Here is a 70,930-nt window from a genome sequence, read left to right on the forward strand (position 1 = left end):
CCATCAATTTTATTGGCTATCCCCAAATTTCAGAAGGAGAATAAATCCTGTCCATTTTTCCAGACCATTCATATTTTATAAGCCTAGATTGTGTTGTCTCTGCTGCCCCATCATTTTTCCCTAACTGAAAAGTCCCAGACTCTTTAGTCTTTCCTCATACCTTTCCTTAAAAAGTGTTCCAGCCTTTTGATCATTTTAGCTGCCATTTTCTGTACCTTTTGCCATTCCACAATAAGCTTTCAATAATCTAAACAATATTTCAAATGTGACCACCCCTAAATCAATACAAGGATATTATACTGTTTCCATTTTATTTTCACTCAGTTTCCTAATAATCCCTGGCATAGAATGTATTTCAGTAGTCCAGTCTAGAAGTTATAGAAGTGTGAATTGGGTAGCAATGTTGGCAGGTGCTCCTACCAACTGTGTCAACCTGATGTTCAGAAAGCAAGACTGGATCCAAGAATAGCCCATGTCAATTAGCTAGAGTCAGTTTGGCCCCATCCAGCCTCACTAAATCTCTTCCCTCAAGAAAATCTGTATTCCCAGCCACCGTTAGCTCTGTCTTGTCTGGATTAGCCTGTTTACCTCCATCTACTTGACCAGATCAGCCGAGCCCTCATTCAGAACAAAGATGGTTGCGTCTGGAGCATATTATTAAAACCCAGCTCTAAAGTTCATTTTCAGAGGCTCAACAATACTAACAAACGTCAGGAGATGCACAACATGGCAATTCCCATGGCACTGAACTAGACTTTCCACAGGAAAGTCTCTGCCAGTGTTCAGATAGGAAAGACTGAAGCCAAGTAGTATGTGTTATTTCCAAACCTGTCTCTAAGCAGTTTATTCAATTCGATTTGATTTATACCCTGCTCTCCCCACGAATGGGCTCAGGGCAGCTGAGTTTAACAAAAAGCATAGTGTCATTCGCTGTGTTAAAAGTAGCAGACAGATGTAACAAAATCAAAGGAAAGAATGGCCCCTGAAGATCACCAGTGCTACTAAAGCTGCCCCATAACCAGGCTAGAATCAGATTGAGAAGGGCAGAGGTGAGAAGTATCATTCAGGAATATCCAGAGTTGCTGTGCAACCCGCTTACTCACCTTGGTCAAGTGAGGTAAGTTTGAAATGGTCTACAATTTTTAATAGTTTATCCTTATCCAGGGACGACTTTTTCAGTAAAGTCAGTATAGCTGCCTCTTTCTTCCTTGAAAAATGATTCTGTGCTAGAGATGTGTTTATTATCATGGCCACTGGTGTTCTTAATTTTTCCTGGAAAGTCTTGACCAATCAAGAAGAGCAAAGATCAAGAGTACAGGTTTACCACCTCAAGGACTCTGTCTTGTGTCAGCCAGGATGATCCATAGAATCAACTCCCAAATCAGCATCTAAGTCAGAATGGATTGGAGACATTTCATCAGGAAGTATCACACTGTGTCACACTGGACTGCTCATGTCTCCTTACCTCTTGGGGCTTCTGTCAGTGCTAATGAGCTTTGAACACTTAAAAGCTCTGTTGGCACAAGATTCATCAGATGTAATGTTGGCAGAGAAGAATTGCCCAGCAAATGGGCTCTATGCTGTTCCGTTGGATTTGGTTTGAGTCTTCCACCAGCAGTGCTCTTGTCCCTCTCCAGCTAAGGCTACTTAGAGGATGGTTGGAGCCACCCCACTGACTCCCCCTCTCTTTCCAATGGCCAAATGATTTTCTATTTTTAAACTTTTTAAACATATTTTATTTCAGTTTATAAACTCAAAAATAAAATCACATATTCACTAAATCATACATCTACTATCATCCACATTTATCTACATAAAACAAACTAGACATACACATTTTAACATAAACCTAAGTTAACATCATTCAAATCATATAGTTCACATATCTGTATAGACTTGCCTTATACCTGATTTTTCACTTGTATTTCAATATTTCTATTCTGTCTACCATCCATCTTCATCCCCAGTCATGATTTTGTTATATATTACAAACATATATTGCTCCTCTGTTTACTTATTCTAATTTAAACTTAAAATTCTTACTTATTCTTTATTTTTAACTAAATAGTAAAAAAAAAACTTACCATTTTTTTAAAAAAAATCTTAGGTTGGTCTATTATGTATACCAATGCATATTCATGTAATTTATTATTCCAGTCCTTCAAATCTGGACTTTTTTTGCTTTCCATTTTTCTGCAGAAATCACTCTTGCCGCTGTCACCATATAATTGAATAATTCACTATGCATTTTTGTAATATTGCTTGGTATAACATTTAACAACATATTTTGAAGGTTCATCACAAAATTAAATTTTAGTATCTTTTGCATTTCTTCATGTATTTCTGTCCAATATTTCCTTGCTGCTTTATATGTCCATGATGAAAAGTTGCATCCATATTCTGACATTTCCAACATTTTCCATTATGCTCTTTGTTAGTTTTTGAAATGTCTTTGGGAGTAATACACCATCTAAAAGCACTTTTTACCAGTTCTCCCTTAGTACTTGTCATTCAATAAATTTGATTTCTTTAGTCCATAAAATTTCCCACTGCCTCATGGATATATTTTCTCCAAAATTTTGCATCCATTTTATCATACAATTTTTTACTTGCCAAATGTTTTTTTACAGCCTCTCCCTTCATGGGTGTTTCCAAACAAATAGCCATTATAAGCCATTGGACAAGCATCTGCTAGCTATAGGTGTTCACTAATAACACATCTTTAGTTATATGAAAGACTAGAAGAGATGTTCTCTGTATCCCCAAAAGAACAGCAGTATGATGCATGTCTGTGGGCTTGGCTTTACATGCGTCTTTTTCAGAGTTAGTTAATGTGTGTTAACCATTCACATTTAATGATTTCCAAGCTGAAGATAATCCAAGGAAGCACTCAATTAGTGGTAAATTGTAATGCCAAAAATATGTCTTCCCGGGATGATCCCCAATCTCCCTGTTTTTGCTCTTTTAACAACAACAAAAAAATGAACGTGGGTTCTTTTCCCTTTTTCAGCTTCTTAGGAACCTCCATTGACCCAGGATTTCAGCCATACATCACTTTGTCGCCAGGGCAACTGTGTGAAAGCAAGAACCTAACAATGCAGAGTAGGAAGAAGGTACTCCAGGCAGACAGCTAGAACAATTTTCCATTTCCATTTCCCTTGGAAAAGAGCAGTGAGGTCTCTTTGGTGATCCCAAGATCTTGTGATCTCTTTGGTGATCACAAGATGGGCCTTATTCTCAGTATTGCTTACCAAATGCAGTGATGCTTTTTGGAGGGAGGCTGCTGTAGTTGGAAAGGCTATTGTGCTTTACTCTGAATGTGGGAACAGATTCCAAAGGCACAGAGAAGAATATAAAATTGGCATCATAACCCCCAAGATAGCTAGAGCCCATTCTGCTAATAACTGAGGGAGCATCAGTTCTTAAGGCTGCCAATACAGCGACTTCTCCCTACGTTCAATTTGTATAAACATAATCACCATTTATTGATTTAAGAGGTTTAATAGTAAAGCAAATGGCTCAAACCATCTTTGAAAGTAGCAAAAAGAGGTCAACTTTGTAAAGTGCGGGTGGGGGTTTAAATATTTGGCAATGTATGGAGAAAAATATGAGTTGGTAATCTTTTTCAAAAGGCCTGATGAGGACTATGTTTCAGGAGGCTTAGAACATTGAAAGCATTTGAGAGTCAGCTACCTAGGGTTGGGGGGGAGTGAGACTGAGAAACTTACTCCTCAAGTCCTTGAGGACATGTAGAACCTGGGGTTCTGTAATGTATTCCTTAATCCCAGTGATTCCTTAGAAACCCCAGCTTGTTTGTTCTAATGTCAAACATCCAAGTCAAGTGCCTGTCATAAAGGGGCCCATTCATAGCCAGAATCAAAGTTTCTGCATATTTGGTATACTTTGGGTATGCAGAAGAATCAATTGTAAATTAATAAAGAATGAACATGTTCATTGCCCTCAGAATATTGAAAACATTGAGTCAGCTGACGGGGAAAAAGAGGGCAGAAAATTTATTTTTATCCTGCCCTTCTTCCCAGAAGCTGAGAGTCGTAATAGATATGGTTCCCATTGTGGAACTCAAGGGAATGTTCCCAGGTGGTTTTCACCTGTGCCCTTATTAGATCCAGGCTTGATTACCTTCAGCAAGGTAGTTGTAATATGCCTTTCAACCATATTCCAGAGAGACAGAGATTGGGTCTAGGAGACAAATTCACAATCATCCCCTTTTATTACACCCCTTGAAACTTACTAATTTTCAGGGTAAAAACGGACAGAAATAATATTTAATATTTAAAGATAAGCAGCATATTATTTTTAAAGTATCCAAATGTGTATGTTTGTATATTCACCTGTTTTGTTTATTTTACATATGAAAAAATTTAAACATTTCAAAAACGCTCTGGGTACTAGAATTGCAGGTTTATCTTTATGGCTTCTGTGTAGTCCCACATTGTGACTATGCATGTGCAAGCCAGGGACAGAGAAGATTTCCAGGGATTTCTAGAAGACTTGGAGTGCCCCTCGCAGAATTACAGAGTTGGAAGGGGCCATACAGACCTTCTAGTCCAACCCCCTGCCCAGTGCAGGATCAGCCTAAAGCATCTCTGACAAATATTCATCCAGCGTCTTCTTGAAAACTGCCAGTGAGGGGGAGCTCACCACCTCCCTAGGCAACTGATTCTACCTTTGAACTACTCTGACCGTGAAAAAGTTTTTCCTAATATCCAGCTGGTACCTTTCTGCATGTAATTTAAGCCCATTGCCTTGGGTCCTATCCTCGGCTGCCAACTGGAACAGCTCCTTGCCCTCCTCCAAATGACAGCCTTTCAGATATTTAAAGAGAGCAATCATGTCCCCCCTCAGTCTCCTCCAAACTAAACATTCCCAGGGCCCTCAGCCTTTCCTTATACGGCTCAGTCTCCAGACCCCTAATCATCCTCATCGCTCTCTTCTGCACCCTCTCAATTTTGTCCACATCCTTTTGAAATGCCTTCAGAACTGCACACAATACTCCAGGTGCAGCCTGACCAAGGCAGGTATATGGCTGCGGGGTCTGAGATAATGACTTCTAAGAATCCTCACCTCGACACTAACATCTGCTGATGAAAAAGCAGCTATCTGAGTTCCAGTTGGAGGAAAATATGGAAGGCCTTGTGGCCATGAGAAAGAATCTGGGGTGCCTAGAGGGCCAAGCCTAGAGACACTGGTAAGAATATGAATATTCCCTCCGCCCCCAGCCAAGATTGAACCTGGGCTTGAGTGAGCGGAATGTCTGTTTCTCAAAAAGCTTCATAGTGAATGTTTGGACGAGAGGTCATGCTCTCAATCTGTCCTTGAGCATTTAAAGCACCTAAGGCGTAGAATGAGTACTGTACACCAGAGACATCGTCTACGACATTAATTAAAAAGGACACATTGCTACCTGCTTGGGCTCCATAGTGAGTTATATGATCTAACAAGGCTTGTCTGGCAGGCCCAAGGATGAGTGTCTACTGAGCCATAATTTGGCAGCCAACAACGAGTGGGAATTTAAATCTCTTTTAAACGGAAGGCCTTCAAGAACTTCTGACTCTGGGTCAAAAGAGAATTTTAATGAGGAGCTGATAAGTTGAAGAGAAGTTGCAAGCAAATGAATATGTTGGATGCAAATTGTAACAGGCTCTCTTGCCTGTGTCTTAACTAAGCTTCCACTACTCCAAAGGAAAGATTTATCTTTTCTCTTGGATAGTGTTCAGCAATTAGTTCAAGACCCATCAAGCAAAATTGTTCTTTGAACTGTTTGCTTATCAGTACATTTATTTGTAAAAAGGTACTTTATTGCTTTGCTGCTTCTAATCATAGCACTCGGACACCTGTTAGAGTTTATTTCTTTTATTGAAAATACATTCTATTTTTTAATGAAGCAAGTAGTTAAAAATATATTATTAATATAAGTCCTACAAAAACAGAATACAGACAAGCAATCAGAATTAAATTTGCTAACATTTCCTAACTAACTTTTAAGTTTAAAAATAATCAAAGTTCTTAGGAAATGCATTAAGATTTTCATAGACTTCATTGCAAAGATAAGAATCTCACCTAATCTTCATGAGATCTCTTCCAATCAGAACTCTAACTTATTATCTAGATTAGTATGTTTTATAGGTTATCATATGCAAGTATCTAAGATTTTTTCACGTAATAGCATAAGCAAAGAAAGATTGGTTTAATGCTTCATTGAATAATCATAATTTCTATTGTATAACCTTCTAATTAGCCAAAAAATGATGTTATAGCCGACTTGCAAAACAAAGCCATAGATCTGTGAGAAATGACAGGAAGAGTTAAGATACTAGATCACTATTGGTCCAGTCTCTGATAGAGAAACATTAATCTAGATGGAGTCCACTATTTTTAATTAGCTGTCAAAAGATTAAAGTGCACCTGTTTTAGTTACCTAAAACTCTAAAAAAATTCAGAGGCAGTTCATAAAAAGTTTAAAAGTTCACCCAGAATACAAGCCATTACTATGTATTAGCTTAGTATTGATTAGTATAATGTGCTTTAATCTATATTATTGCAATATAATCTATATTATTATTAATCTATATTATTTTGATGCAATGGCCCTTTTGATACAACCCAAGACTGAGTTTGCCTTTTTTGCCACTGCATCACACTGACTGCTCATATTTAGTTTACAGTCCACTCTTACTCCAAGATGTCTTTCACATACACCACTACCCAGAAGTGTATCCCCCATCCAGTATTTGTGCTTCACATTTTTGTGGCCCAGATGTAATACTGTGCACTTATCTTTGTTGAATTGCATCCTGTTCACAACCACCCACTACTACAGAGTATTCAGGTCTTGTTGAATTTGAAATCTATCTTCTTGGGTGTTTGCGACTCCTCCCAATTTGGTATCATCAGCAAATTTAATGATTAGCCCGTTTACCCCTTCATCCAGATCACTGATAAAAATATTGAAAAGTACTGGGCCCAAAACCGAGCCCTGTGGCACCCCACTGGACACCTCCCTCCAATCTGATGAAACACCATTGACCACCACTCTTTGGCTGCGGTCCTTTAACCAGTTTCCTATCCACCAAACTGTCCTATAATCCAGTCCACAGTCTTCCAGTTTACCCATTAGAATGTCATGGGGGACCTTAGTAAAAGCTTTACTGAAATCCAGGTAAATCACATCGACAGAGTTCCCAAGATCCAGTAAGCTTGTCAATCGCTCAAAGAAGTAAACCAGGTTGGTCTGGCATGATCTGTTGGGGACAAAACCATGTTGACTTCCCCTGATCACTCAGCGGTCCTTCAGATGCTTACAGATTGATCCCTTTAAAATCTGCTCTAATATCTTCCCAGCAACAGAAGTCAGACTAACCAGCCTGTAGTTTCCCGGGTCATCCTTCTTCTCTTTCGTAAAGATTGGGATAACATTCGCTCTTCTCCAATCTTGTGGCATATCCCCAGTCCTCCAGGAGGCCTTGAAGATGATGGACAGAGGCTCTGCAAGTTCTCTAGAAAGTTCTTTGAGCACTCTTGGGTGCACACCATCCGGCCCAGGGGATTTGTATTCATCCAGTGCAGCCAGGTGCCTCCCCACAACCTCTCTGTCAATGTCAACTAGCCACCCAGGTGTCCTGTCGTGTCTACTACCATCTCTAGATGGGCTCAATTTCTTCATGGAGAAAACAGAGGCAAAAAAGTCATTAAGCCTGTCTGCTTTTTCTCTGTCCTCCATCAGAGTTTCTCCTTCTACTCCCAACAGTGGTCCAATTGCCTCTTTTATCTTATCTTCTCTCCCAGAAGGGAAGATGGACTTCACTTGCCAGAAGTGTAAGCTGGTCAGGCTTTTGGAGGAGAAGATTCAGAGCCTGGAGGAGAGGATCACCACCCTTCAGGAAATCAAGGAAGGGGAGGATTTTATTGAGAAGAACCTGGGGGCTCTGCACAAGCATGAAGAAGTAAGTCCAAGAGAAGAAGGAAGAGTCATTCTCCCTTCTGAGCTTCCTCTCCATTCTTCAGTACAAATCGGAAGACGTAGACTAAGGTGATGCTTTGGTCCACTGGAGCTGAAGAATCGTTTTGAGGTGCTTGAGATGATGACGGAGATGAGAGTGGAAGGAGAACCACAAAGACCTGGAGGAGGAAGTGAAGAGAGCATGGGGCCACACAGAAGTGGAAGGAAACGGAAGGTTGCGTTCATCGGGGACTCTCTGCTCAGGGGTATGTAACGTTATGTGTCCAGGTCAGATCCCCTAATCGGAGAGCTGTGTTGCTTGCCGGGGGCCAGAATTCAGGATATTACAGACTGACTGCCGAAACTGATCAGACCAACTGATCAGTACCTGTTTGTGCTGGTTCACATGGGAACGAATGACACGGCAGTGAATACCTTCGCATGAATTAAAGAGGTCTATGAAGCTCTTGAAAGGCAGTTGAAAACAGTGGGGGCACAGGTGGTATTCTCTTCTATCATTCTTGTCAAAGGAAGAGGAATGCAAAGGGAGCAGACCATACTCGAGGTGAATTGTTGGCTGTAGTGTGGTGCTGGCAGAAGCGCTTTGGGTTCTGGGACCACGGGATAAGTTTTCATAGAGAAGGCCTTCTGGCACATGATGGGCTTCACCTCTCAAAGTCAGGGAAGAAAATGTTTGGAAAGAACCTGGAGAGCTTCATTACGAGAGCTTTAAACTGATGCCGCAAGGGGAAGGGGATGATCAACATGGGGATTTCAATGAAGAAGCGATAACAGCGGGGGCCCACCTGGGTAGGACAGATCAAGCAAAGGTACAAGGCTACAAGTGTCTATAAACCAATGCCTGAAGTATGGGTACTAAGAAGGAAGAGCTTGAGCTTCTCTTGCAAACAGAGGGATACGATATAGTAGGAATTACTGAGACTTGGTGGGATGATTCCCATGACTGGAATGTGGTAGTGGATGGGTATGAGTTGTTCAAGAAAAACCAGAAGGTTAAAAGAGGAGGCGGAGTGGCAATTTATGTGAGGAGAGAGCTTGACTGTTAGGAAGTTCTGAAGAATGTGATTGACAGTCCAGTGGAAAGTATATGGGTGGAAATAAGGGGAGGAATGAGAAAGGGTACTGTTGTTGGAGTCTGCTACAGACCGTTTGACCAGGGAGAGGAAATGGATGCTGCCCTCCTTGAACAGATTGGTAGAGTGTCCATACATCAGAACCTTATAATTATGGGTGACAGCAACTTCCTCGATAGTGCTGGGAGACAAGCTTACCGAAGCATCAAGAATCACACAACTTCCTGACCTGCTTGGCTGATAACTTCCTTTTACAAATGGTGGAGGAAACTACAAGGGGCTCGGCCATACTAGACTTAGTATTAACCAACAGGGAATATTTACTTGCAAGCTGATTGTGAGAGACTATTTTTTCAGTAAAATATTTTTTTTTGTAAAAAGCATTCTAATAAGAATATAAGAAAATTATTTTTACAAATGAGGGGCTAAGTGGACTGTTACTGCTGCTGTGGGAGAAATTTGACCAGCCACAAGGAAATTTTTATGGTAACTAAGTGCTGTGGAATGTTAAAGTCAACAAGTTTCTAATGTTATCAGAATGACCTTGAAGCTAGCAGAAGGAGTTTACAGACGAAAGCCAGTAGAGGGAGCCACAGGATTGCAAATAACTATAACAGCCTGTTTTTGAACAGTGATACACAGTTCCCTTCCACTTGGAGGAGGGTCTACACACTAAAATAACAACTTATAGACTGTACCAGTTGGATTATTTGTGCTTGGTATTTATTGCCTGGAATCTATATGGTCCAATGATAATATTTGATGTACTTATGATTGTTGGATTTATGACTGTAATTCATGTACTTTGCACCTTAAACTAGTAATAATATAGAGGAAATTGCTTGTCATCGAATAGTGTATTTTTTGTACTATCTTCCCGTTGGTTGTTGTTGCTCTTTGAGTGGGAGGAGACGCCCCTGGTTTAGTAGGTTCCCAAAGCTTTCCGAAGCAACACAAATTGCTTTGGAAAGCTCTGCTTTGGTATTTCCAAATCAGAAATACTGAATCTTTCCGAATTGGGCCCAAGTCGGGTTTAAAACCCGAATCGGATACCCGAAGCACACACCCCTAGTGCTGGCTCTTCCCAGGGTTCTCAATCTCATTACTGTAAGATTCAGCAGACATTTTGGAATGTGCAGAGGGTCCTTTTTATTTAGCACAGAGTAACTTTATTCAGCAGAAGCAAAGAAAAGAACACAAAGGTTGTTGTGGGTTTTCCGGGCTGTATTGCCGTGGTCTTGGCATTGTAGTTCCTGACGTTTCGCCAGCAGCTGTGGCTCTCAGAGATCTCTGTCTTTTGGTGCTACACCTCTGAAGATGCCAGCCACAGCTGCTGGCGAAACGTCAGGAACTACAATGCCAAGACCACGGCAATACAGCCCGGAAAACCCACAACAACCATCGCTCTCCGGCCGTGAAAGCCTTCGACAATACAAAAGAACACAAAGCGTAACAAAGGCCTTCCCTACCAGTCCTTCAGCCAGTGTATGTAGACATGAGTAAAACCTGGACTGGAACTGCTCCAGATTCTACTATCCTCGGATTAACATAAAACAGACTCTACAGCATTTAATTGCCACTGCTAGGAGAGAGTTCGTGTTTTAATTGTGTTCATCCTATCTCTGGAGTCACAACACCATTTCTCCAACAAGAGCCAGTGTTGTATAGTGATTACAGCATTGGGCTGGGATCTCAGACATCCAGACTGTAATGGCATTCTGCCTGAAAGGCTTGCCTGTGGCCTGTCGCATGATAAAGCTATTGCTGCAAAGCAAATCCAGCCAGTGATTTGTCCGGCAAACCACAAGCAACTCCCCAGGGAGAGGCGTGACCACCCCTAGGATTCTGGACGTTTGCCAGTAAACGACAGTGAAGGAGTTTGCTGACATGAAGAGCTGAGATAGTTGAAGAGATAATTGACTTTTATAGATGTAGGATTTGGGCTGAATCTATTTCATTTTCCTCCTCATGCGGAGTGTAAGTTTGATTGTTTGTAAGCTGTTTGGCTTGTGACATTTAAAGGATGGGGATTCTGGTTATTCATTGATGGAACTATTTATTGGAATGGTAAATTATTTCTATTCTGATTGTTATTTATAGTGGGAATTATTTATTGACAGATTGGAATGTATATATATTGATTGGATATATTGATATTTTGTACTGATTGTAAACATATTTATTCATAGCACTTTGCACTTTGTTTATTGTGAGCACTTTATATATTAAAATTGTTTACAATTACTTTATTTATTGGCTGAAAGGTTTATACCAGGGAGAATTGACTTTTTGTTCTGATACAGTGTTATCTCCCTTGGGTGCCTCTCATGGAGTAGAAAATATCTTGGTAATTTAACAGGCCTACCCCATTGGTGTCATCCCACCTTGCATAACTGGGGGTGGGTGGAGCCTTACGAGGAAAAATATTTGACTTTCCAACTGGGCCCCCTGCTCTGCAAATGTCTCTCATAACAGATACCTGTGTGTTGCTTGTGTATGAACAGACCAACTGTCAATTACTAGGCATGCATCTCGGTAAACATTTAACAGTTTTGAACAATGTTTGGAATTAGTGTTTAGATTTTGTTTGCTTGTCTTTTTGCGAAGCTACATCCAGGCCAGTTTACAAGCAAAGTTTTGCACCTTACAAGCTTTAACAATGATTTTTGGGATTGTGCGGCAGGGATTCAGAATAGTTCTATATAGCAACTTCTTTCTTTCCAGCTACAGATTTTCGCCAGCCAATATTCCCCCTTTGAGACCTGAAGAAGACAGTTGCACAAGCGCATACCCCTCTGTGCCTGCAATGAACTTTCACTTACCTGAAAGTCACATTGCAGGAAATGTTACAGCTCTGACAAAAGATGTAGATAGCATTTATTGATGCTGCACTTTTTCTGGTTATCATTTCCACAGATGCTTGGTGGAAACCTGGAGCTGAAATTCCAGGTTGGAGGGATTAACAGAGCAGTAGCACACACAGGCAGGAGAAAGGACAAGCAGAAAAGTATGTTCTAGTCAGAGCTGTTTGTCTCTTGGCATTGGTACATATATGTTTTTGCAGAGAACCTGGTAATTGATGCCTAGTCATCAGAACCCCTTGGATGTGTGCTCTAGGGAAGAATTCGTTAAATAACTGAATGTTCCTGTGAATCCAAAGCACCCATTCACAGAAGAAGTTACCTTCTACAAGTCAGTACTGTCATTAGTTGCTCTTCTGTTCTTACTTCCTTGAGAGGGGAAGGCAATGCTGTTATCTGTGTATTGTTGAAGGCTTTCACGGCCGGAGAACGATGGTTGTTGTGGATTTTCCGGGCTGTATCGCCGTGGTCTTGGCATTGTAGCTCCTGATGTTTCACCAGCAGCTGTGACTGGCATCTTCAGAGGTGTAGCACCAAAAGACAGAGATCTCTCAGTGTCACAGAGACAGAGATCTCGCATTGTGACATTGAGAGATCTCTGTCTTTTGGTGCTACACCTCTGAAGATGCCAGTCACAGCTGCTGGTGAAACATCAGGAGCTACAATGCCAAGACCACGGCGATACAGCCCGGAAAATCCACAACAACCAATGCTGTTCTCTCTCTGCATTTGGTTGAATCATTCACTCACTCCCAAAGCAGTAGCAGAACGGCCAGTTCTCAAAGGATGCTGATTCGTGTCTCTCTGCTTCTTGCTACTCTGAAGAACTTGCCATTTTCCCGTTTAGAAACATGCTGAGAACAGAAGAGAAGGTGATGGCACTAAACACCTGAACACGAAACACTGGTACAAGGCAGTCTATGACTGATGTTTATGAACCACAAAAAGTATTCAGGATGCCACAGATTTTTCCTTTGGGAGGGATATTACTTAACAAATGAGAAATATCCAGGTTGACATAACTGTTTTAGATAATCAAAGAAATATTTGTGGGGGGGAAACATATTTTTAAAAAACCTTTTTGTTGAGAGTGCAATATGAAAATTAGTAAACTGTTGCAAAACAGAATTGTTTTCTTTATTTGAGAGCATATTGTTATTTTGTTCCTTTTATTCAAAATCTGGCATTTGTAGCACAGAGTATGAAGATTTCAAGTAACAGCAACTTTAGCTTCTGAGCTCTGGTTTTGCTTCTACTTCTGAGCGAACCCTCCTGATTTCAGCAGCATTTAGTGAAAGGGTATTTATTCCGATTTTCCCCCAAGGAGGAAACAAGATGTTCCAATGATATAATTGTAGCCCCTGAAAGTGCATTCTGTAGCCCTAGAAAAGTATTGATTGTGGAAAATAAAGAGAAAGGCTGTTGTGTTTGTGTGTCCCTCCTCCTTCCTGCAAAAAAAAAAAAAGTAACATGAAGTATACAAGAAAAATAAACTTCCAGCCAGGGATCAACTTCTGCCAGGTATTCCTGTGTTGAGAAAATTGCATAGCAAGTAGCTATGGATTTGTCCAATGTGAATGTTCTTTAAGCCTCCTTTGGTCTTACTGCAGAGAGTTCTATGTATATCTGGTTCCAGTAGGCACTCCATGTTGTCTCATTTCTGATTCTGGAGTGAGCATAACCCATTGCATTTAAGAAAAATGTTGTGGGAATATTACCATGTTAGTTGTGTTCTGTTGAATGCCTTCTGCCAGCACCTAGCATGAATGAGCAGCAGTTGAGCCCTAGGGCAGATGGAAATGTTTCTCAAGCTGACCTCCAGACATGGCAGAGCCCCTCCTACAATATGCTCTTCCAGGACCTGGGAGACCAGCAAAGAGGGTAGGTGAAGAAACACAGAAGGGCGTGTTGCAAGAAGGGAAAAATGTCTCTTTCTGCCAGTCCCTTGACTGGAATGCAGTGACGCTCTGCATCACAAGAGGATTTCTGGGCAGTGCTGTGGACAATGTTTGCTTGCACTTACTGTTTATATTGGAATGAAAACACCGCATGTAAGAACGAGCACCATCATTGGCAGTCTCAGCATCCACTGGCAAGGTGTCTTCTTAACATAGAGGTGAACTATTCCAGGCAGAAGTAAGCCATTTGTATTTTATTCCAGTACTTGTATTGTACACAAAATATTCTGCTCTCTACCAGACCACATTTGTAATAAAATATTAACAGAATATTTTTTTCCCCAAGACCTGTTTTTCCTTGCATTTTTATGCAAGTTACATTGTGCTTTTTTTCAGGTGTATAGCCCAATTTTCTGTAAGGGGTGCAGGCGGATGTTTGTAATATACATACTGGTGTCATGTAATGGCTAAATGAGCGAGCTAGGAGCCAGGAAGGCCCTGGTTTGAACTTTACAGTGAGGGGCTGCAGTCCAGTGCTAGAGTTTGGGGCCCCAGATTCAATCCCTCATTTCCTTATCTAGAAACAATCTCCGGTGGGCAAACGCTAACAAAAGGATTGTTCCCTTAGATTTTGGAAATCGGAAATCCACTGTTGATGCAATTAGCTAGGACAGGACTGAGCATAGTAGTGGTTTTATTCCGCATAAGCAGTCTCAGACACTCATACATGAGTTATGCAATTCCTTGCCCATCCCTAAGCCTAGCAGACTCAGACAAGTTTTTTAAAAAGTACAAAATGCAGAAGGAGAAAGTCACTTAAATGTGTCTGTGTGCATAACTGATACAGGCTAAATGTTCAGATTGTTGCTACTTGGCTCTGATGAAAAAGGCTGCACTTCCTCTTGTTTAATACTAAACAAAAGAACCTTTGATGGTCACTTCCTGGACTGGAAACACTTGGCACCCATTTTTGGAAAGAGTATTTCCAAGAGTATTTCCAAGCTGTGATGGTAGTCCTGGAGGTGGGACTACCAGATTTGTCAATTGGGCTACTAAAACTTTTTTATTCTATGAAAATCCTGTGTGTGCTTTGCATGCTTTTTATAATTACAGGGTCACATTCACACATGCTTGTTGTACTGAACTCATCCCTTGATTCACAGTTGAAGAGATTCTACCAAAAAGGACTACTTGACATGAGGCAACAAAGCATGAAAATTTTTATCTGTGTTGGTTCATTCACACATCCAAGTCACCCTCTCTGGCTTCTGTTGTCTTCCTGTGACAGAAACCCCTAAACTTCAGTGTGTTGAAGAGTGCCACTTAGAGCGCCTACAATCTTGGACCCCCAGGATTTACATGAAATTACCCCTTTAATTACCCATTCCATGTCAGGCAGCCTTGCCAGACTTAATCCCTTTTATTGTACATTTACTTTCGATTTCTCTTCCGCCCTTCCCGACTAGCAGGCTCAGGGCAGAATAGAACAAAGGATGGAACAATTTGGACCAGATCCACTTTTGTCATGGAAATTCAGAAACAAATAGGGTGAGACTGTCATTTTGGGAATTTTCTGACTGGTAGCAGTAGCCTCTGACAACAGAGATGGAGTTTTACTTGGGGACTGATTAAATCCACTACTCAGTCTTACAGAGCAGGCTGGCATAGGCCAGATTCCATTGCCCTAGACCTGGTTTTGTCCCCTTTTGGAACAGTGTGAAATCAGGAGACGCTCCAAGAACTACAGGAACGGGTTAAGCAATCCAGTGTAAAGTGTACTTAGCTGAGCTTGATAAACCTTACTGCTTTTATTTAAAAGTCTGTGTGCTGTGATCGTGTTTTCCCCCTGTATTGTGTTTTATCCTCATTCCTACTCTTTTTGAATCCAGTCACTCTTCCATCCTCTTTTTTCCTATATTTTTATAAAGACATTTTTTGGCTTTGTTTAGTATATTTCTCTGGGATACTTCTCTTAATCTCTTCCTCACAGGCCAGATTACGTGGATATCACAAAGTTTCCTCCAGGCTTCCTTCCTGTTGCTTCTTTATTGGGCCAGTACTGGGTTGGGATGATGCCTTCTTAGCGGTTCAGTCTATTCATTTGTTTTTATTTATTTATGTCATTTATAGTCCACCTTTCTCACTGAGACTCAAGGCGGATTACATAGTGTGAGATCAGTACAATCAGTAGCAAGAACAAGGGCAGGCATTTCCATACAGTGTCAAGGATATTTCCATAAACAGTCTCATAGGGTAGATGAACACAAGTTTACAGAGACATAGCATTAGCAAGGATCCAATACAGGGTTGAAGGATTGCTGAAACAGGACATAATCCATTCTAGGATTGGCATTAGACAACATGAAGCACAAGCAGTATATACGAGTACATATTCAAAGTAACATATTATGTAAAGCAACATGATGGTGGAGCCCATAGTTTCCAACTCATTAGTGAAACATCTGAGATCCCCTCCCTACAATACCACCCTCCTGAGTAAAAAAGCCTTTTTGGATCATTTAGTTTTGCATTGTTTGCGGAAAGACAAGAGTGTGGGAGCTCTCCTGACCTCAGGCAGGCTGTTCCATAGGGTAGGGGCCACCACAGAGAAGGCCTGTATATGGGCTGCAGTTGATTTTGCCCATATGCAAGCTGGCACCTGCAAGAGATCCTGTTCGGATGAGCGAAGCTGCTGTGGAGGGACATAGGGAGGGAGGCGGTCCTGTAGGTGTGTCGGGCCAAGGCAATGAAGAGCTTTGTATGTAATAACTAGGACCTTGAATTGAGCACGGTGGCTTATAGGCAGCCAATGGAATGATTGCAGGAATGGAGTGATGTTCATGCTCCTGCTTGCACCTGCTAACAGCCGAGCTGCAGCATTTTGCACCAATTGGAGTCTCCTAGTTAACTTAGATGGAAGACCAATATATAGTGCATTACAATAGTCAAGTTTTGATGTTACCATAGAATGGATCCAAGTGGCCAGGTTGGCTGTGTCAAGATAAAAAGCCATCTTCCAGGCTAGAGTGAGATTGTAGAAAGCATTTTTTGCAGCTGCCTTAACTTGTTTTTCTAGTAGTAGCGCTGGGTCCAGTAGCTCTTAACCGAGTCAGCGAGGGTCAAACAAACTCCATCGAAAGTGGGGAGTACCATAATAACAACAACATTCAATTTATATACCGCCCTTCAGGACAACTTAATGGCCACTCAGAGCAGTTTACAAAGTATGTCATTATCCCCACAACAAAACACCCTGCGAGGTGGGTGGGGCTGAGAGAGCTCCAGAGAGCCGTGACTAGCCCAAGGTCACCCAGCTGGCTTCAAGCAGAGGAGTGGGGAATCAAACTTGGCTCTCCAGATTAGAGTCCCGCACTCTTAACCACTACACCATGCTGTCTCTCAATGTCTTTCAGAATATCTGACTTCCCAACAAGCATCACTTTGGTCTTGTCTGGGTTTAATTTCAATTTGTTGTTTTTTAGCCATTTTACCACAGCTGTCAGGCAGTGATCTAAGATTTCTACTGCATACTGCGGGGACCTGGATAGTGAGATATAGATTTGGGCGTTGTCCACATATTGATAACACCCAACTCTATAGCTTCGAATGAGTTCTAAAGGTTTTACGTAGAGGTTGAATAACATGGGAGATAAGATTGCGCCCTGTGGAACCCCACAAGATAGTTCCCATTCTGGAGACAGCTGATCTCTGACGGCAACCCTTTGAGTCCGTTCCATGAGAAATGATTTAAACCAGTCCAGGGCACATCCTTTGATGTCCACTTTTGTTTCTAGACGCTTCAACAGGATGGCCTGGTCTACTGTGTCAAAGGCTGCAGACAGATCCAGGAGGAGCAATATGGAGGCGTGGCCTTTGTCTATATTCAGATGGAGATCATCCACTAATGCTACTAGTGCTGTCTCTGTCCCATTCCCTGGTCTGAAACCTGACTGGAAAGGGTCAGAGCGCTAGAATTATCCAAGGAGGACTGGAGTTGGTCAGCCACTGCCCTCTCAATCACTTTGCCCAGAAAGGGCAGATTAGAACTAGGTGTTCTAAGGAGATCCCTGAGTGGTGGCAGCTGGTTACCAGGGGGGTTTCCAGGGAACCCTTGATCGATGGTAGTTTCTGAGCAAGGAAAGGAACCATTTCCCCCTTCCTTCCACAACACTTCCCTTCTGTCAAAATGTAATCTGTAAGCTCCTTGGGCCTGGGACCGACTGTCTTTTGGCTTATGTTACTCTGGAAAGTGCCATAAATAAATAATAATTTAAATGCTGCTGCATCAGTTTCAAATAAGGATAAGCCATTCCTGAGTGGTATTGTGAATGAGTAGGCTTCTGATCTAGAAAGATTTTTGCACAAGAGCATTCATTTTGTCTATTTGCTCATCTATGTTTCAGATATACAGATGCCTACCATATGACCTTTGCTCTAGATCCAGGCCCATTTGAAACAACACAGAATTAAGTGTGAAGTTACACTACACAAGAGCCTATTACTAATTCACAATTGTTAATAATGGCAAGTGATGTTACAGAAACTTTGCTGAACATAGAAGTTATCTCTTTGCCACAGCTTGCAAGCCACAAAACATTTACTCCAGAGGAGTCTCACAAAAGTCTGTGGGAGCATTCCAAATGATTGTGAAGCAAGTGTGAAGTCTGCACTTCTGCAAAAAGTAGATGAGCACCACACACGTTTCTTCAAGCATTTTCAGATAGGCATTTTACAAACCATTTATTGTTTTGCGACTTGGCAATTTAAGCAGCAGGAACCAAAGGACAGAGGAAGTCCCCTCGCTCCAAGCTACTCGCAGAAGGATGGTCCGCCCGTCCTGTAACTGGGGTGGAAGTTGAATGTGTCAAAATAAGTGATCAAGTTGTCTGGGCCAGTCACGTCACTTTTCTCAGTGGAGGTATTGATCCCGGTATTCCTGTACATGCCAAACTTGATGAGATGATCCGTGAAAGTGTGGGGGCTGACATGGAAGCAGGTCTGTTAGGAGTGAAGGGCAAAGGGGTATTTCAGCCTTCTGCCAGAGACCCAGAGGCTTGAACAAAACATCTACAGCCTAAGACAAGGACTTGTCCCTCTAAAATAGACATCATTCACCCACTTTTTAAGTTGAAAGCTCATCTAAAGCACCAGGTTGTCTAGTGGGGAGAAGCAAAAACTTCCCAGAACAACTATGAGAGCTTTGCCCCTTCCCATTCTGCTGTTTTGCAATCATTACTTATGTGCCTGACTCTTGATGGCCACAGCATTCCTGAACTGAACCTTAATTATTTCTTTTCCTGGGTGCGGTGGGGGCCTGGGCTATCATTACTGCTGCTGCTCTGTGCAGCCAAAGTGATTGCTCATTTATTTATTTATTTATTTATTGGATTTGTATCCCACCCTTCCTGCAAGCGGGCTCAGGGCAGGTCACAACGTGCTAAAAACCACAATTTAAAACACAATTCAATAACAGTTAAAATCATAAAAAATAAAATCAACAAAACTCTTTAAAAAGTAGAGTGGAACAAAGCAAAACAGGCAAGGGACCAGCTCCTCAACCACTCTCATAGGCCTGGCGGAACATCTCCGTTTTACGGGCTCGATGGAACTGTAGTAAGTTCCGCAGGGCCTGTACAGTACTTTCATCATTTGAAAGGACTGTAATTGTGAAATTCAAAAACTAAACTCATGATTTAAAAAAAATAGTGATCAATCCTTTTTACTGCAGAGGAAAAAAGCAAACTCCACCCTGGAACAAGAAGTGCTTAAGGATGGGTTAATGAACACTGTGGCTACCATGAGGAGGCTGTGTGCCCAAATAGGCTTAGAAACGGAATTGGCTGCACAAGGGAGGGAGGAATAAAAGGAAAGAAGAGTAGTCTTTGTGGAATGGGGCTTAGTTCCAGGTAAATATATATTGGGCTCTTGCCCAAGGGAATTGCAGTGGCTCTCTGGGATCTCAGGTATTTCCCATCACCTGCTACCTGATTCTTTCAACCACAGGTGCTGAGACTGAATCTAAGGTTTTCTGTGTACAAAGCAGAATCTAAGAATCTAAAAAACACTTGGCAACTGTGCCAGGCAAAGTATATCAAGTGGTCTGTGGGTTAAATTCTGCAGATCCATTCTACTAAAAGTGGTGCTTTTCTTGGTTGCTGGCAGCTCAAAGAGCCTGGCCTCGTTTTGCCAAATGTGTGTACAAGAATCTGAGCCCTCTATACGAGGAGGACTCCTTTGAAATTCTTGAAAGGAAATCTCAGAGAAGTGAGGCTTGCACCTTTTTTGGAACTGTTTTCATGAGGGCAGTACAAGTATGCCCCCCAAGGCCTGAATGTGCAGGTTCAAATAAACATTGTGTGACCCAAGTTGGGCCGGGGTCCCCCAACCAGACTCACAGTACCCATAATATCTAAGATCCAGAGGAGTTAGCCGTGTTAGTCTGTTGTAGCAAAATCAAAGAGTCCAGTAGCACCTTTAAGACTAACCAATTTTATTGCAGCATAAGCTTTCGAGAATCAAGTTCTCTTCGTCAGATGCATGATACAAACTGGTCTATCATGCATCTGACAAACAGAACTTGATTCTCGAAAGCTTATGCTGCAATAAAATTGGTTAGTCTTAAAGGTGCTACTGGACTCTTTTTGATTTTGCATAATATCTAAGAATGGTTGTTCCCAAGCGTCATGGGGCTGGTCTCCGCTCGCAAGAGTTGGGCTTCAGCCTTCCTGAGCCAGAACAACCACGGGGGGGCAGTTGCCCCACGCTGGGACTCCACTTGTCATAGTCTGCACTATGGATGGTTTGAGATAGGGGAAGGTCTCCTCTGATGCAACTGCTGCTCCAGGCTGGAAGGGGGCCAATGCTAGCAGCAGAGTATGGAGGAGAGGGCTACCTTCCCACTTAGACTATGTGAATTGTGGGCTGCATCCTTCTCTCCTGGGAAGTGAAATGAATTCGTGGCGAGGGGGGACTCTAGAACTCCTTTAGTAGTCAGGCAGCAGGTGGTCAGAGGTCACTGCTGCCTGAGGTGAGGAACGTGGCTGTCCTATGGCACTTTCCTCAAGTGAAGTGGGGAGGGAGCTGCTGCAAGAATAAAAGGAGAGGGTGTGGGAGCACACGAAGAATGGCTTTCCTCTCTCTCTCTCTCTCTCTCTCTCTCTCTCACACACACACACACACACACACACACACACACACACAGAGTATTGTTCAAGGCTCCGGCATCAGGATGCCAAATGAAGAATCTGGCAGCCGTCCTGTGCTGCATCCACACAGCCTTGGCTATCGCCCTGTGGACAAGACAACCCAGTTTCAAACAAGTGCTCTAGCTAGCACAATATCCAAGGCTGTGTGGATGCCACCTGGGTGCCCTTGGCCAACCTGCCCCCCTCATGCTCAGCAACTGAGCGTCGGACCCCCTTTGCATCTCCCTTGCCTTGAGAATATAGCAGAGACAGTACCGGGGGGGGGGGCACCTTCCCCCCTGAGAATCTTAGAACTGGAGCATTGGTCTTGTATGCCATCCATCCCATCCCTCTCCCAGTAACATCCAAGCTTCCCAGTAAGGTGATCATCTCTCTCGTGATGGATCTACCCAGGATCCATGTCACCTACCCTTCCTCAGGGCATTCCTGGCACAGCATCATCACCAACAACCGCAGAACCCACTGTGGACAAAGAAGGTGCCTGAGGCCCAGGGGTAGCCGCCTCCCATCGCGTCCTCTCTCCTTCTGTTCTCGCTGTTCCATTTCCGCCTGGAACCCCTCTTGCACTTTGCACCTTCAGGGAAACCTGCAGAGTGCGTCTGCCACAGAAGCCCTGCTGAGGCACATGCAGGTGCGGTGCCAGCCAGGTCTTTTGAACCTATCTACTGTCTTGCAGAGAGCGTGAAGATATACACACAGCACTGTATAATTAAATAATTACTGTAATTGTTCCTTCTCTTGTATTTACCGGCATTTCGTGTACGGTGGGTGGTTTTCTGCCGTAGTCCATGTTGGTTGTTCTGAACAATGGATTGCGTTCTTTGATCCTGAATGACAGTGTTCAAGGTTACGTCAAATTCTTTGGCACAAAATCCACCACCATCCCTTTTGACTTCTCCCTCGCTTTTATGTTCTTCCAAAACAAATGGTAGCAGGTGTGGGGATCAATTATAATCAGAAATAACAGTAATTTTTTCTAACTTCAGGGAAACCATTCCATGAGGTTCCCCTTTGTGTTGCAGAGGATTCTGGGGCCCATTCTAGGGTAGGAAGTCTTCTTCTGCCACCTCTTTTGGCTTCCCCATTGCCAGACGACAACGGAGCAGCTGAGGCCACACAGCAAAGGAGGATCTCTGGAGAGCGGGCCGGCAGCCTAGGTGCTGCTTCTGCTCTTCTCACTGCGCAAGCCTTGGAAACCCTGCAAGGCACACCCACCCCCACCCCCAACTCTCCCAGGGATGCAGAATCCAGAGCATTTATGACACCCGTGTCCATGGGTTCCTGATGTGGCTTTGAGTGTCAATTAAACAAACACATAATTGTTTGGCAGGTGGGCACTCTCAGTAAGGCTGGTACCAATGGGCTGATTCTATAGAAGCATTTATCATAAGCTTAAGAGTAATTCAGGCAAGAGACTGAGCTGTGAAGAAAGAAATGCCTCCATTCCTATCTTACTGCAGCAAGGATGTTACCAGGGCTACTTGCGCATGCAGACCATTCTAGAAGTTCTCCTCAACACAGCCGTTCCCCAGGCACCCTCGCTGCCTCAGCTGTTCTCACCCAGGACACCAGGCCCCCACCCTATCCTCCACTGGAAGTCTTTCCTTTGAAAAATCAAGAATTGTTAAATCACTGTACTGTTTATCACAATCTATTGCCACAGTCTACTCATTCCCAGCTTTCAGTTTTAAAAAATGTAACACTGTAGTCTTTTTCCTTGCAGAGTTATAGTGCAGCTATACGTATAACTGCAATTCCTAATTTTAAAAAAAGTCCTTTGGTTAGGGAAGGGGATGGTGGCAGTTGTGAGGTTCTTAATGGTCACTGACCGTAAACAATAAACAAGCAAGCAGCTGTGTGGGTTGAGGCAGAAAGATGGTGCTGATGTGGGCAGGGCCTACAGAGAAAGGCTCACCTGCCCATCTAAGTGTCCAAAGATGGCAGCCTTTCCAAACAGGTCATGTCAAACTGGGGCTGCTTCCACACACGTTGGATAATGCACTTTCAATACTCTTTAGTGATCATTTGGAACTGGGTTTTCGTGTGTGAAACACAAAATCCACTTCTAAAGGATAACTAAAGTGCATTGAAAGTGCATTATTCAACGTATCTGGAAATGGCCCAGGTCTGGGAAAGAATGCAGCAAAGTAAGGGAAAATAATGACTAGAAGATGGCATCATGTGGATGCTCCCCAAAATAATGCTGCTAAAAGGAAGCCAAGTCAGAACAAAAGATCCACTTGGTAACAGTCTAGTCAGTGGCCCTTTCCGCAAAGTGCACTTAAGCCAGTGCCTCTGCATATTCATGCTGATCAGCACTGAATCGGCTTGGGCTCACAGCATTCTGCACAGCACCACCTCAAGATTTGGTGTGAGCTGACAAGTTGAGATATGTCTATTTGAAACCACCATTTGTGGGGGCTGGAGCTGACATCACTTTAAAAATTTTGTACATGCACCACCATAACAGTGCAGTGTTGGAACTCATTCCTGCCCCCCCCCCCCCGCAGTCCCTGTATTTGCTGATTTTGGGGGAAAACATGTATTTTTCATGCTAGTTCCACTCTTTTTTTTATTTTAAGCCAGGAAAGAGTCCTACCGTTGCTGCTTCATTCGCTTCCTCCCTCCTGATTTTAAAAGCCAGGAAAGGGTTAAAAGGCTGTTTGTCTCACTCCCAGCTATAAACACACTTTCTCATTTTTTTTAAGCCAGGGAAGAGTGCTTCCCTGCTGCTTTGTTTCACAAACAGCTGTGCAAAACACTCCCTCCCTTCCTGGCTATTCACACACATCTTTGGGTTTTTTCCTCTTTGGCATTAGGAGACTCCTGAAACATGCCAGTGTGTGCACAGTCAGGAGGAAGGAAGTGAACAGAGCATTGGCCTTATGAACCCTGTCTTGCTTTTAAAGCCGGGAGGGAGGAAGCAAACAAAGCAGTGGCGTTATGAATCTTACCTCTTTTTAATGATAAAAATGGTGGAAAAGGAGTTCAGAGAGCTGAGAGGGTGGGAGTGGTTACCAATGGGCAGCCAACCAATTAGTCCCTAGGAACAGGGGGAAGACCCAGTTAGGGACTAAGACTTTCACATACACATAGGACACATCAGCGGCAACTCAGAGGTGGCTTCAAGAAAAAGTCATGTTATATCCGCAGGGGGAAAACTCGGGGTGGAGGGAGGGGGAAGACGGACAATATTCGATTCTGTGTCCCATGACTCCCTTGCATATGCAGAACTCTGGAGATCATGGGAAGCAGAACGGCAACTGAACCGCTGCAAAATGACTGTGCCTGAGGATTTTTCCCTGCATGGAATGCAGGAAGCCACTGTTTTAAAGAGGAGCATCTCTACACATGGATATCCTCCAGGAGGGAGCAGCAAGGGGCCTAGAAACGAGATCAAGAATAACCTCCTTTTGTCTGGTTCAAAAGAGGAACTGTGAGATGGTGGCTGGTAGACGACCATGTCTATGCTTTGCCTGCAGCCCCGATGGGAAGGGGCAGAGCTTCAAAATGGCCTCCCATTTCCTCCCTTCTTTGCCTTTTAAAGGGACTTGTCTCTACACATCTGAGTGACTGCAGCTTTACTGTGTGGCTCGGCTGGGAAAGGGAAGGGGAGGTGCTCTAAGGCTAATTTGAAATGTTACATTTTTAAAAAGAGCCGTGCTGGAGAAAGGCTTCTTAATAGTATTTACATGAAGACCTGTTCTATTTTTCAAATTTCAGTAAGCCACTTTGGGAGCCAGATGTTTTTATCTGAAAAGCAGGCTGTAGTAAAGATATGACAAACCAGAAGCAGGCTGATCCCCTCACCTGTACCCACGGAACCATCCTGGGCGATTGAATCGGGGCGGCAAGTTCTCATGGACTTGGTAGTAATCGCTGGTCTGCTGGTCTTCCTTGTCCTCCCCTTTCTTGCAAGGGCCTGCAGCTTCAGCGAGAGAATCTTCTTGGGACATTGGGAAGTTTTTTTTAAGGGAAGAGCCGACTCCCTTTGCTGAGGACAAGTAAACCTGTTGGGTGGGGGAAAGGAGGAGAAAGCTGCACAGACATCAAAGAGCCTGGAGAGGATGGCGGTTGGCTGTTTTGTGCCACAAAGCATTGTTGCTAGGAAACAGCCCAGCAGTTACTAAGCAACAACAGCTTTCAAAGAAGCAGGAGCTCTGACTGGTTCAGAGTGGGGCTGCATGTCATTCAGAAAACTTAAACAGGAGAGGAAGCAGGTGCCTGCCCGACACCATTTCCCCACCACCATCACACAGTTGGGATGAACATCTGAATACTGCCCCCTTCTCCCAAGGCATCTTCCAAACAAGTCCCAGGCATGTTGGAGAAATTGCCCCCCCCTTCAGATACAATTAAAATTCTCACTTAGCAGCAGACCTGGCACAGAGGGCCATTTTCCTTCCTTTCCCGGGAAATTTGGGGGAGGGGAGGGGCTAATTTCTTTGTAAAAATGGACCATGCAGGCAAGGGGAGCTGTCCCCTCACACAGACAGACACGCTTCATTGTGCTTCCTTTCAGGAGGCCAAAGTGGGTCCCAGTTCCCAGTTCTTTATTTGTGAATCCAACCACAAATATTGATGATGCTAATAAAGCTCTACACCCTACAATATACTTTGGACCACCACCAATCATAAATCTCCACATTCAGGGGACTCTACCCTATGAGATCTATGTTGTTCCCTAGTGCAAAGTTTCATTTTTGTGCCCTGAAACAGCTTGACCCCTTGGGAAATGCAGATGAAGAAACGGGAGGTACCTGTGCCACCCAAAAAGCTTTGGCCCACCTCATATTATACACCCACACATTGGGTGGCGGGGGGGGGGATCTATGTCCTGCAAGGTGGCACGTGCTGGGTCTGGCCCAAGCACTGGTTCTGGCACCAAGAGCTTCTTTTTGGGTCCCCCAAGTATGATTTTTTATTTAATTTTTTTTTTTTAAAATTATTGGTGAGTTTAAATTTCCAAATTTGATACATACGTTCCCTTCATATCTAATTAATTCTGTTCCCCACCCTTTTCCTCCCCCCTCCCTATTGACTTCCAACAGCTTTCCAACCCTTATCCCCTTTTATTACTTAATTCTATTTCACTTATATTTTCCTGCAACACATAGATCATAATATCTCTTACTCTAAGCATATTCTGATTCTTTTATGCATATACTCTATCAAATATACTATCAGTATAGTATTTGTTATATACTATTCCATACAATATAGCATAGCATGCATTATAATATAACATATCATAACATCCCAATATAGTATGCAGTGTGATATACTAACACCATACATCATAATATATTATATATTGTATATAGTATAAATTTTCTGATGTATCAATTTTACTTTTCCTTTGTTAAACTATATATTCTAAATCAAATTTTCTTAATCATAAAATTAGCTTAGATTGTTATAATTAAATTTCCCCCTTAATGGTAAAGTCACTTCTCTCCTCCATTTACAACACCGCCCTTTAGAAATTCTCAAACTGCCACAGTTCTCCTTTCATATCCCATTTTTTCTCTAAATATTGTTTCAATTTCCCCCAATCAGCAATATATTGTCCTAGGTCAAGATCTTTAAGCTTCCTTGTCATTTTGTCCATTTCTGCCATGTACAGCAATTTGTAAATCCAGTCATCTATGGTTGGTATTTCTTGTACTTTCCACTTCTGCGCGTACAAAAGTCTTGCCGCTGTAGTCATGTAAAATAGCAATGTTCTATACTGCATTGGAACAGCTTCCATCCCCAAGTTCAGTAGCAACAATTCTGGGTTCTTATTTATTTGAATTTGTAAAATCTCATTAATTACTTCAGTTATATCTCCCCAATATTGCTTAGCTACTTCACAAGTCCACCACATATGGTACAATGATCCTTCATGCCTTCTGCATTTCCAGCATTTGTCTGACATATTCGTATTCCCTAGCACAATTTTCTTTGGTGTTAAGTACCATCTGTAGATCATTTTATATACATTCTCTTTAATATTCGTATAAGTTGAAATCTTCAATGTATTTTTCCACAGGTGTTCCCACGCCTCCATTGTTATTTCTTTATGAAAGTTTATTGCCCACTTCACCATCTGGATTTTAACTGTTTCATCCTCCATGTGCCATTTCAGAAGTAGTTTATAAATCTTAGATATTTCTTTCTTGCCTTCTTGTAGCATCACTTCTTCTAGTTCAGAATTTTCCATTCTTATACCTCCTTTTAAGCAGTCCGAGTTATAAAGATCTCTGATCTGTCTATATTGAAACCACCCATAACAAGGAGACAACTCTTCTTCTGTTTTTATTCTTAGCACTGAATGTTGTACTTGTGTTATCTCCTTGTAGGTTAGACGTTGCTGCTCATTGTCGACAGTTCTCGGATCTATTACTTCATACGGAACCACCCATGAAGGAATTCCATCTTCCATGTAAACCTTATATTTTTTCCAGACTGTGAAGAGGCTTCTCCGAATATAATGGAGCAAAAACATCAAGTCCGCTTTTACTTTATCACACCACATGTATGCATTCCATCCAAATATTTTTTTATATCCCTCCAAGGCCAGCAATTTACGATTTTTTAACGTTGTCCAATCTTTTAACCATACCAGGCATATTGCTTCATAATATAGTCTTATATTGGGCAGTTGCAAGCCACCTCTTTCCTTCGCATCCTGTAATACTTTCATTTTCACGCGTGGTTTCTTGCCTGCCCACACAAAGTCTGAAATTTTCCTTTGCCATTTATCAAACTGTTTTGAGTCTCGAATAATTGGAATTGTTTGCAGCAAGAACATCACTCGTGGTAAAACATTCATCTTTACTGCTGCTATTCTTCCCAACCATGATAAATTCAATTTATTCCATTTTATCAAGTCTCTCTCTATTTGTATCCACAGTTTATCATAGTTGTTTTTGAATAAATCTATATTTTTTGCAGTCAGTTCAATACCCAGATATTTTACTTTGTTAGTTACCTCACAGTCCGTTATCACCGTTAGTTCTTGTTGCTTCTGTTTAGTCATATTCTTGCATAGTATTTTTGACTTTTTTTTATTCACATAAAATCCAGCTAGATCCCCAAACTGCTTTATTTTCTCTATTACCTTTGGCATGTTTTCAATTGGATCTTCTACTATTAACATTATGTCATCCGCAAATGCTCTGACCTTGTAGGAAAATTCCTTTATTTTTATACCTCGGATTGTATCGTCCTCTCGTATTTGAACCATTAATATTTCCAAAACCAGAATAAACAACAATGGAGACAGAGGGCAGCCCTGTCTTGTTCCTTGGCTTATTTTCAATTTTTTAGTTAAGTCCTCATTCGCTACAATCGCTGCACTTTGGTCTCTATAAATTTCTCTGACCGCTTGTATGAACCTTTCTCCCATTTGCAGCTTTTCCATAGTGGCAAACATAAAGTCCCAGTTCAGATTGTCAAATGCTTTTTCTGCGTCCACGAAAAAGAAACCAACTTCCCTATCACAATGCTTGTCATAATATTCAATAGCGTTTATTACTGTCCTTAAATTGTCTTTGATTTGTCTGTTAGGTAAAAATCCTGCCTGTTCCTCTGCAATGAATTCCACCAGCCATCCTTTTATTCTCTCTGCCAAACTTTTGCAAATATTTTATAGTCATTGTTCAATAACGAAATTGGCCTATAATTTTTAACATTAGTCAAGTCCAGTCCATCTTTCGGAATCAGTGATATGTTAGCTTCGTTCCATGAATCAGGAATTTTTTGGCCTTGCATAGCTTCATTCATTACCTCTCTCAGAAAAGGTGCCAATTCGTTAGCCATCACTTTATAGAACTTTGCTGTTAGTCCATCCGGTCCCGGTGCTTTCCCCAATTTCGTTGATTGGATGGCCTCTTTTATTTCTTCCTCTGTCACTTCTCTGTTTAATTTTTCTTTCCATTCCTCCGACATCGTTGGTAGTTTCATTTTCTCCAGGTATTCCTCTATTGAACCCCTATTCACGTCTTTTTTCTGGTACAGTTTTGCATAAAATTTATAGAAGGCTTTACTGATGGCTGTTTGGTCCAGTAATATTCTATCTTCCTCTCGGATTTTAATTATAGTTTTCTTCTCTTTTTTTCTTTTTCAATTGCCAAGCTAGGTATTTGCCAGGTTTATTTGCACCTTCAAATGTTTTTGGTTCATTTTTTTCAAGTTCCACTCCAATTCTTTGTTGCTCATTGCCATCAATTGCTCCTGCAATATTTTTATATCCTGATATATTCGCTTCTTCCCTGGTCTTTTCTTAAGTTGCATCTCTTTGGCTTTAATTTTTTCCATTATTTCCTTTCTTTTTTCTTCTTTTCTCCTTCTATCTCTTCAGTTTAAGTCCATCAGTATTCCTCTAATTACTGCTTTGTAGGTGTCCCATACCTTGTAAGTTGACACATCCTTATTTATGTTGCATTGTATAAAGAACTTGGTCTCCTTTCGCAGCAACGCCATATTGTCTTTTATCTGCAGCAAGTCTTCATTTATCCATCCTCTTTTTTTGATATTTTTTCCGAATCTCCACATAATTGGGTTATGATCTGAGCTTACTTTAGGCATAATCTCCACATCTCTAGTCCACAACGTCAATTCTTTGGAAGCCCAGATCATATCAATTCTTGATAGTGTAAAATGTCTTGCAGAGTAAAAAGTATATTGTCTATTTTTAGGATTTTGTCTCCTCCATACATCCTCCAGACTTTCTTGCTCTTTGATTGCAAAAAATGACTTTGGCAAAAGTCCTCTTTTTTTCTGTGCAATTTTAGATTTCATGTCTTCTTCCAAGCTTGTAACTCTGTTAAAGTCGCCCGCCATAATTATTTGGTCATAAGTCAACTCTTCTAGTGGTCCTTGCAAGTCCTTAAAAAAGTTTTCTTTTGCGCCGTTTGGTGCATAAATTCCAATCACCAAAATCTTTTTTGAGTTCCAAATTATTTCCACCGCTAGATAGCTGGCTTCTACATCGCTTAAAACTAGTTTTGGCTGCAGCTCCTCCTTTATATACAATACAACTCCTCTCTTCTTCTTTTTGGAGGCAGCTGCAAATTCATTTCCCAGTTTTGCCAATTTTAAATACTTTAAGTCCTGTTTTCTAATATGTGTCTCTTGCAAGCATACTATATTACATTTTTCTTTTAGAAGCCAATGGAAAATAGCCTTAGGTTTACAAGGTGAATTTAGTCCATTTATATTCCAAGATATAATTTTACACTCCATGGTTACATTCTTGTACTTTTTGGTAAGTCCTTTTCATTGTCCCTAATAAAAACTTCCATCTCATGGCCAGATCTAATGTTCTTCCTTGTTCCACCAAATTCAAATGCCAGTCCTTCCGGTATTTCCCATCTATATCTAATTTTCAAGTCCTTTAACATTTGGACCAGCTCTCTGTATTTCTTCCGCTCCACCAACACCGATCTGGGCAATTCTTTCATGATTCTCACCACCTTCCCATCGACTTCTAATGGTTCTTGGAATTGTTTGCTTACAATTGTCTCTCTTATACTTCTGATCGTAAATTGCACAATCATATCTCTTGGTAGCTTCCTCTGTGCTGCGAATTTTGAATTAATTCTGTATGCCACGTCCAGGAGAGCTGCAATCTCCTCTTCCTCTCTTCCCAGGTAACCTGCCAAAATTTCTGAAATCTGTTCTTGGGCTGATTTTTCTGTAATCTCCGGAATTCCGTGCATTCTAAGTTGTTTTTCCATTTGTTCACATTCAGCTACGGCCATTCTTCCCTTCATTCCTCTCATCTCTGTTCTTTGTACGTCTGCTAAGGTGTCAACTGTATTCTCTACTACATTTACTCTCTGCTGTGTAGCTTGCAGTTCGTTCTGTACTTGATCAATTTTCTTTGTGAGTTCTGCCATCTCCAATTTGAGTGCCTCTTTAAAATCTTTAAAGTTCTCTTGCATCATTTCTTTAAGCTCTTTATTTCCTTCTGAAACTTTTTTGTCCAAGTTTTCCAGCGCAGTTTGCCACTCCTTCTTTGACATCATGGGGCTAGATCTACCTCGCTCCCACGAGTCCGCTATTTTCCTCAACTCCATGGTGTTAATTTACTCCTTTCTGTTAATTTTAAATGTCCCAATTCAGCTTACTTTTAAAAAGTTAATGCTTGCACGGTCCAAAATGTCGGGCGTCTTTTCTCTATGATTTTATATTGAAGTGATCGCCCTTACCCTCATCCAAGATGGCCTACTTCCGTTTTCTTTGAAGCCACAGCTTTGCCCTTCTTCAAGATGACGGCTTTCTACTTCCACTTTTAGCAAACCGCTTCTCACCAGTCTCTCTATGATTTTGACGCATTTCCTATTCCTCCTTTCTTCACAGCAGTTCTCGCGATGTTAAAACTTTCTCACAGTTCGTTATCTCCTCTTAGCCGCAGGTATGTAAACAGTAATCAGTTTTCCGCATTTGTTTCTCTTTATAATGTCACTTTTTAAAAATTTAACTTGCCGGAGTTCTCTCCTATATATAACAAGTCCCTTGCAGTTTTTAAATCGTCTTTATCTCTTTACTCCTTTTTATAATCTGTCCCGTACTGAGAGATAGCAATCTTTACCTTCTTAGACGTTTCTCTTGGGTTGTAATCGCTGCTTCAATTATCCGATCAATTCCAATTCCCTTCCTGGTTTACTGAAGCTTGGGCATGTAGGTCTTATGCCAGAAACTGACTCCAGAGCCGTTGCAGAGATTTTAGCAAACCTTTCTTCGTGTGGGACCTCAAGGGTGGAAGGGGGCTCGTTGTGTAGAACCCGCCTCACACCCGAGATCAACACACCCTCAGGTTCTCGAGCGTACTTGCCTGTTCCCCGCCTGGGAACAGGGGGCTGCGGGCAGTTTGCGCCCCTCCAGCCTCCACAAACAATGGCACGGACAGCCCAGCTCTTTGAGCTGCGTTAGACCTCCATGAATCCCAAACCGGAAGTCCTATTTATTTAATTTTATCATATTTATATTCCGCCCTCCCCGCAAGCAGGCTCAGGGCGGATAACAACATTAAAACATTTCATATAAATGTTCAGTAACAGTTATGTTTGGAGCTGGTGAAAATGTTGGGACTAAACCCGCGGGAAGCATTCAACAATATCAAACACCCACTTAAATAAATTTTTTATAAATTTTCAATATTTAAAGTGCAAGTGCTATAGACAAGGTTAGTGCAATACATTAGTTATAATAAATATACTAAATAGCTAATTCTTCATAACCTCAAACAAGCAATATAGCAGCAACGATTCATATACAATTTAAATACATTCTACTGGAACAACCGGGAACAATAAAGTTGGTGTTCATGTCCTGTCTCCATTGTCGTTTCTTCCAACAATTGTCTTAAGGTGTCTCCTCCAGATGGTAATAAAGCCGCAGGATTGAAACTGGCAAGGCGAACCTTTTCACCCTATCTGGGGCCGGCTGAAGCACAGATTTCACAAAAGCTTCCTCAGGAGTAAACGGCAAAACCACGGAGAAATCATAGGCTCGGAGACCCGGTCTGGGCGGCAGTAAATTCTAACGCGCGCTGGACTGTGCAATCTGCAGAAACCTTCTGTTTGTTGCTTCTGGGCACTCCAGTGCTGCATCTTGGGCTGACTGGATGATTTTGAGGATTGCTTCTAGGTTGCTTCTGGTTGAGGACTGCTCCTGCAGCAGTCAGGATGAAATTGTTGCCACATGCACTTCCTTTCATATGTATGCTTAGACATGTGGATTCTCTAACTGGATTTGGGACACTCACCCACAGGGTCAGCATGTCCATTGAGGCAGGTCTGGCAACTGCCTCGAGCGCTGAGGTGCCAGAGGGGGCGCCGGGAGCGCATGCTGCAGAACTGGCGGCAGCAGTGCTGGTGGCTGAGCGGGAGGCATGGGAAGCCACCCGCACACCGCACCGCACCGCCTGCCTGCCATGCCTGGCCCGCAGCTGCTGCAGCCTCCTAGCCCTCCCGCGCTGCTGCTGCCACCAGCACGCACCCCCGGCTGGGAGCAGCAGCCGCAGGCCAGGCGCGGCAGGCGTCCAGGGCGGCACACGGAGTGGGAGGGCTGGGAGGATGCGCGCGCACCTCCCCAGCCACCCGCTGCATCTGGTTGGGCGGCAGCGTGGGGCAGTGGCAGCAGCGCGGGGCAATCTGAGCAGGCAGCCTCCCAGCCCTCCCCCCCAGCTGCCCCGCGCCGCCGTCAGTACACAGCTGTGGGCCACGTGCAGCAGGCGGTTGGGGCAGTGTGGAGCAGCTGAGCGGAAGGGCTGGGAGGCCACTCTCATGCTGTCCCAGCTACCTGCCGCGCCCATGGGGCTGGCTGGCAGCAGCATGCTGCAGTCCAGGCGCACATGCGCGCGCTCTGCGTGTGCACATGGGGGAAGCAACAGACCTGAAGCTACCCCCGGCCTCAGGCGCCAGAAACCCTGGTGCCGGCCCGGCTGACCCAGAAAGGACTGTGACCAGTTTGGGGGAATTAAGCCTCTTCCTGGCTAGCCTGGAAAATCCTCATCAATGGGGGGAGGGGAGCAGAACATGTGGTTTTCGGGATCTTTACCTGGCTAGAATACAAACAAGCTCCAAGTGCCTCTAATAGCCTCCCAGCAACTACTAAACAACTTGTTGAGGGGATTATCGGGGTGCGAGGTACAGAATTGAAAACATACTCAAGCATAAGAACAGCGACACCGTTGTGTTAAGAGGGACATAACTCTATACGAACAGTTACATGAGAGGAGAAAGAGGCAGGCCTCCAGCTGAATGAGAAATCTCCACAAGAAAATGGTTAGGAGGACCAGTGGAAGAGAGAGAGAGATTTAAAAGGGGGGAAGGAGAGTTTTTAAGAGAAATGGAATAGGATTTTCTGCACCTCCCCCCCACCCCCCTTGTGCTGTCCCATTCTTGACTAGCTGCTATGTTCAGGTTGTGCTCAGTTTGGAACAGTTCCCAGGTTGCTCCCAATTTGCTTCTGGACCCATATACCATTCCAGCCCTTCTCTACCAGGGACCCACATCTCTGAAGGACCACCTCTCTCCAGCTGAGGCCCTGGACCACCTCCACTCATCCCCTCCTTCTGTCAGTGCCTTCTTTGAGGAGATCTTTGGGCAACCAGAGGAGGTTGAGGGGGGACATGATTGCTCTCTTTAAATATTTGAAAGGCTGTCATTTGGAGGAGGGCAAGGAGCTGTTCCAGTTGGCAGCAGAGGGTAGGACCCGAAGCAATGGGCTTAAATTACATGCAGAAAGGTACCCACTGGATATTAGGAAGAACTTTTTCAGGGTCAGAGTAGTTCAAAAGTGGAATCAGCTGCCTAGGGAGGTGGTGAGCTCCCCCTCACCGACACTTTTCAAGAAGAGGCTGGATGAATATTTGTCAGAGATGCTTTAGGCTGATCCTGCACTGGGCAGGGGGTTGAACTAGATGGTCTGTGTGGCCCCTTCCAACTCTATGATTCTATGACATATTAAACAACACAGAAACTGCCCAGTAGGAGCAACAGGTGGGGCACTCAGTAGTATAGTCTATAGTCCCTATCACTTTACCAATACATCCCTGTGAACCATTTCTTTACAGCACAAATGAATAGTTCAGTTTTGCATGGTTTGTGGAAAGCTAGGAGAGTGGGCGCTCTCCTGACCTTTTCAGGTAGGCTGTTCCACTGGGTAGGGGCCACAACAGAGAATGCATGTGTACAGGCAGCTGTTGATTTGGCCTGTTTTTCACCTATAGAAAGCCATGTTATAATGAACAAAGCTGCCATGGCAGAGCATAGGGAGAGAGACAGACCCACAGATATGTACCAAGGCAATGAAGGGTTTTGTATATGATAGCCAAAGCCTTGAATTCAACCTGGTAACTGTTGAGTAGCAAATGGAGTGATTGTAGAATGGGAGCAATACGCATACTCCACCTAGCTTCTAATAATAATCTAGCCATGGCATTTTATACCAGCTGGAATCTCTGAATTGTAATGTAATAAATAATAATAATAAATAATCTTTCCGCTGGGCCTGCAAGACGGAGATGTTCCGCCAGGCGTTTGGTGGGGGCTCAGCTGTCCTCTTGCCGGCCGTACCACTGAAGACCGTCTACCACCCATGCAGGAGCTCACAAAGCCTGATGCAGGGCATTTTGTAAGACCCAGGCCCTGAATTTTAATATTTATATCCGCCACTGAAAAATGTTGTTGTATACGGAAAAATGTTTTAAATGTTTTAATTGTTTATTCATGACGTTTTTATTGTTTTAAATTGTATGTTGTAAATTGTTGGTTGTTACACTGCCCTGAGCCCATCTGACAGGGAGGCTGGTCTAGAAATGTAATAATAATAATAATAATAATAATAATAATAATAATAATTAATAAATAGACTGTGAGGGGACACTTACGTAGAGTTCATTACAGTAGTTTAATCCTGATATTGCCATGGTGTGAATCTAGGTGGCCAGATCGGCGGCATCGCAATACGGGTCATCTTCCAGGTTAGTGTGAGTTGGGAAAAGGCTATTGTGACTCCTTCTGACCAGCCCACTGGCTCCGAAGGCCCAAAGGAAGAGCCTGAGAATCCAAGGCTAGGGAACCAGGAGGACCAAAGGCACGAGGGAGGCCCCGACAGTTCGGTGGATAGGGGACTGGTTGGAGGACCGCACCCAAAGAGTGGTGGTCAGTGGCGTTTCATCAGATTGGAGGGAGGTGTCTAGTGGGGAGCCACGGGGCTCAGTTTTGGGCCCGGTACTTTTCAATATTTTTATCAATGATCTGGATGAAGGTGTAAAGGGGCTACTCATTAAATTTGCTGATGATACCAAACTGGGAGGAATGGCAAACACCCAAGAAGATAATAGTTCAAATTCAACAAGACCTGAATACTCTGGAGAAGTGGGCGGTTGTGAACAGGATGCAATTCAACAGAGATAAGTGCACAGTATTACATCTGGGCCACAAAAATGTGGAGCACAAATACAGGATGGGGGGTACACTTCTGGCTAGTAGTGTATGCGAAAGAGATGTTGGAGTAACAGTGGACTGTAAACTAAATATAAGCAGTCAGAGTGGTGTAGTGGCAAAAAAGGCATACTCAGTCCTGGGTTGTATCAAAAGGACCATTGCATCGAAATCGAAGGAGGTCATAGTCCGTCTTTATGCTGCGTTGGTCAGGCCACACCTGGAGTATTGTGTGCAGTTCTGGAGGCCTCACTTCAAAAAGGATATGGACAAAATCGAGAGGGTGCAGAGGAGAGCGACAAGGATGATCAGGGGCCTAGAGACTGAGCCCTAAGAGGAAAGGCTGAGGACCTTGGGAATGTTTAGTTTGGAGAAGAGGAGATTGAGGGGGGACATGATTGCTCTCTTTAAATATTTGAAAGGCTGTCATTTGGAGGAGGGCAAGGAGCTGTTCCAGTTGGCAGCAGAGGGTAGGACGCGAAGCAATGGGCTAAAACTACATGCACAAAGGTACAGGCTGGATATTAGGGAAAACTTTTTCATGGTCAGAGTAGTTCAAAAGTGGAATCAGCTGCCTAGGGAGGTGGTGAGCTCCCCTTCACTGGCAGTTTTCAAGAAGAGGCTGGATGAATACTTGTCAGAGATGCTTTAGGCTGATCCTGCACTGGGCAGGGGGTTGGACTAGATGGTCTGTATGGCCCCTTCCAACTCTGTGATTCTGTGAACCAGTCACTCCAAAGTAGTGCCCTCCCTTGTGGAATGGGCTCACCAAAGGGCGGAGGGGGGTGGGAAATCCCAGTCTTTTCCAAAGCAGTATTTATTATTTATTTCTTTCATTTATACCCCACTTTTCCCCACATTGGGGATCCAAAGCAGCTTAGATCATTCTCCACTCCTGAATTTTATCCTCCCAAGAGCCCTGTGAGGTAGGGTTGGCTGGGTGTATGTGACTGGCCCAAGGGTATACAGTGAGCTTCATTACAAGCTGGGTAAAGAGAAACAAAAGGAATGCCTTTTGTGAGAATGAGGCTGTGTGTTGCTCCCATGGTCTGCATTCTCCTTTCCTGGTAAAAGGGAACACAGGCACATGAGAGCACAGAGCTCCATCTAGAGAACCTTCAGGAGAAGCTGCTGCCGAATCCCTTGTGGGTTGCAGCTGCTTTACATCATGGCGCCATCACCACCTCTGCTGGGCTGGGCGGAGGGGGAGGCCGTCCCCTGCCAAGGTGGCAGTATTGGTGGAGGTCAGCAGGCTTGCAATGGACTCCTGTACAAGAGGTGTTTCTCCACGTTATTTTCTCCTTGGAGGGAGCCTTGGGTGCTGCTCAGCTGCTCCAGGATCTTTGGGCAAGGCTGCCCCTTGGCTTCCTAAGCCTCTCTAGCCATGGGTATGCTTCTGCAGCATGTCCACTGCCAACCCCTGGAGATGGCTGGCATGGCACTACATCTCTCTGGGCTTGTGGTGTGCATGTTTGGAACCTGCACACAGCAGGGAACTTTTGAGAATGGGAGCGCCACAGAAAGAGAACTTGGCCCAAGGGGAGAGAAAGCACTGTGGTAGCATTTGCTCTGCTCAGACCCCACCCTGTACATCCCCTCAAGAGACCAGCCTCGCATAACGCGGGGCGGGGCGGGCAGATGTGGTAGCACCACCACCAGGCTGGGAAGCATTTCGTGGCCGCTTTCAGTGGCGTGCTCAGGGTCGTTCATTTGCAGTGCGCCACAGAGCCTCAAAGAGCGTCCCTTGCGACTGCATAACTCTCGCGCTCTCGGACATTATTTGCAGTCTGCCCGGGAGGGCAGGCGGCATGGCGGCATGGGATCGCCCGGTCTCGGAAGCGAAGCAGGCCGGTCCTGGATGGACCACCCCCCGAGGAAGGCGCTGGCAGACCTCCTCTGCTTCTCACTGGCCTTGGAAGCCCCAGCAGAGACCCACCCCTAGCTCGGTTGCGACTGGACGACACTTTACACGCCCACCGTCCCTCCTCCTCTCTCACCGAGACTCAAGGCGGGTCCGCAGGCGGAGTCGACACCGTGGTCACGAAACTGCGCAGTCGGGCACGCGCAGGCAGGCGGCAAAATGGTGACCGCAAGCAGAAAGAGCCCGCGAGCCTTTCACCGCCACGCTTTCAGCTCCGCGGGCGCGGCCCACTGAGCCGGCCTGCCGCGAGCGCCGTTGCTCGCGGCTCCTCTTTCTGAGCGACGGCGCCCGGCGCCTTGTCCGACCCGGGGCTGCGCAGCAGGGGACCGGGCACCAGCCCCGAGACGCAGGGCGCAGGCCGGGCGGCTCCTCCCCACGGCGCGGACGCAGCGTCACGACGGCGCCGGCGAGCATGGCGCGCATGGGGCTGCTGTGGGCTGGTAAGGCCGGGCCGGGCCGGGCCCGGGTTCTCTCCGCGCGCAGCTTGCGCTCCCCTGACGCCGCCTCTCCTTTCCTCTCCCGCCCGCAGCGCGTCCCCGGCTGAGCAGCCTTCGGAGCCCGGCGAGAGCCGCCTCCGCCGCCCGCCCGCAGGAGAGCCCCGCGGGGCCGGGCGCCCGCTCGCCTCCTTCGCCCGCCCTGGCCGCCGCCGCCGGGCCGCTGGAGGAGGAGCCGCTGCGCCACGCCGACTTCTTCCGCCTGCGAGAGCTTTTCTCCCTGCGGGACCTGCTGGACGCCCGAGTCCACCTGGGCCACAAGAAGGGCAGCCGCCACAGGCCAGTGGGGGCCGGGGGCGGGCAGCGGCCGGCCTGTTCAGGCGCCCCGGCGGGTTTCGGGCTTGCCTGTGGCTGGCGGGTGGGCGGCGCCCCTGGATGCCACAGGCGCGCCGGGAGGGCAGGCTGGCCCTGGGGGCGGCTGTTCTTCAACCGAAGGCCTCCCTTCACTCGGCGGTTTATGGCGCTGAAAGCCCCCCCCCCCCGCTCTCTTTCCAGGTTCATGGAGCCCTACATTTTTGGCTGCCGCTTGGATCAGGACATCATTGACCTGGACCAGACCACGGAGCTACTCCAGGCAGCCCTCAACTTCACCGCACATGTGGCCTACCGCAAAGGCATCATCCTCTTCGTGGGTCGCCACCGGCAGTTTGCCCACCGGGTGGAGGCCACGGCTCAGGAGTGTGGCGAGTATGCCCACACCCGCTACTGGAAAGGGGGCTTGCTGACCAATGCAGGGGTCCAGTACGGGGAGGGCGTCCGCCTGCCAGATCTCATCGTCTTTGTCAATACTCTCAGCAACGTCTTTGAACCTCACGTGGCAGTCCGGGATGCAGCCAAGATGAACATCCCAACCGTGGGGGTGGTGGACACCAACTGCAACCCCTCCCTCATCACGTACCCAATTCCAGGCAACGACGACAGCCCGGCAGCTGTAGAGCTTTACCTCATGCTCTTCAGGAGGGCCATAGCCAGGGCCAAGGACAAGCGCAAGCAGATGGAGGTTTTCTACAGCCTGCAGACCTCATCTGCTGCTGGCAACTCGAGCAGCCGCTCAGAATCCTTCTGAGATTCACCCCCTGCTCAGCCAGTTAGGAGCGAGGCTTGCCAGCAAGTGCATCTTGTGTTTGGGTCAGAGGAGTATCTCGAGAGCTGCAGGAGTGCCCTCTGCTTTTCAGGGGGTTGCTCAGCCCCATTTCATGGTCTTGCTCTTTGCTCTGCATTCCTTAATGGACAATAAAAAAAATTGTACTCACAAGCCAGTCTTTATTAGCAGATAATAAGATTTTCTTTATGAAGAAAAAGAGCCAGTGAGAAGATGAGGCAAGCAGGGCTCTTTGGGGTCCTTGTGCGAATGAGGGGATTTTGGTAGTGTAGTAAGGTCAAGGGGTGCACACCTAATTGACTTTGTTTGTTCTAAGACCTGTTATGAGTCTTGCTTCTGTTGAAGTCCCATTTCCATTACAGAACTCCCATTGCTAAGAGATTTACCCAGAAGTGGTGAACAGACATAGAGACAGGGAGTCAGTTCCAGATAAAGTCCCAAGGCAGAGGCCACACGTCGTTCTTTAGCAACTGCTTTACCCCAATAGCCCAGCTCAGCCTGGGCTTGTCAGGAATTGGGACCTAAACAGGAGTGGCCACAATCAGTACTTGGGTGGGAGACCACCAAAGAAGACTGGATTGCTAGGCCAAGGGCAATGGCTTACCACCTCTGCTGATCTCTTGCCTGGAATGCCCTGTGGATGCGATCGCCAAGAGTCGGTTGTGAGTTGATGGCACATCCTTACCTGAAGAAAGATCAGCTGGAGTATTTCCACATGACAGGAACATTTCCTGTGGAAAATCAGGGAGGAAGGGGGTACAGGGCACCCATTGTGGAAGTAAATGAGTTGCTGATTAAAGGTGCAAAGTAGGATTGATTTGCTTAGGGTTGGGAAATTCCTGGAGATCTGGGGTTGGAAGGTGTGGATTGGGAGGGGAGGGACCTCAGTGAGATACGCCACACAGTCGTCCACCCTGTAAAGCTGCCATTCCCACCAGGGGAACGGATGTCTGCGGTCTGAAAATCAGGTGCAATTCTGGGAGATCTGCAGGCCCCACCTGGAAGTTGGCAATCCCCATGCCAAGGCGAGTTGCAACAATGGACAGGGCCGATGCAGTTTTCCTTCTGGAGAGACTGCCAAGTGCTTTCCGGGCCCAGTTACTTCCTTGTTCGCTGGGCAGGAGGAGCTCTGCCACTGGAACTCCTCGCCTCAGGGCATAGAGCTGGCTGGCTCTTCAGTTTTTATCTCAACAAGGAGCGCAGAAAGTGGCATGAGTCAGATCACCCTCCTCCGTAGGACGCTCACTGCCTCCCTGTGAGATAAGAGAGAATGACTGGCCCAAAGGCATCCAGCGAGCTCAGTGCATCAGTGGGGATTTGTATCTGGACCTCCCTAATCCATCCCTGCTCTTTCCCTTGTTAATCTTTCATGCCTCTTCTGCATTTGCACTTTCTTTATATTTGACTTAACATGAACTGATGTGAAGAAAACATTAATTTAAAATGGGGTGTTGGAGGAGAATCTATGGATATCATGGATGGTCCAAAAGACAACTAGGCAAGAGAGAGAAATAAGAGCAGCGTGGAGTAGTGGCACATCTTGACTCTGCTATAGAACCTTGCTGGGTAACCTCGGGCCCCTCACACACTCTCAGCCTAATCTACCTCACAGGGTAATTCTGAGGATAAAACTGAGGCGTGGGTGAGGTATTCTGCTTTGGGGCTCCGTTGGAGGGAAAGTGGGTTTAAATAAGGTAAATAGCTGGGTTCTAGATCACATCAAGCCTCAATTCTCCCGAGGAGCTAAAATGATGAGACTGAGGCTGTCATACTTTGGTCACATCACGAGAAGACCAGATTCTCCAGAAAAGTCAATAATGCTAGGAAAAGTGGAAGGCAGGTGGAAAAGAGGAAGACCTAAAACAAGGTGGCTTGGCTCAATAAAAGGAGCCACCCTCCAGTTTGCAAGACCTGAGCAAGGCTGTCCATGACAGGACATTGTGGAGGGCATGCGTGCATAAGGTCACCGTAAGTCGGAAGCGCGCGCGCATCTCCCCGTCTGTCTTTGTCCGGCAGCAGACAGAAGCGCCGCCGAGCAGCCTGCGGCGGCGAAAGCGCCGCTTCTCCTTCTAGCCGTCCCGCCGCGGCGCTCGAGCGCGGCCCAGGCGGCAAAGCCGGTCTTACGCCGAGGCGGGACCTCTTCGTCCCCTCGCGCTCTGCGTACTCTCGCGCGCTTCCCTCCTCACAGACGGCGGGGCGCGCCGGGGCGGCCCTTGGGCGAGGCCTGGCCGGGGGGGGGACGTCCTCGCAGCCCCTCCGGCGGTCCCCGGGCCCGGAGGCAGCTCCCTGCGCGGCGGGCCAGGCCCCTGGAGGCGCGCTCCGTGGCGCCTCTGACGGGCTCGCCGCCCACCGCGGGAGGCCGGGCCAGGCCGGCTCGGCCCCCGGCTGCCGCCCTGTGTCTCCGGGAGCCTGGCGGGCGCTGGTTGCGGAGCCGCTGGGCGCGGGGCTCCTCGTCCCTCCGGGGCCTGGCCAGCCAGCCGTGCAGCTCCACGTCCCGAGGCAGGAGGGCGGGCGTGGTCCCGCTGGGCGGCGGCAGGGGGGAGAGGCCCGGTCTGGCAGCCGGGCTTTTGAGCTTCGTTGGCTCCGAGTCGGGCTGCGGCCGAGTCATTCCGGCCTGCGCTGCTGGCGGAGCTGCGCGAGCATCTGGATTCAAGAGGCGATGCGGCTTCTCTGGAACAGAAAGAATGTGAAAATGGGTCCAGGTACTAAACAGTGCGGCACCTAATTTTGCTTAATTATTTGGACGTATAGCAAGACATACTTCAGCAGAAATATGTAATCATGTGTGGGTTGAGTGCTGGACATTTTTATGGCAATAGTAACTGTAAAAGACCAGCAATGTAGTGAGTATTTCACTTATGGTGTGAACGTTTAAGTCACAGCCTCTGAAAACTCTTGACACACAAATTTTAGCATACCGAAACAACTGTGAATGGTATGCCAAGGAAGTAGAAGCATAGAGTTGGAAGGGACCACAAGAGTCATCTAGTCCAATCCCCTGCAAAATGCAGGAGATGTACAGCTATTTCCCCCCAGACCTCCCCCAGTGCCCCCTGCTCAATGCCCAGAGGAAGGCAAAAAACCCTCCAGGATCCCTGGCCAGTCTGGCTTGGAGGAAAATTCCGTTCTGATTGCAAAGTGGTGTTGACCATGACCCTGGGCTTGTAAGGAGAGGCCACCAGAGCCCCGCACTGGCTCTAAGTAGTTCAGTTAATACCCGGGACACCTCACTTTGACTGCCTCTGTAGCATCCCTTGGTGCTACAGTATCCTTTCCACCTTAGGAGCAGAGGCACACAGAGGAGAATTGTAGCTTAGGTTTTGATTTGATCTGCCCAGCCAGTCAGATGACTTCATTACTTCAAGGGGGGGGGGATTAGGTTAGGCATATTTGCAATTTTATTTCTCCCACCCCAATTACAAATCTAGAATACATATATGTACCTGGAAAATGTTAATGACAACTTTGATACTACCAGCCTTGCCTAATATTATATTGGCAGTGGCACTTAATAATTTTTGGAAACAATCTTTAAGAAATTATTTCTGCAAAAAAAATTAAAACACTAGAAAATTTTCCGCCTCACATATCTGATTCAGATTGCTGTTCAGCCACGTGGTTGCTGGGTAAGTGACCTCTTTTCGGTTTACTCCCTCATGGAGGGGGGGGCGGGCTGTAAGAAAATGAAGACAGGAGAATCATGTAGGCTGCAAAGTCAACAGCTACCACTAGAAGAATCTTTGGTCTGTTGCTAGATTTGCCCATAGCTGCTGCGGGGCTATTGGACTGGCAGCATTCCAACCAGTCAATAAATAACATATTGAAATGAAAAAAGGTAGTTGCTGCCTAAATTGTCAATGGAATATTTGTCCACGAGTGACATTTGATTGGTATTCTGACCTTACCATGTGACAAATTGTTTTCAGAAACAGTATGGCACATAATATTGGGGACTGTTGAAGCAACAGTAGTCCAAATCCCTTTTGTGCGCATGAAACAAGATTCACTGCCTTCTGAGCGAAGGGTGCCAATTTCTTTGCTCCCTTACACCTCATGGTTTTCTGTCTCTGAGCTGGGCTCAGACAAGAAGAGGCAGCGTTCTCTCTTATCCACAAGAGCAAGAGGGGTCGTCGTTTTAGCATTTAGCAGTAACAAGGGTTGAGGGGGAAGCCCTTTGACTTGGGTACAGTCCTCTGATCAGTGTTCAAGGCCACAACTCTTCCAGCAAAAAGCTGATTGCTGCCAGTTGGCAGAATAGCCAGCAGGGAGGAAAACATTGAGGGCAGAGTATACATCTGTGGATTGCAATTTAGCACAGTTGGTACTTTTTGGGTATGAATAATAATGACTTTGGATTGCAGAATATCTTGTGATGAACAAGTCAGTACAGCATTGAAAGGTCTTCTGGTGTAGTGATGTGGCTAAACGCTATCTGCAGCATATGAAACTGGGGTCCTTAAAACAAGTAGGACAGGAGAGGAGCCAAGAGTGGCCTAGCAACTGTCACTCCAGCCTGTAGATTAAAAGGTGAGTAGAAAAATACACAGCAGCGTGGAGCTTTCATCTGGCCTCTTGGGTTGCCCTGGAAGGACTGGGGTGTTCCAGAGGGCTCAGTTTGGACCCATGGCATCTTTATGCTCCTTTGCTTATTAACAGCTATATAGAAGCTTACGTTCTTTTCATTTGTACCCTGTTCTTCCAAGGAGCTCAGGGCAGCGTGTGTGGGTGTTGCAATGATAAATCAGGCCAATAACCGTGGAAGGTAAGTTAGATTTAGAGCCAGTGGGGTAATGAATGGTTAGCCTAGGATTTGGGAGATCCAGATTCAAATCCACACTCTGCCATGGAATCATACAGAGTGACCATGGGCCAGTCACACACTCTTACCTGTCCTACCTTGCAAGGTGATTATTAGGATAAAATGAAGGAGAAGCGAATTGAGTGAATAAACTTATATTGTGATTAGTTCAAGACATTATCTAGTGGCTGACTTGGAACTTCAGTCTGGCTCTCCCTGGTCCAAGTTCAACACTATTCCTTCCACAATTCAAGCGGAAGGTGAGCTGCTTTTGTTCTACAGTGCTTCTCTTCTGCTATAGAAAGAGTCGTATTGACACTTCCTGTGTTCTTGGAATAAGGGCATGAAGGGGGTATACTGTAAGGGAGCCCAGTCCTATTTCGACAGAAAGATGTAGAGGAGAGTGGAGTTAACATTTTGAGTCCTTGTTTTAAACATGACAGTTTAGTGGCAAGCATGTGCACAGTGGAACTTGGCCCTCAGGATTTGCCACTGGCTGGCTACAGGGGTATTTGTGGCAAGAAGCACACTACCCGGTTGATGAAAGTTGAAAAGCAAAGTATGTGGCCTTTGCTTTGTTTGCCTCTTAATTTTGGTAGTTCTCCTCTTTGCCTTTCCAAACTTGTCTGTGCTTAATAAAAGTAGCTATAATGGAGTTCCTTGAAAGTCAAGTGGGATATGTTACAGATCCTGGAACGAGATGTTGCTCCTGTGCCCCTAGAGGCGTTACAAGCATGGCTGCTGTGCTATGTTTGTGTCATTAGGTGGCAGAGAGAAATGGGCTGTGTCTACGCTCTGTGCTCGAAAATGTAGGCCTGTGGGCACTTAGAATGATCGATAGCCTGACAGAGCAGTAAACTGCTGTCTTGCACAGCGGTGCAGGTCTCTGGGTCTTGCTCAGGAGGTTCTGGGTTGGTGGGAAACAGTGTGATGCGTTTCAGTGGCTAGTAGGGCATGGCTGCATAGGTGCTTTCCCCCACCTGTGGAGGAAAGAATCCTTGAATGGGTAGACCTCCTGTTTGTGCTGCGGGCAGAGCAAAGACTTGAGTATCTGGTTGGAGGCCCTAATACAGCACGTGAAAATGGGTTGAATTGATATTGTTTGTTTGTTTTTTAAAAGAATTTTTATTGGATGGGTTTACAAACATAAACATAAAAAAAAATTATCATTATCCACCCCATTACATTTTCCCCCATCCTTCCCCCCCCTTTTTCTGGTGACTCCCTGCAGTTTTCCATACCCAGCTTAATCTAAAAAGTATATTATATAAATTCTTAAAATCTATAATATATATCTATATTATACATACTAATCAAATCTCTTTACTTATCTTAACTATCTACACTAACTATATTGCTTATCTTAATTGAAAATATAAAAATCATGTAAGTAATAATAAGTACATATACTAACTAAAGCAAAACTACATATGTATATATAACCTACTATTCCTTACATATCAGTTAACTATATTGTCTATTTCACATATACTCCCTATAACCTTATTACTCATACGTATACTCCCCTATAAATATAAAAATACAGTAAAATATACCCCTTTTTAAGCTTAAGTAAGTTTCTATCCCCCCTACTTCTCCAAAGACCACAATTTCCCCTTCATGTCCCACTTTTTCTCCACATATTTCTTGAATTTTTCCCAGCTTAATGTATAGTCCAATTCTTCCTGTTCTTTCAATTTCCTTGGTAGTTTTTCCATTTCTGCCATGTTCAAAACTTTCCAAATCCAATCTTCCATAAATGGTATCTCCTGAGTCTTCCACATCTGTGCATAACACATTCTGGCCGCCGTAATCATATAAAACACCATAACTCGGTCCATTTTATCAAAATCTTCTAGGTTCATACATAATAACAGCAATTCCGGGGTTTTATTTATATTCCTTTGTAAAATAACTGACATAACTTTAACTATTTCCCCCCAGAATTGCTTAGCCTTATCACAAGTCCACTACATATGATAGAATGAACCTTCATGCTGTTTACATTTCCAACATTTATCAGACATCTGGCTATTACCATTGGCCAACTTCTTCGGTGTTAAATACCATCTATACAACATTTTGTATACATTTTCACGCACAGTGGTACATGCTGAAATCTTAACTACATTTTTCCATACCTTTTCCCAAGCTTCCATTGAAATTTCCTTATTACAATTTATTGCCCATTTGACCATCTGAACTTTAACAACTTCCTCCTCTGTAAACCATTTCAGCAATATCTTATATATTTTAGAAATTATTTTCTTCCCCCCCTGAAGCAAACAGTTCTCAAACTCAGAATTTTGTAATCTAAAACCATTTTTCCTTTTGTCCTTCTCATATAAATCTTTTATCTGCATATATTGAAACCATCCATATTGGAATGGCAATTCATCATTACCTTTAAGCAAATAATTGTTCTGCTTTATCTCAAGAATCTCTTTATATGTCAACCAGTCATCCCCTGCATATTCTGTTCTTGGGTTTACTACTTCAGCAGGGATAATCCACATTGGTATAGACTCTTCCATGTATTTCGTGTATTTGTTCCATACAACAAACAAACTTCTTCTTACATAATGGTGTAAAAACATAGAGTCTGCTTTCACTTTGTCATACCATAGATATGCATGCCATCCAAATAATTTATTGTATCCTTTCAGTGCTAATAGCTTCAAATGCTTCAATGACAACCATTCCCTTAACCAGTCCAAACATACCACATCATGGTATAATTTAAAATTTGGTAATTGCAAACCCCCTCTTTCTTTTGCATCGTAAAATACTTTCATTTTAACTCTGGGTTTCTTTCCAGCCCAAACAAAGTTTAACATCGTTCTCTGCCACTTTTCAAATTGTTTACTATCTTTAACAATAGGTATTGTCTGTAGTAGAAACATCATTCCTGGAAGAACATTCATCTTGATTACTGCAATACAACCTAACCATGACAAGTTCATTTTATTCCATCTAATCATATCTTTATCTATTTGTTGCCATAACTTGTCATAGTTATTCTTATATAAGTCAATATTTTTCACTGTCACTTCCACTCCCAAGTATTTAACTTTGTTCACTACTTCACATTCCACCTTATCCATCAACTCCTTTTGTTGTTGTTTAGTCATATTTTTACACAGTATTTTGGACTTCACCTTATTTATTACAAATCCCGCTAAATCTCCAAAGTCTTTCATTTTCTTCATCAATTTAGGCATGCACTCTATTGGATCCTCCACTATCACCATTATGTCATCAGCAAAAGCTCTCACTTTATATTCAAATCCTTTTGTCCTCAGTCCTCTTACTGAATTATCTTCTCTTATTTGCCTAAGTAAAATCTCCAGTACCATTACAAACAGAAGTGGGGAAAGCGGACACCCTTGTCTTGTTCCTTTTCTTATTTCCAGCTTTTTTGTTACATCTGAGTTAACAATTATATTTGCAGATTGGTTTTTGTATATTGCCTTTATTGCTTGCATAAATTTCGCTCCCAACTGCATCTTCTCCATTGTTGCAAACATAAAATCCCAGTTTAAATTGTCAAACGCTTTTTCCGCATCCACAAAGAAAAAACCAACCTGCTTCCCTGGATTTTTGTCATAATACTCAATGGCATTCAGCAACACTCGTAGGTTATCTTTGATTTGCCTTTCCGGTAAAAAGCCAGCTTGGTCTTCATCTATGAATTCCACTAGCCACGCCTTGAGTCTTTCCGCTAATATCTTTGCATATATTTTATAGTCATTATTAGTTAGAGATATTGGTCTGTAGTTCTTAACATTACTTAAGTCTAGACTCTAATGTCTCCTTCGGTATCAGTGTAATATTAGCCTCATTCCATGTATCTGGCATCTCAACCCCTTCCAATATCTCATTCATCACTTTTTGCATCAGTTGTTTCAAATCCTCCGCCATCACTTTATAAAATTTTGCTGTAATTCCATCTGGTCCCGGAGCTTTACCAACTGTAGTAGCTTGTATTGCTTGCACCACTTCCATTATTGTTATCTCAGCACTAAGCTTCTCTCTCAACTTCTCCGGCACCTTTGGTAAATCAATCCTGTCAAAGTAAACTCTTATCTTTTCATAGTCCACTATTTTTTTCTGATATAGCTTGGCGTAGTATTTATAGAATGCTCTCTCAATTGATCCTTGCTCATATAATTCCTTCCCCTCTTCTATAATTCTACTTATTGTTCTTTTCTCTCTCTTTTTCTTTAATTGCCACGCCAAATATCTCCCTGGTTTATTAGCTTCTTCGAATGATTTTTGCTTCATTTTCTTCAACTCCCACTCCACTTCTTTATTTTCCATAACCCTAATTTGTTCTTGCAATAACTTTATTTCATACAACAATTTCTTTTTACCTGGCCTCTTTTTCAGTTGTTGTTCTACTTGAATAATTTTCCCCTGAATCTCTTTTAATTTCGCTTCTTTTTTCCTCTTCTCTCTGCCATTTAAGTCCATCAACACACCTCTAATTACAGCTTTATATGTGTCCCAGACCATGTGCATTGACACCTCTTTATCCACATTACACTGAATAAAGAACTTCGTTTCTTTTCTCAGCACCTCAACACATTCTGGGTCACTCAAAAGATTCTCATTAATTCTCCATCTCCTTTTCTTGTGTTTCATTCCAAATCTCCACATCACAGGATTATGATCCAAGCTAACTTTTGGTAGTATGTCAGTCTCTTTTGTAAACACTACCAGTTCTTTAGACGCCCAGATCATATCTATTCTAGAGAAAGATTGGTGACTAGTTGAAAAAAAAGTATACTGCTTCACTTTAGAATTATATTTTCTCCAAACATCTTCTAAATTTTCTTGTTCCTGAATTTCAAAAAAAGACTTTCGTAATTTCCCCGTCCTTACTTTACTTGTTGATGAACTTTTATCCACTTGCAAATCTACCACTCCATTAAAATCTCCAGCTATAATTACCTGATCATAAGTCCATTGCGCCATTTGTTCTCGTAAATCTTTAAAAAATATATCCTTGGAACCATTTGGCGCATATAGTCCAAGTACCAAAGTTTTCTTTGCATTACATAAACATTCCACAGCCAGGTATCTTCCATTTTTATCAGACACTATTAATTTAGGTTGCAATTCTTCCTTTATATATATAGCAATTCCCCTCTTTTTTTGCTTTGTTGCCGAAACAAATTGTTTTCCTAACTTTTTGTTAATTAAATATTTAACATCTTGATCCCTAATATGAGTCTCTTGTAGACAAATCAAGTTACTTCTTTGTTTAGATAACCAATGTAACATCTTTGCGTTTAGAGGGTGAATTGTCCATTAACATTCCATGAAATTAATTTGTACTCCATAATTATAATCTGGATGAGCTAGGAAAGTCTTTTCCATTCTCCATCAGAAAGACATCCATAGCATATTTCGATTTAATCACTTGTCTCCCTGATTGAAATTCAAAAGTCACTCCTTCCGGTAGCTCCCATCTATATCTAATTTCCGCTGCCCTCAGCTTTTGTGTTAAATCTCTATACTTTTTCCAATCCTGGAGTACTTTATGTGGTACTTCTTTCATGATTCGAATCCGTGTCCCGGCTATTTCCAGTGGAGTTTCAAAGTGTCTTCTAATAATTTCTTCCTTCATTCTCCTTGTGGTCAATTGGACAATAATATCTCTTGGTAAGTTCTTTTGTTCTGCATATTTTGAATTGACTCTATACATGATATCCAAATGAGTCATAATTTCCTCCTCTGTTTGCCCCCCAAATTTTGCCAGTATTTCAGCTACTTGTTTAAGAGCGGATCCATCCATTTTTTCCGGAACTGCTCTCATACGAATCTGTCTGTCCATTGCTTTGCATTCCATCATCACAATTCTTTCGCCCATACTCACAGTCTCATTCTGTATAGCCTCTGCTTTTTTCTCCCCATCCTGCACCATCTGTTGCGTTTCTTGCACCTTTTGTTGGGTATTCTGTAAATCTGTTTTTATTGCCTCCATCTCTTTTTTAACTTCCGTAATATCTGATTTAATCGCTTCTTTCATTTCCGTCATTAAATTTTGCTGTAATTGTTGTATCATCACCCGAATTTCTTTATTTCCCTCTGTTATTTTCTTATCCAAGTCCTCAATGGCAACCTGCCAGTCCTTTTCTTTTTTGGAGGCCATCGGACTTGCCTTGGGTCCCCACGAATCAGCTCTCTTTCTTAACTCCGTCTTCTTTTTAATTCAAATCTCTATTTTTATTTATCAAAATTTAAACGTTTGCCCTCAATTAAAATGGCGATTGAGGCTTCCCTTACCCTTAAAATGTCGGGCGATCTTTCTCTATGGTAATGCTGTCACACCGATGATCTTCCCTTACTTTCAATGGTGAATCCTTTACTTCCGTTTCCTTTCCCTTACTTTCAATGGTGGGTTCTTCACTTCCTCTTCCAACTTTATTTTTCTTCCGGGTCCTCCTGATCTTCCTGACCTCCCTCGCCGCTCTTTCTCTCTATCTCCTCTCCGTCTATTGTCCTCCACTTCCTGTCACGTGGCACGCCTTTCAATTCCCATGATTTGCCCACCGCGTCGCTATCTCCCCAACTGCAGGTATGCAAAACAATATTCTTCTTAGCTCTTTTTAACTTTTTCTCACTCTCCAAACTCCAATTAAATTACTCAGTCTTTTAATATACTTTTTCAGCTTGGTAACTCAGTCTTTAGTTCTTTTAAAATTACGGTCTTTATTCAGTAAAACGGTCCGTTGGGGGAGATAGTAATCTTAACTTAACACAAACTTCTTGGGATGTACTCGCTGCTTCAAATGTCCAAATTGTTCAATTCCATTCCCGAGGCTTGGGGAACAACGAGCCTATGTCAATTTAATGACTCCCAAAGCTGCTGCAGAGGTTTTGGCCGCCCTTCTCCGAGGAGGATCTCAAGGCTTGGGAGAAAAGCCTCCCACCCGCCAAGACCCTTCACTCTCAGGGCTAAAAGCATTCCTGCCAGATTTCTAACTAAAATCCGGGGGCTGTGGGCGATCTGAGAGCCCCACTAGCCCAAAAAACAGCACCTCGGATGATCCTGAGCTCCGAATCACGTCAGTCTCGCCATTACCCCAACCGGAAGTCCGGTTGAATTGATATTATTGTGATATTACATATTATCTCCTGCTTTAAATATGTACTCCTATGTACCAACAGTGCTCCATGTTGTCTAATGTTAGTCATAGAGTTGATTATGTTCTGCTTCAATATTTTTTCTACTCTGTACTGGATTCTTGCTAATACTATGTCTTTTAAACTTGTATCTATTTACCCTATGATATTGTTTATGAAATGTCCTTGATACTGTACTGAAATGTACTTGATACTGATTGTATTAGTCTCATACTGTGTAATCCGCCTTGAGTCTCGGTGAGAAAGGTGGACTGTAAATGACATAAATAAATAAACTATATACCATACTTCTCTAGCTTCAGAAATTGTGGGTGGAACAAAATCAATTTTAACATAAGTAGACTCTAATGCATTCCATTTAAAAAGTGGTTCCAAAAAAGAGGCCTCCAAAAGAGCCCAAGATGGATACTCCATGTGAGGTGGGCTGAAAAAAGACCAGAAAAAAAAGTAGGGGGATTCTGGTCTCACTTCTAGAAATACTAGAAAATATATATTTTTGAACGGACAACCGCTTCTGTGTACAAACCAAAGACGTCACTACGGGCTGCACAGCAGCCCCTAGCATCACCAACTTATTCATGAGTAGACTAGAACGCGATCATTATTGTAACCCTAATGTGAATCCCTTTCGGAGAGATGTATTAATTTTTGTAAGATTTATTGATGATCTCTTCTTAGTGGTTAACAGATCAGTAGATATCAGCAATATAGGTGACTGGATGAATGGCATACATCCTAATATTAAATTTACATGGAATTCCAGCATTGATTATGTTAACTACTTGGACGTGACCATTTATCACCCTATAAATAACATGCTTGCAGTCCGTCATGCTTGCAGTTGTAAGACCACAGAAAAAAATTCCTTGCTCCATTTTACATCATTTCACTCGAGCCATTTAAGAACCAATTTGCCATATGGCCAATTAGAGTTAAGAGAAATTCAACAGACATAAGTGATTTTTTAATTGAGAGCCATCATATGATATCTGACCTCATAAAGAGAGGCTACCCCAGTTACGTTTTGGAAAATGCTAAACAACGTGTGGATAGGGTGAATAGGAAGGATCTTTTCAAGCCGCATACATGTAACAAATCAGAGCGTACCGTTTGTGTATTAGATTATACTACAAAAGCTAATTCCATTAGGAGATCCATCTTGAAATATTGGCCATTAGTCTCTGACTTACCTGGTTGCCAGAGTCCTCCCTTAGTGGCTTTCAGGAGGACACGTAATATTAAGGATGGTTGTTGTGGGTTTTCCGGGCTGTATTGCCGTGGTCTTGGCATTGTAGTTCCTGACGTTTCGCCAGCAGCTGTGGCTGGCATCTTCAGAGGTGTAGCACCAAAAGACAGAGATCCCTCAGTGTCATCTCTGTCTTTTGGTGCTACACCTCTGAAGATGCCAGCCACAGCTGCTGGCGAAACGTCAGGAACTACAATGCCAAGACCACGGCAATACAGCCCGGAAAACCCACAACAACCATCGTTCTCTGGCCGTGAAAGCCTTCGACAATACATCAATATTAAGGATGTTGTTACACATTCTGATACACGTCACAGCAGGACAAGTTACATCTCACATTTACCAGAGGGTATGTATAAATGTGGCAATTGTAAACTCTACTCATTAATTATGAATGAAAATGAATTGCATCAACGGGGGCTTAAACTTTTCAGGGAGTTCCTGAATTGTAATTTAGAGGGGGTAGTGTATCTTAATAAATGTCCATGCGGATTATTATATGTTGGCAGCATGGCTCAGTCTATTAAAGTTTGTCTCAGTGAGCATCAATCACGCATTAAAAATAGAGATACTGAGGCACCCATGATACAACATTATATGGACAAATCTCATAAGGAAATTGATATGTGGTGTTCAGTGGGAAGTGTTCTCCCACTGGTTTCTGGATGTTGCCATTTTTAATGTCAGATTCGTGTCCATTTATGCTTTTGCGCAGAGGTTGGCTGGTTTGTCCAATGTACAGAGCAGATGGACATGTGCCAACAAATCTGACATTAGAAATGGCAACGTCCAGAAACCAGTGGGAGAACACTTCAATCTACCAGGACATTCCATCAAAGACTTAAAGGTCACTGTAGTTCAACAGAAACCTTTCAAAAACAAAATCCAACGGGAAGCTGCTGAATTGGAATTCATATGCAAATTTGACTCTGTCAAGCTGGGATTGAATAGGGACTATGAATGGTTATCTCATTATCAGAAGTAACTGACTTCCTTAACAGAAGCAAACTGATCTCCATATCAGAAGCCACTGTTTGCATCTACTCCTCCCTCCCCTCTCCACCTATATATCTGACCAGTTTCTTCTTGCCCTCCATGCATCTGACGAAGAGAACTGTGATTCTCGAAAGCTTATGCTGCAATAAAGTTGGTTACTCTTAAAGGTGCTACTGGACTCTTTTTGATTTTGCTACTACAGACTAACACAGCTAACTCCTCTGCATCTATTGTCTATATAAAAAGCATACTATTGCTTATTCAATTACCACATTGGTAAGTTAAATTGTGTACAAACACGTTTATTAGTAAATTTACACGGGTCTTTTGTTTGCTTTTCCTAACAGGGCTCCTGTAGAGGAGATATGTAAAGCGGCAACTTGTCATTTTGTCGAAGGCTTTCACGGCCAGAGAACGTTAGTTGTTGTAGATTTTCCGGGCTGTATGGCCATGGTCTTACAGCCCAGAAAATCTACAACAACTAACTTGGTTGTCCTTTAACGCCTTTGTAAGGCACTATAGAATTGATCAGCAGAATTCTGTAGAGGCTGCATTGGGAGAAGGGTGCTACAAAGGGTGCTGGAACAGTAAAATTAAGTATTTCTCACCCAAGCTGTGCTTGGTTACATAACCAGTTTGGATGCCTTCCCCCACCGAAGGTGAACGAAACATTGGAAAGACCTGACCTGAAGGTTTCTCCTCTTCAGTGGGGCAAAGGCATCCAATTCTCCCACCCCATTTTCAGTGTTGCTATTGTTGCAGTTATATTACAGTAAGGTTATATCTTTGACTATTTGTTTTTTATGTTCTTGGTTTAAAATAGATATAGGAACTGTTATAATACAAGGTTGAATTAACTATCCTGAGCTAGGCTATTTTATGTCTGGAGGGAAGCATGCGCACAATCCCAGCAGACAGACACAAAAATTTGCATAGCCCTGCCTGGAGCGAGAGGAGGCGTGACCTAACCAGTTGGGATGCCTTAGCCCCCCCCCCTGAAGAGAAGAAACTTTTAGGTAAAGTCTTTCCAATATTTCGTTTGGTAAAATTCAAACATTGTTTCCAACGAGAAACACTATGCAGGGCTTTCCGGAGGTGGGAGTGGCATTTTGCAAAGGATATCTGCAAAATTTACAGGAGACATACCCTGACTGTCCTCTAAAGACCACCCCCCCTAGTTCCATGATTGGACCTGGGGGGCATTATATGCCCCCCCAAAGAACATGCCCCCAAGCACCTCCAGTCTCCATTATTCCCTATGGAGAAAACTAGGGGAGCTATCTAAGGGGCTGGGGTGGCATTTTGAAAGCAAAATCCACCAAATTTGCAGACTCTGAATTGTTTCATTTTAGTTTGGGTGATTCTCTGGTGTGATGTTGGTCCTCATAGGGAACAGTGGAGAGTAGCTGGTTAGCCTGCTCAGGGGGCGTTGGGTTTGCGGGGAGGGCTTCAGTTTCATTCTGTTGGGCTGCCTGGTGTGTAGATTGTAATTGGGGGTGTGCCTCTGGCCAAGGCAGCAATGAGCCATGTGTTTCTGCAGTAGAGTCTGTTGCCAGGGACCCCCCCCCTTCCTGTTATGGAGCCCACTCTGAACTGTGCCAGTTTCCTGCTTTGCTGTTTGAGGCTCAACCAAAGACACTGTTAAAATGGCCCCCAAAGTCCAATCTTCATGGAACTTGGGGGGTTGTTAAAGGATAGTTAGGAGTAGGTGCCCAGCAAATTTGGTTCAAAAATGGCTCCCTCAGGCCCTTGGAAAGCCCTGAATTGCATTTCCCATTAGAAACAATGGCTGAATTTTACCAAATTTGCTCTGTACAGCCGAGGAAGATTTGAGCATGCGCAAAGAGAACATACATCATGGGATACTATCCCTTGTCTCCCCCCATGCCGACCAAAACCAGCACTCTGCACAGGCGATTTACTGATTATGACCATGGGCACTCGCAAAGCAGCAACACGAAGTTACAGGACACATGCTCAGCTTGAGGAAAAGACGACATGGGCATGTTGAAGCACACGTACTTCTAAACACTCGCATAAGTCATCGCATGTAGTTTGGCCCTAAGACAGATGTTCCGCTGGGCCTATGGCTGTGATGATGATCTGTCCCTCCTGGCTGCCCGTGCTGTACTCTGTGCCACCCTGGATGTGATCCCACTGTGGTTTTGTTACAGCCTCCGTGAGACCTCATAGTTGATGCCTTTTAATTGCTGTTTTTTATGTAACTTACGATTTCTCTTTTTCAAGAGTATCTATTATTGTTGTGACCTGCCCTGAGCAGGTCTCAACAATAAATGGAAATAAAATAAATAAATAAATGAAAAGCACTAAGGTCTGAAAGACCAAATCCTCCTTCGTTAATTGAAACTTGCCTCCTCTTTAAAGAAATCTTGGGTGGTGTTGAACCTCACATAAATTTCTGAAACAAAGTATTAATTTTATGAATATATCTACAATGTATATAAAAAGAGATTGCACACACAGCATATATAATTCAAGGAATAATATTCATTTTGAGTGTATTTACCCCATAGTGACAGGTTTAGGGTTGCCCATCTATCCAAGGATATATCCAGAATCAGTTAATTCAACAAAGTCACATACTTAATATTCTTTAGGATCAATATTCCAAGATAAGTAATAGGATCTGAACACTATCGAAAATGTCCTCAGTAATTACACTCGGTAATATATTGTATCTCAGTGCCATCAAATCTGATTTTGTCCAGTTAACTGAATAACCAGACAAATCATCAAAATTATTAATCAAACTCATTAATTCGGGAATGGAAGACTGAAGTTCTGAAATAAAGTTTCAGTTTATTCAAGCTTAACAGACCATTGACCATACACTATAAACAAAATATAAGAATTAAAAGTAACAGTAAAAGAAAAGTTTGCCACGTCCAAAATGCAGGCTTCTTCGAAGTAATCTTATTCTTAAAGAGTCAGGAATGATCGAGTACTTCAGTAGCCATTTTTAAAGAAATCTATCTCTGGGTATTGCCTGCTTTGGAAAGTGGGGGAAAAGTATGAGACAGAGTCGACTACAGCCAAAGGACAGTCACAGAAGCGCTGGTCTGAAGGTGTCTTGAGGAAATAGCCCTTCATCTGGGCTGTTGGCAGATGAGCAGAGACAGCAAGAAGAGCATGCTGCATAATTCAACCATGCCATTGAGAACACCTTTTCAGCAGTGGCCAGTCTTGGTGGGAAGATCCTCTGGTCCATTAAAGATAGTTCAATGCTTATGGTTGCTGCGGAGCAGTCACGGGGATTGAGCACCACTGTGGAATAAGGTAGAGGTGCCTCGTCTATCTTCAGATCCGTTTTCTGAATGCCTTCTGGCTGTAGCAGAGTGCTGGCCCTGGCTAACTAAGACAGCACAAAAAAGGCCTGCCTACCCTTCCAGGAGTGCCTTCTACCAGCTCTGACTGGTTCATCAGCTGTAGCCTTTCTTGGGCAGAAAAGTTCTGGCCACTGTGGTGCAGGCCCTGGTTATAGCTAGATTAGGTTACTGCAATGCCCCCTATGTGGGGCTGCCCTTGAGAAGTGTTCAGAAACTGGAATTGATGCAGGTTGCTGCATGTAGGCTGTTGACTGGTCAGTCTTATCACCAGTCTTAGCCCATCTATGTTGGCTCCCAGTTTGTTCCTGAGTGTAATTCAAGGTGCTGGGGCAACCTTTAAAGCCCTGTATGGTTTGGGACCAACATATCTGAAGGACTACCTGATCTCTACAGTCATAACTGGAGGTCCTGCTTCAGGTGCCTCCACCTTCTGAGATTATAGGTGGCAACCTGGGACAGGGCCTTCTTGGCAGTAGCACCAATGTAACCTCAGAGGCTGGGGAGAAACCTGTCAGGGAAAACAAGCACAAGGAAGCTGGGCTGTGCAGAAAGGAAGATGAGCATCAATCCTCTTGAGCTCAGTACAATAAGAATGGCTCTAGTCAGTTTCTCGGACATGATCAAGAGCAATCATGTCTTAATAAGGACAAGTGATGTCTCAGCCCACGCAAAAAAATAGGCTGGTCCAAGCCTTCAACACAGAGACCATGTGTTTCATGTTTCGGTCAGAACAGAACCTCAAGTTCATATCGACAGAGCACATCAATGGGTAGCAGAATGAGCTAGCAGACAGCTACAAATGATCTATCAGGGTGGAGACCTTTCGTTGGATTGCCAAATGCTTTAGGGACCCAAAGATGGACCTCTTCGCCTTGGGCCTCGAATCACTTTGTGTCCAGGTTCCAGTGGAAGCAGAGGAAATAGATGCTCTGAAATACCCTTGCCTACTGGGCCTCCTCTGTAGCATTCCACCTATTCTGCTAATACAAAAGATGCTGGGAAAAAATGAGACAAAAAAGGCAGCCCTGATCTCTGTTATTGGCGTTATCAGTAAAGTACCCTTGGCAGATTCCAACTTGCCTGGGTATGCTTCAGCAGTGGCCACTGGGGCATCCAGACCCATCTTGGCTACACCTGACTGCATGAAAATTGAGAGGGGAAAACTCTTGATAGGCAATTCCGCAAGGGCTGCATGCAGCATTCTAGCCTCTAGAAGAGTGTCTACAACAGGAATGGATTACTCCTTGAAAGGTGTTGGGCAGGTGGTGCAACCTGTATCCGTTTGCCCCAGCAGTACATGAAATCCTGGCAAATACAGTATGGAGACAGGCAGCAGCCTTGGCTGTAGTCTTTTCAGAGGTTTATGGATGCTCGATATCCAGACTCCGTCACATGGTCTGACTTCTTAAACAAGTAGCCCATTCCCATCCTTTGGTCATCCATAGATTTCCTTCTTGGTGACTACACGTAGTCCTCTTGACACTTACACAATCTCAGTTCAAAACTCTAGGAGTTCAAAATGATTAAGAATGAAGGTCCTGTTCATGTCAGCTGTTCCTTTGACCAGAAGAGTCTTGGAATTAGATGTCCTGTCTCCCAGAAGAGGCCTTGTGTGTCTTTCACAAGGGCAAAGTGGTCCTAAGAACAGATCCAGTGTTCACTCCAAAGGCCAACACCTCCTTCCACTGCTCTCAGGAAGCACTGCTGCCTTCATTCCATCCAAAAGTTCTTCACGGAGCCTTAAGGAGTCTCATTTTGTGCACAACAGCAATATGTAAAATAGAGTGATACCTTGTTTTCTGGTTGGTCACACATTGCTGTAGGGATTCATCCTGCTGTTTTGTTTTTATGATTCTGTGGCCTGGCTTTTAGTAGGTGTCACCGACTCTGAGGCATTTGATACGGATCTTTCGGCTATATGTTGAGACAGGCTAACACAAATAATCATGTATTGTCGAAGGCTTTCACGGCCGGAGAACGATGGTTGTTGGGGGTTTTCCGGGCTGTATTGCCGTGGTCTTGGCATTGTAGTTCCTGACGTTTCGCCAGCAGCTGTGGCTGGCATCTTCAGAGGTGTAGCACCAAAAGACAGAGATCTCTCAGTGAGAGATCTCTGTCTTTTGGTGCTACACCTCTGAAGATGCCAGCCACAGCTGCTGGCGAAACGTCAGGAACTACAATGCCAAGACCACGGCAATACAGCCCGGAAAACCCCCAACAACCATCACAAATAATCATGTAGGGTCTCTTGATTTTGGGGAGGGGTGGAGCGGGGTTTTTTTTTTTTTACAGCAACAGCGCTGTGTTTGAGTGTTTTCATGTCAAGTATTTGAACTCAGTCTGTTCGAGAAAAACCATAGCTGTATCTTTCCATACCTAAGGGAAATTAAGCGGTTTTAATTTTGCAAGTGCAAAGCCAAAACTGGGCAAAGGTAAGAGGCAGTCTGAGTGTTCTTTTTAAGCTGGAAATTTTATCTTGGTTTGTGTTCATTTGTGCTCTTAAAACTCATGGAAGATCCCCCAATAATCATGTTTCCCCCCCCAAGTCACCCCCTGCAGAGGAATTCATAACTTGTTACTTCTGCGGTTGAACAACTCTGGAGCTAGCAGCCTCATTTCTGTGAGCATTCAGAGTTAAGTCTGTGCTAAACATCCAACTTGAACCTGTCTGCCAGTTGATTACAGCTTCAGACATCCCCTGCCAGTAAAAGCAAGGGAGTTGTTAGAAGGAGAAATTGTGGTTGCATCCCACTTGTGGAACACCCCCCCCCCTCTCTCTCTCTCTCCTGGTTATTGGCCTAGTGCCAACTCTGTCCCCTTTTAGGTGCCACGTGGTGGTGATGATGGAGAATGCCATCAAGTCATAGCTGACCTATGGCAACCCCTGCTTTAGTTTTCAATGCAAGAGCCTAACAGAGGTAGTTTGTCATTGGTTGCCTCTGCAGCCCTGGTCTTCCTTGGAGGCCTCCCATCCAATTACTAACCAAGGCTGACCCTGCTTAGCTTCCAAGATTTGCCGAGATTGGGCTTGGGCTATCCAGGTGCCAGTCTGTACTTTTCAGGGAGGGGAAGGGTTGTAGTATTTTATTTGCTTAGTTTTTAATGCTACTGTTTTTATTTTAGCTTTCTGCTACTGCTCAGTGTGACTTTAGAGTTTTGTGGTCGTGGATTGCCAGCTGCTTTGGAATGTCCCTGAAGGCGGAGACAGCCCCTCCTTTTTTTGTGTGCAAATAACCTGCAGTCAGCAGCAAGGAGGGTCTGTTGGAACAGTCACCTCTATACTCGATTACTTTGGGTGTCTGAAACATTCTGGGGTTTTGTTCAGAGAGTGGGATCCTGATCATGATGAGGTTTAATCCATTTCCTTTTCAATCATATAGTGAACTACAAGATTGTGGCACTGGGTTCTATCTATTCTAATGCTGTCCCTGTTTAATTTCTCTTACAGGTCAGACATTGCTGCCTTCTGAAGCACAGCGATGAATTCTGTTTCAAAGCAAATAATAAACTCTCAAGCAAACCAAGTCAATTCTAGACAGTGTTGGGCTCCGGCTTCAAATCCCAATTTAGGAGTGATTTGGGGCTAAGCTAGAGCCTGGGGAAGGAATTTTTTTCCATCACTGAAAATCATCCAGTGAAATATTTTGCTTTAAAGACAAAGTTTTACACTCAAAATGCATAGTGTGAAGATCTTATTCAAAACAGTCCACAATTCCTGTGTATTTTGTAGACAATTTTTCAGGGATATATCTGTTTAAATGTGACAAAATTTATCCCAAATTCGTATGCCAGAATATGCATCACACTAATACATCGAAAAGGTGAACTTTATTGAGTTAAAGTTAACTCGTATTATGCCTGTCCAAATGAACACTTCTCCCCACCACCTGCAGTTGAGACTTAGTAAAAGGACCAATTTGAGCACAGCGTGTTAAGCATTCCTGGGAGCTAGGTATTTGTATGTCTAAATTATGTGTCCCTCCCCTCTGCCTTTAAACAGTACTGTGACTGATACGAGTTCAAACAAATGAGGTTTCTGTCAGTGCACCATGCTTTTGCCTCCAGTAAGGCTTGACCTGCCCCCCTCCCCCCTTTTCTGAAGCTGAAAGCAAGTACCTGATTTCCAGGGCCAAAAGGAAAAGCAGCTTGAAATTGGAAACAGGAGCCCTATGTGAGCAACTGCTTCCTAGAACACTTCCTTAGTTTCTATGTTCTCTTAAGGGTTTCAGGGTTCGCTCTGGTTGTGGGTCACTTCCTTTCTCACAGGTTGCTCACTCTAGAAGCATATGAAGGAAACTCATCAACTGCAGCCCTTACCACCTCCCAGGGCCAAGGCATTTGAGCAAGGGGCTGAATGTTGGTTTTCAGGGGCTTTATTTTGTCCCTCCTGCATTTTGCATCTGCTATCTGCCTGGCTCTTCCTCGTGTGGGGTTTTCCAGCCATTGTTTCACAAGGGGAAATTCTGAGGTCTTGTTTGTGAAGGTCCCCCCTGCTTACCCAGGAAGGCCAGGCTCCGAATCAGGTTCCAGTGATTTGTGGCAAGAGGGCAGGGAGATGCTGTGAGCAGGTACTCAGATGATCAGTGTAATGTATTTAATTTGGATTTCATTTCTGCTTGCTAATGTGGGGCTTTTAATAACTGTTACTGTGGTTTGAATGCAGGCCTCTGAGGAAAGGAGCGGGGGGCTGGATGGGCGAGAGGACAGTGAGATGACTGGGCAGCGTACGAACGGAGGGAAAGGCTGAGAGTCCGTCTTTGGGTGTCTTAGAGAAAGGATTCTGGCGGAGTCAGGCAAACTGTGTGTGCACCTGGGTCCGTTTGTGTAAGAGAGAGAGAGAGCTGTGTGGAAAGGCCTGAGTGAATCTATAAGGATGAGAAAAGAGTTTATTCTGTTAGCGAAGACCAGTGTGGAAAATTACTTTGCGTGACAGTCTGTGACTTTAAGAAGATGATTTTGAAACCACCAAGCTTAAGAACTATTCTGAAACCAATAAACTTATCCGAATTCTGCAACCATCACACTCATGTGTTTTATAAATAAATTCTACTTTTGGTTAAGAATAAAGGATTCCTTTTTTTTACCTCACAGCCACCTCTGTCTGTTGACTGTTCTGTTGAACTACCATCCATAACAAGCCTCCCTATACTACCAGCTAAAGTGAGATGGTCTAAGGCGAAAGCCTTTGGTAGCAGTGAAAATCTTTTGAGGGAAGCAGGCAGGCACACATTTAAGCAGGCAGGAGCCCATCACACATTTAATTTTCCTGTCTCAAAAGCTACAAAGTTTTTGAGAAAAGCTGCCAAGAGTGGGGATACAATAAACCATACCCTAGCCCAGCAGACCAGACATTGTACAAACACAGAAGCCGTCTCTCAGGCCCCTGCCTCCCACAGGCACAGAAGGTCCAAGACATGAACTATGGTGCACATCAAATGGGTCAAACAAGGCAGGCTTTTAATCACTGGTCATCCTGGAATAATTCTAAGTAAACTGTTGACAAATCTGAAATGGTGCTGAATATATTTGTAGTTCTTTTCCTGTGAGCTGAATGTGACACTCAGGTTCTGCAAAGAGGTTCCAAAAGGATCTCAGTCACCTCTGTACAGGGACCAATGAGAAACACTGTTTTATTTACGTGAAAAGTGTTCAAGTTAAGCTGCAAGCAACACAGCAACACTGTTGCTAGTGGCCCCTCAATTCAGAGGAGGGCCTCTCATCAGCAGGTTCCTTGTCCTTTTCACCTGACCCGAGTCTTCCGGTGCTCGCAAGCTCCCCAGCTGTGCTCTGTAACAACATTCCTACCCTGTGATTGTTTCACAGGCCTAATGAGCAATGATGGTCATTTTGCTTAGGAGGGAGAACGAGATTAGCCCTGGTGCTTTCTGGTGGCGTTTGCCCTTTCTGAAGTACTCGTCCCTCCCCACTAGGAATATTTGGTATTTGAAATTTTTTCCCACAGCAGCGTCTTGAGACTGCTCAGCACGAGTGAATGATGGACTTCCATCTGGCTTGCCAAGCCACTAAGGGTGGTACAAGTTTTCAGCTGCTTCTGCAGCTCTTCCTTCAAGCCCAGGGGCACTCCGTGGAGCAAGAACTCCTGGAGCAGTCCGCACACCTTCGCCAGGTTGGGCTGGACCATGTCACTCTTGCACTGCTTCATGAGCTTGTCACAGGGGGCCACGCAGTCCTTCCCATAGGTACAATCCGTGTTCTGCTCACAGTGGCGGCCTTTGAGGAACCGCTGCATTGTCATCTCTGTCGCCACCTTCCTCAAGTCAACTACCTTGAAGTCATACTTGTTGTTGTAGCCCATGTTCCTGAAGCCAGTCTCACAAATGTAGAAGTTCCCATAGGTGCCATGGAATATCTCTTCCACAAATTCCAAAAGGCCTATGGCAATTTTGGCTCGCCGTGGCCACGCTGGGGAGAACCACTGGTGAATAACCGTCTGGACAGCAGAAGGCAAGAGCGGCTGCAGAAACTGGGGAGTGTCCACGCTGTAGAAGGAAGTGTGGGTGATTTTCTCAGTGATGTACAAGTCCCCACAATGCCCAAACAGTTTGGAGGTGTGTTCTTTCTCATGCAAAGACAGGGTGAGGAGAAAGTCATTCAGCTGCAGCAGGGCCCAGATGGATCGGGCCTCTGCCAGAGATAATTTGCCATCCTGGCTGACGTCTGCCACAGTTATGATTTTATCCACTAAGACTCCAAGAGAAGGCTGGTCTCCCAGGTTGGACTATAAGCAAAAAAAACCACAAAGATCCCATCAGCTTCTGCCATTTCTTCATATCAAACTTACAGGACACCTTGAGACGGAAAAGCTTCCTGCTTACAAAAAAACAACAACAACCCCCCCCCCCCCCGCGTTTAGGTGGAAAACTAAGCTAGCACACCCTCCTGGCACGCTGTTTTTTCGGTGTAGGGAGCAGCACTGAAACATACCCGCCCCCACATACAGCCTGAAATGTTGCAGCCCAGATAGAAGTATTACCAAGGTTCTGCGGCATGCATAAATGGGCCTTTCAGATGCCCCCTCTCTGCCCCCATTGTAGATTTCATTGGGACAAACTCAGCTGCCCTTTGGCTCGAGGTGAACACCTGGAACGTACAGCTAATGGAAAGAGGTCTCTCCCCACCCACCCCCAGCCTTCCAACTGCCACTCCTGCTTTTTCCTCCAGGCAAAAGGTTGCACTTTTGTTTCCTCCAAGGGAATACAGGCCAGTTCACATGGGCATGCGTCTCACTCCTACATGGCCACAGCAGCAAGCCGTGCCTTGCACATCTCTCCCAGAGCAGTAACCCCGGCCATCGTCTCAACCCCAGATGCCTTCCCCACATTCAGCAGCCAAGTCACTGAATGTACCAAGGTGATCTAAACACACGGAACCCAGCTTTTAGAGGGCCTCTCTGCTTGGCGCGTAACTATTCCATTTGTTCCCATGCTTAGTATACTGCCAGCACAGTCACAGTTGCACTGACTTTTAAGAAATTCAAGAGCATGTCTCGGAATTCATCCATCGAGGTCCCTCTTGTTGGCTTGTCAAAGAGAACCACGTCTCTCCTGGGAGCGGCATCTGGACTGCCGTCGACCTTCAGCACCTCAGCAATGCCACACTTAATGACCACTTCCTTCTCCTTCCAGAGTCCGCTGTACACCTGGACAAAGTCATAGCACTTTGATGTTCACCTCACCACCAGGAGGTTGTGATCAAATAGGAGACTTCACATTAATTTCTTCCCAAGCCGCTCACTATTTCTACCTCCTGCCTTCCCCCCAACTCCTTCCCCTACACCTACCCCCCCTCCCTTGCACTCAGTTCTCTGCTGTATCCCACTTCCGTCCATCCATCACTCTCAATGGAGGCTTCCTTTGTCCTCAGACACCCAGCAGTTACCTTCCTCTCCAGCCCGGCTATTTCTGTTTCTCTCCACCTGAAACACTCCTGCCAATGTATCTCCTTTCCTGGCCCTCGTGCAAAGGTTTTCCTAACCAAAAGACCTTTCATGTCCCTTACAGAAACTGCACCGCTTGCCAAAGCTCCGTTGCTGACGCTGCCCCACCCACCCACCCCGGTTCAGCATTCTGATCAGCATACCTGGTGGGTGGGGGAGGATGACAGGCACTGCTGGAACACCAGAGTGTGGTCCTCACATAGGTCTTTGCACGTTGACCCAGAAATTATCCCTTTGTTATACTGGTCACACTGGGAGGGGGAAAAAGAGAAAGTGAGCAAATCAAAACCACCAGTAAATCCACTGCTTCACACACCCCTCCGTCCAGCCCCCAGCTGGAGCCTGCTCTGTGTCAGGCAAGCCAGCACCTGCCTGCTGTGACTGTGGTTTTAAAGAATTTTTACTGGATGGGTTTACAAGCATACATATAGAAATCATTATCATTATTCACCCCATTGCATTTTCCCCATCCTTCCCACCCCCCCTATTCTGGTGACTCCCAGCAGTTTTCCATACCCAACTTAATCTAAAAAGTATATCATATAAATTCTTAAAGTCTATAATAATAATGTAATATATATCTATATTATACCTATCAAATCTCTTTAATTATCTTAACAATCTACACTAACTATATTGCTTATCTTAGTTAAAAATATAAAAATTATATATGTAGTACATATACTAACTAAAAAAAACTACATATATATATGTAACATACTATTCCTTACATACCAATTAACTATATTATCTATATTTCACATATACTCCCTATAACCTTATTACTCATAATTATACTCCCCTGTAAATATACTATACTAATCCAATAAAATACAGTAAAATATACCCCTTTTTAACCTTAAGTAAGTTTCTATCTCCCCTACTTCTCCAAAGACCACAGTTTCCCCTTCATGTCCCTGCCTGCCGTGACTGTGAATGCCTATCCACTGCATGGGAGGTGGGCTTTCTTCCTTCACTGTATCTTGGCTATGCTTTGCTAAGAGGTCTTATCCGTACAAAGGGGAACATGTGGGAACCAACCTTGAGAAATTCAGCTTTGCCTTGGGGAAATCTTTTTCAGGACTTTTGCTGACTTCAACTGACTTATTTGGACTGGGGGGAGGGGACTGGGGTATAACCTCTCGGGGAAGACTTCGCTTCAGCATTTCAGGCAACCACTATCGTGAGCTTCTGCCCCACCCGCCGCTCCAGCCCCGCCTTCTGCCGTGGCTAGCTTCAAGGGGAGGGCGCTCCCTCGGCCTTAGATGTGGGTAGGGGAGGGGGCTGAACACACCGACTCCTCCTCCTACCCTGCTGGTCTCTGGTCTCTCCGATCTCTCTCTGTTCCTTCACAAATGCCTCAGCCACCTCCTCCCCGGCTTCATTGGGAAGGCCCCTTTTATCCCCTTTTCCGCACCACCATAGCAAATCCCACAATCCCCCTCATTCTGTAGCCTTCCATGCCTCCCCTGAAACCTCCGCCCCTCGCTCTTCTGTCAGTCAGTCTATGGAAAACAGGATATGTTGAAGTTGACTCCCACCCCCTTGCAGCAAGAAATCCAAGCTCTCTTGAGTCAAAGGTTCTTTAATGAGATATCCTAGCTTCAGCATATATATGTCCGTAGGTTACACAGAGGCAAGTAAAAGCATCTGGCTGTACACAGGTCTCTTGTTGAGAATGACGTACTGAGTGCTTGTTACAATATATCTATCCCTCTGCACAGGCCCCCCACCCTCGGTGCCCATCCAGCTGGGTATAGTCAGTGGGAGAGCAGGAAGGAGCTGTCCCAAGGCCGCTGCGGCGAGCCATCCCAGATAAGAGCTCAGCTGTCCCGGGAACTAGACAGCAACTGTGGAAAACAGACACATGAGAACATACTGCAATAGAGTAGGCAATATGGAGGGACTGTGGGCAACACACCTGACGCTGACAAGCGAGGAGCCTCCTCTGGCCTGTCCTTCTCCCTTGCCCGCCAATTCTATGCCTTCTCATCCCCCTCGAGCCTTCCCTCCGACCAGCCCCCCCATCCTGCCCTCTGCCCTGGCCAGGCCTGCCGCTCTCTAGCCGGGCGTGGTTGTTCCTGGCCTAGCCTGGCATGACGTTGGCTTCCATCACCTGGTGTGGCATGCTCCTCTCCACCGAGCTGGTTTCTGGGCCTGGCAGCCTGGCAGCAAGCGTCAACAGCCAGGCCTCTTCCTCCTGCACCCACCCCTACTACCTCGCTGGCTGCGGCGCTGTCCCGTGCCACAGCTGAGTGGCAGCGGATGGCGTCTTCATGGCCAGCTGCTCCCAGCTCCGCGGCCTCTGCACCCAGCTTCCTTGTGGTGGCCGCACCTCTCTCTGGGGCTGCGGGCCAGCCCCATGTAAGGTAAGGGGGCTGGCCAGGTGGGGACCCCTGCGGGCTGGGTCCTCCTGGCCAGAGGGTGGCACCTGCAGCCGCGGGGCCAAGTCCGACCATGCCAGACACCCCCCACTCCCTGGGTGTGTGTGGCAAGGTGTCGCTCGGGGGGGGGGGTCATCATATATTCAGAGGATCATCATATATTCACGACATGTAATCTGCATTCACATGTTGGCTTCCGGGTCGATGCTGGAGCGTAAAGCTGAAAGGAAGAAGAGACAGGTACCATCGTAAGATGCAAGGGTTGTGCTCCTTTATCCTAGCCATCCAGAGGAGGGGGACGTGATCAGTGACAAAGGTAAAGAGGTTGTGGGTTAAGTAGAACTGCAGGGCCCCGACGGCCCCCTTGACTGCCAGTGCCTCCTTTTCCACTGTGGCGTAGCGGGTCTTGGCGGCTACAACTTGCGACTGATAAAGAACACTGTATGTTCTTGGCCCTCTACCACCTGCAACGACACAGACCCGAGGCCCACCACTGATGCGTCTGTGTGCACAATGAAGGGTTTCATGAAATCCAGATTGCGGAGTACTAGGGCCAGGGATAACTCCTGTTGTAGGGACTCGAATGCCTTCTCTTCGGCCCCCTGACAGTGCGCTGGCCTGGCTGGCGAAATGCGGAATAAATGTGCTGTAGTAGCCCACCAGACCCAAGAATCGCCTCATTTGCTGTTCTAGGATGATCACTTTATCCGGCACGGTGCGGAGGACAGCCTGACCTACCCAAGAGCCGAGATACACGAGTTCCCTAAAGCCTATGCAGCTCTTGCGAGGGCTGACCTGCAAACCGACCTCGGCCAACACTGGGAGCACTTCTGACAGGTGCTCCTGGTGGGATGGCCAGTCAGAGCTAAAGATGATGTCGTCAATGTAGGCTCCCATGAACCCCTGGCAGTGGGCTAGGACTTGGTCGACCGATCTCTGGAAAGTGGCCGCTGCCCCATGTATGCCAAAGGGCATCACCCTGAATTGATAGAGGCCCTGCGAAGTGGAAAAGGTCATCTTTTCTTTATCTTCTGGGCCCATGGGGACTTGCCAGTACCCCTTTGTGAGGTCCAGTGCCGAGATGAATTGAGCTGTGCTGACTTGATCTATTAGGAGGTCGGCCCATGGCATCGAGTAGGCGTCAAATTTGGCTATTGGGTTCACCTGGCGATAGTCCATGCAGAAGCGGACAAACCCATTGGGTTTAGGCACTAATACAATGGGACTCTGCCACGTGCTCCGAGAGGGCTCTATAACCCTGAGTCATAGCATGTCCTCAACCTCCTTCACTACAATCTCCCAGCATTTCTGAGGGAGCGGTTGCCAGGGTGCTCGGGCCACTTTACCTGGGGGGCTGTCAATTGTATGGGACAGCACTGTGGTGCGACTTGGTTGCTGGGAAAAAACCTGCGAGTGCTATCCTACCACCCCCAGAGCTTGGGTCCGTTGGGCTCTCATCAGGCCAGTATCCAGGAGGGGGTGATTGGGGTGATTGGGGGTTCCAGGCTTTCCAGGCCGCACCGCTCCTCCACTGGGGTCCTTGGGCTTGGCTGCCATGAACTTTTCCCACAGGGTTGTGGCTTCCCTCAAATCCGCGGGCTTATAGAGGCCACCCAGGCGCACGCCCCGGGTGGTATAATGTGGAGGAGCTGCTCCAGGACCGCTAGGTCTGCCACCCATTTTCCCTTGGGTGTACTATGCTATAGTCATCGGTAGGCTGCATCCTTCAGAGCCGCCACCACCATGCAGGGTCAATCCGACTTCTGGTAGGTTAGAGTGCAGAACGTCTGGTGGTATGTCTCAGGTGTAATCTTGTACCTGTCCAGGATGGCAGTCTTTAGCCTATCATAATTGGCACTCTCTTCCTTGGTCAGTGCCTTGAGGGCTGCTAGAGCTTCTCCAGTGAGGTAGGGCCCCGCAATAAAGACCCATTGATCCTGGGCCCACTGGGCAGTCTCGGCTGTGCGTTCAAACGCATCGAAGAATACATCCACATCATCCTTGGGGCCTAATTTAGACAGGTGAAAGGGTGGAGTCCTTCCCACACCTCCAAGCCCGACTCCGGTGGCAGCGCCCGCAGTCCTCCCGGCTTCTATTGCCTGGCATAAGTCCCGCACTAAGGCCACTTGGGTCTCCCTCTGTTGCTGGGTGAGGGTAGCTTGGGCCTCCCTTTGCTGCTGGGCTACTTCCCGGAGAAGCTGGCCCTGGTGCTCCACGAGCCATTGTCCAAACTGGGTCAGATCCTTTTGGACTGAGCATTAATGCAAGACGACCCGCCCACCCTCCTTGGTTGGATTCAACTAGCATGTGAAGTCAAGAATTGTAAGCAAGTCGTCCGCCTTGTGAAACAACACCAGCTAGGCGGTGCCCGGAGGACTGCTCCTGTCCCGGCAAAAGGTCGAGGAGCTCCCAGAGGAACGGGGGTAGCTCGAGGAACTTGAGATACGCGATGGAGGCAAGGCCTCTGTCTACAATGTGGGAATAGTGGACATTTTGCAGCTCAATGCCCTCTGAGAATTCCAACTGAGCCAACCGCTCCCAGGCCAATCCCAGCCCCTCGAGCGGGCAAAGCTGAGCGCAAGCCACCCACAAGATGAGGGAAGACCGACACGGGGCTGGAAGCTGAGGAAATTCCCAGGGAGATCATCTACCAAGTACAGGACAGTTTGCAATACCCGCAGTTGGGAAACGAGGAGGATCTGCCGTGAAAGGGCCCCAACGGCAGGTCAAAAAGGAAACCACCCCTGCAGAGGTGAGAGAAAGGGGGGCCATACTGTTCATGCCAGTTGAACTCGTAAACCCGAAGCGGGGGACACACCTAAGGGTGCAGGCCCTCATAGACTCAGGATGTTCCTGAGATATCATATCCCCCGCTGTAGTGAATGGATTGGGTTTAGAAACCCATTAGCTGGAGGACCCCATAGCTTTTGAACAAATGGATGGTTCCAGCATGAGACCTGCAGCTTTTGAACCTGAACCTGTGCCCACGGGCCTGGGAAAGCACTGGGAAAGCAGACCTTATAATGTTAGCCAGGTAGCCCAATACCCCTTAATCTTGGGTAGTCGCTGGCTCTGGGACCACAACCCCTACATAATATGGTCGGAGGGGATGATGATCTTCAGCCGGGACCAGTGCCGACACCATGAATGGGACAAGAGGTGGGGTGAGAAGGCGCCCTCCCCCTTTGAAGTTGCACTACTCACAGAGGAAGAGTTAGTGAGCATCCCGGAGGAATAGAGAGACCTGGTCCAAGCGTTCAGCGAGGAAGAAACAGATGAACTTCCTCCACATCGCCTTTCAGATTGTGCCATTGAGCTGGTGCCAGGGGAGAAACTGCCCAAAGGCAAGCTATATTCCATGAGCCCGGCGGAATGCCAGGAGTTGAGAAAGTTCATTGACAAGAATTTGGAAAGAGGATTCATCCGCCCTGCTACTTCTCCCCATGCAGCACCCATGTTGTTCGTTAAAAAAAAAGGATGGCGGATTAAGACTCTGCACGGATTTTCGGGGAATCAATGCGGTGTCCATGTCCAACGCTTACCCCATCCGTCTGATCAGAGACTTGCTTAGCG

General features: G+C 44.9%; 3 protein-coding genes and 1 non-coding gene across 7 annotated transcripts in view; 2 read left to right on the forward strand and 2 right to left on the reverse strand.

The window, feature by feature from the left end:
* Positions 1 to 17,619: 17,619 nt before the first annotated feature.
* On the reverse strand, positions 17,620 to 38,042 carry PIERCE1 (piercer of microtubule wall 1). Of its 4 annotated transcripts, none has more exons than XM_054997742.1 (4): positions 37,958 to 38,042; positions 24,829 to 25,028; positions 21,767 to 21,845; positions 17,620 to 18,811 (listed from the first exon to the last, which is right to left on the reverse strand). In XM_054997742.1, the coding sequence occupies exons 2-4, from the start codon at positions 24,972 to 24,974 to the stop codon at positions 18,623 to 18,625; spliced, it is 414 nt and encodes a 137-aa protein (XP_054853717.1). In that variant the 5' UTR covers positions 24,975 to 25,028; positions 37,958 to 38,042; the 3' UTR covers positions 17,620 to 18,622. The 4 variants fall into 4 exon arrangements, with proteins under 4 accessions (XP_054853717.1, XP_054853715.1, XP_054853716.1 ...); XM_054997740.1 differs by having other exon boundaries at positions 21,740 to 21,845; XM_054997741.1 differs by having other exon boundaries at positions 21,740 to 21,845; positions 24,829 to 25,012; positions 37,958 to 38,035.
* On the forward strand, positions 38,015 to 39,630 carry MRPS2 (mitochondrial ribosomal protein S2). The gene is made up of 3 exons (XM_054997738.1): positions 38,015 to 38,321; positions 38,411 to 38,654; positions 38,871 to 39,630. The coding sequence occupies exons 1-3, from the start codon at positions 38,294 to 38,296 to the stop codon at positions 39,439 to 39,441; spliced, it is 843 nt and encodes a 280-aa protein (XP_054853713.1). The 5' UTR covers positions 38,015 to 38,293; the 3' UTR covers positions 39,442 to 39,630.
* Positions 39,631 to 44,985: 5,355 nt separating this feature from the next.
* Positions 44,986 to 45,125, forward strand: LOC129342756 (small nucleolar RNA SNORA17). Its single transcript, XR_008598249.1, has one exon. It is a non-coding gene; the product is annotated as a small nucleolar RNA SNORA17 (small nucleolar RNA).
* A 17,328-nt stretch (positions 45,126 to 62,453) lies between these two features.
* Positions 62,454 to 70,930, reverse strand: part of DIPK1B (divergent protein kinase domain 1B) — a 20,674-nt gene continuing 12,197 nt past the window's right edge. Inside the window, exons 3-5 of the mRNA XM_054997520.1 lie at positions 65,117 to 65,224; positions 64,500 to 64,676; positions 62,454 to 63,755 (exon numbers count right to left, since the gene is read on the reverse strand). Coding sequence (XP_054853495.1) covers positions 62,943 to 63,755; positions 64,500 to 64,676; positions 65,117 to 65,224 — 1,098 coding nt within the window. The 3' untranslated portion in view covers positions 62,454 to 62,942. The remainder of the gene's footprint in view (positions 63,756 to 64,499; positions 64,677 to 65,116; positions 65,225 to 70,930) is intronic.

This window comes from Eublepharis macularius, chromosome 14, assembly GCF_028583425.1.
Source record: "Eublepharis macularius isolate TG4126 chromosome 14, MPM_Emac_v1.0, whole genome shotgun sequence".
In the NCBI taxonomy this organism is placed as follows: Eukaryota; Metazoa; Chordata; class Lepidosauria; order Squamata; family Eublepharidae; genus Eublepharis; species Eublepharis macularius.

Excerpts from the sequence above, each read along its gene's own strand:
- PIERCE1 (XM_054997740.1), bottom strand. The coding sequence starts at position 24,974 with ATGTCCCAAGAAGATTCTCTCGCTGAAGCTGCAGGCCCTTGCAAGAAA. Across the intron at positions 21,846-24,828 it reads GGATGGTTCCGTGGGTACAG|GATCAAAGAACGCAATCCAT; the intron begins GTGAGGGGATCA and ends ACTGTCATTCAG. Across the intron at positions 18,812-21,739 it reads CAAGAGAAGGAACAATTACA|ACCTGCTTCCATGTCAGCCC; the intron begins GTAATTATTTAA and ends CACTCCTAACAG.
- MRPS2 (XM_054997738.1), top strand. The coding sequence starts at position 38,294 with ATGGCGCGCATGGGGCTGCTGTGGGCTG. Across the intron at positions 38,322-38,410 it reads CATGGGGCTGCTGTGGGCTG|CGCGTCCCCGGCTGAGCAGC; the intron begins GTAAGGCCGGGC and ends TCCCGCCCGCAG. Across the intron at positions 38,655-38,870 it reads AAGAAGGGCAGCCGCCACAG|GTTCATGGAGCCCTACATTT; the intron begins GCCAGTGGGGGC and ends CTCTCTTTCCAG.